This window comes from Haliotis rufescens, unplaced genomic scaffold, assembly GCF_023055435.1.
Source record: "Haliotis rufescens isolate VD_foot unplaced genomic scaffold, xgHalRufe1.0.p SCAF_50, whole genome shotgun sequence".
In the NCBI taxonomy this organism is placed as follows: domain Eukaryota; kingdom Metazoa; phylum Mollusca; class Gastropoda; order Lepetellida; family Haliotidae; genus Haliotis; species Haliotis rufescens.
In genome coordinates this window covers 31622-92569 of record NW_025964224.1, presented here as the reverse complement: position 1 = coordinate 92569, position 60948 = coordinate 31622, and the positions used below count along the sequence as shown (strand labels likewise).

Below are 60948 nucleotides of genomic sequence, written 5' to 3'. Positions count from 1 at the left end.
TGGTGTTGTTAGAAGGGGTGAGTTGACAAGGAAGGGGTGGTGTTGTTAGAAGGGGTGAGTTGACAAGGAAAGGGTGGTGTTGTTAGAAGGAATGAGTTGACAAGGAAGGTGTGGTGTTGTTAGAAGGGGTGAGCTGACAAGGACAGGGAAGGGGTGGTGTTGTAAGAAGGGGTGAGTTGACGGGGAAGGGGTTGTGTTTTTAGAAGGGGTGTGTGACAGGGAAGGGGTGGTGTTGTAAGAAGGGGTGAGTTGACGGGGAAGGGGTTGTGTTTTTAGAAGGGGTGAGTTGACGGGGAAGGGGTTGTGTTGTTAGAAGGGGTGAGTTGAGAAGGAAGGGTAGTGTTGTTAGAAGGTATGAGTTGACAAGGGAGGGGTGGTGTTGTTAGAAGGGGTGAGTTGATAGGGAAGGGGTGGTGTTGTTATAAGGGGTGAGTTGACAAGGAAGGGGTGGTGTTGTTAGAAGGGGTGAGCTGACAAGGAAGGGGTGGTGTTGTTAGAAGGGGTGAGTTGACAAGGAAGGGGAGGTGTTGTTAGAAGGCGTGAGTTGACAAGGAAGGGTAGGTGTTGTTAGAAGGGGTGAGTTGACAAGGAAGGGGAGGTGTTGTTAGAAGGGGTGAGTTGACAAGGAAGGGGTGGTGTTGTTAGAAGGGGTGGGTTGACAGGGAAGGGGAGGTGTTGTTAGAAGGGGTGAGTTGACAAGGAAGGGGAGGTGTTGTTAGAAGGGGTGGGTTGACAGGGAAGGTGTGTTGTAATATGTGTGTGTGTGTGTGTGTGTGTGTGTGTGTGTGTGTGTGTGTGTGTGTGTGTGTGTGTGTGTGTGTGTGTGTGTGTGTGTGTGTGTGTGTGTGTGTGTCTTTTGGGTGTCGACCTTTCCACACGATTGTGCCAAATGTCTTTCATACAGGGTTCGTTGGGATACAATGAAATAATACTATTGCTGTGTATACTGCTATCATAATGACACTAAATTAGTGACATGCTTATAGATTCTAATTCAGGTTCTTAAAGTTACATTGAAACATTAAAAACATAAATCTTGGTTGTGTAAGATAGGTTTATTGACAAAGCAATGCCTCTACACTTTTTAACATTCTTTTATGTGGATGACGTAGCTTTGGATATCAGCTCAACCTGAAAACAAGAGAGAAATTTACATTACAAGTGATTCTCTATATTCTTCCAGGCTCACAAATAAAGCTCATGATTAGCAAACGAGCAAGCAGGCATGAGCTAGCCTCTTGTATGATCCATCGCATAGAGGGTAAAGAGACTGTTGAGGAATGGTCATTTGATGTCATCTTAAACAAAATAGGATAGTTTTGACAATATCACGAAGCTCAAAGATCGCTGGAATATTGCAAAATGCAGTTTACAGCTAAATTCACGCACTGTTTAATGCAAGTCATGTAATAAGGAAATAACTATCTTGGATCAGACAAAAATAAACATTAATTAACATACCGTCGTCGAACTCCGCTTATGCACAGCTGTAACATGAAAATAAACATCAGAATTACAATTTGAGCCTTATGAAAAACATCTCTGACATATCGAATTTTAAGGCTTAGATTATATTTCTGTTTTGTTTGAGTAAACTTATTCTATAAATACTATTGGACCGGTTGGACTTACAATCACAATCACAGTTCAATGATTCTAATGCAATTTATCAAAAATATTTTTTTTAAATGCAATTAACATTGGAAGAAATGTTATAATGTCTAATTCTATGTTCTATTGAGAGGTAATTAATTGGTCGTTGCCATTGCTGGTTGTTTTATTAAGGAAATGCTTCAGTTACAAATTCCTACCAGAATGTTGGATCCACCCCCAAAGATGGGCAAGCAGATGGTGACGTGCTGTATGCTAACGTCCCTTCCGAAGTAAATGAAGTAGTGTTGTAGATTGCAATGTTTCTGAAAGAAGAAGTTTGCAAATAGTCATCTTAAATGTAAGAGTACGCAGATTAACATCTCTCTTCAATCAGATGGACTCTTCAAATGAAACTGGATCCTGACTTGATGAAAAACTCGTCGTGTGTATAATTTCTATATCATCATAAGATGCAGCCCTCAAATGGTCGGTCCTGATAACCAAATCGTAAGTCTTAAGACAAAAGGGTGAGTGAGTGAGTGAGTGAGTGAGTTGGGTTTAACGCCGCTTTTAACAGTATTCCAGTTATATCTCGGCGTGTCAGCTTAATGAGGGAGGAAAGCCCGAAGTGATGCAGGTCTCAGACGTTTACCACTTTGATGAAACCCACGGGCACGGGTATGGTACTGACAAACCTAGAAACATAATCGGGGCGAACCGGGATTCGAACCCACAATCATAGGTTTCTGGCGTGCCCAAGGGACGCAACTCTGCACAGCGAATCGCGGGGCCTTAGACGACTGGGCCACCCGTGCCCCCTTAAGACAAAAGAATACAAGTGTTTCCGATCCATCTTAGAGGAGATGGACAGTAATACCTTGTTGTCACACACAATTGTTTGTGTTTACGTCAGACCCAAATGGGATCTCCACAATGCCATCTGACATGGAAAGGAGTGTGTGGGATACCAGATGACAAGCATTTACCTTATCAAACAAGCAATATAGAACAAACTGAAAAATGATTAAAAGCTACATGTTCTGACTGAAAACAAAGCTCAGTGCTAGAATTGTTTTACAAAAACTGAGGATTGATGTAAAAGTATGTTCATAATGTTTCACTTATTGTGAGAAAGATTTACACGCCGACCGGATTGTATGTTCCAGACTCGATTATTTACAGACCGCCGCCATGTAGCTTGAACATTGCTGGGTGCGGCGTCAAACAACAAGCAAACAGACAAACAAACAAACTTCACCCTGATATGACTCCAGGGGAGATGCATGCAAAAGCGGTTACTTAAATACGTATGATGACAATGTATTGGCTCGGTCAACATCTAAGATAACATTTTAGAAGTAAGGATGCTCGTTTCATCTAACTGCATTATCGCATATCAAGTCCTATCATATCAATAATATTTACTCACGCATCGTTTTGGTTGACAACGTAGAGCAGGGAGTTACAGGGGTTGACTCCGATGGAACCACATTGGTTGCTTAAACTCGGCTGCCTTATCTGCCTGAAGGAAAAGGTTGCGGGGAAGACAACATACACGGAACCCGTTGCCTCCTCACAAAACGCAAAACGACCTGTATGAGAGAAATAGAGACTGGATGTATGAAACTGTTAGGCTTGGAGAGCTGAGGACCTCTCTACCTCTCTACCCGTGACGACGTAAATTAGGAATCAGGCGGTCGCAATGCTGTGATTTAAATGATTATGTGTATTGTAGTGTTATATGTCAACCCTTGATTTATGGGATAACTTCGACATTGAATATTTTCACTCATTCAACCACAAGTGTAATGGGGCATAACGTATTTACAAACAGGATAATCTTGTCCACATCAAACGTGCAGGTCACATGTTGTGCATTAATGTTCAATTAATTTAAACAAGACCTCAATATCAACGAGTAATGAGTCCATCATTACTTGCCGTGTGACAATGAAGCCATACATAGAAGGTCTGATTTGACAAGAGTTGAAAGGAACTCGTTCAAGTAATGTCCTGTGTTGAATCGTCTTTATTCGAAACTTTCCATCTGTGTCACCTCTAATTCGAACCATTATGTTCGAGTCACAACCTTGTTCCAAACATTCAATACATCAAATGATTCCCCCTCTAAACATATGAATAACATATGAATAACATATGAATAACATATGCATAACATATGAATAACATATGAATAACATATGAATAACATATGCATAACATATGAATAACATATGCATAACATATGAATAACATATGAATAACATATGCATAACATATGAATAACATATGAATAACATGAATAACATATGAATAACATATGAATAACATATGCATAATATATGAAAAACATATGCATAACATATGAAAAACATACGAATAATGATTGCTTTGCGTTTAAAGTATAAGGATGGTTTGCGTTCTGTAGACTAGGGTCATTTGTATCCTGTCTGTATGCAAACACAGCCCAAAGTTCCAACGGTATTAACTATCGGATTAGTTGGAGCATCAAAATTATGTAAGCAATTTAGGCCAAATGTCCCATTTCAATAATCATAACAGTTCGCTGCTTACAGCATTGTACAATTCCGTTTGTAAAGCATGTCTTTTCTGAGAATAACTATCAAATGGTGACGATGGCGACCGTATCCTGTTCCACCAGTGGCATCCGTCACTAACAAATGCAAAGTAAGTCAAGTCACGGCGACCAGTAACACAAGAGTGATACAGCAACTAGATGTTATTTATATGAATATAAAGGCATTATACCTACCAACATCGAGTACTACAAAAGACGCAATTTGCACTACAAAAAAGACTTCTATCACCGGAGGACCTGCAGCAGACAGTGCCAAGATATTCGAACCGAGGCTCATGTACACAACACTGCAACCAAAAAAGTATTGCATTTCAATTGTCTTGGTGAATTTGAAGACACAAACCTTCATCTGCAGTTCAAAATACTTAAAGCGGTCATCGGCTAAAGATAGATAAATACATACAGAATATAATAATTCAAAGCATATATCCAAGACATTTTCGTGAGGGGGGTGGCGGGGGTTGAGGGCGGGCACAAAATGTCTGTAAATGTAAGTAATGTTGATAGTAACTCTTAGTCAGCACTTTGTTACTACATCAGTGACATTGTGTATTCTGTGTATGGCATATCTATTTGTGTTGTACATACTACCGTGGCATTTTGGACAGGGTAACTATCAAGGAGTGCTACACAGTTTGAAATAGTCTGTATGTGTCTGTCTGTCTGGACTGACACTACCACCGAATGAGAAAGTAATAATACACTTAGAGAGCGCATTTACATTTGAAATGGATATAATGTTGTCTTGCTCTAACTTAAATGTACCAGATTGTTTGAATAGAAAATTTAAGATAAGTCTATTGAATAAAAATTGAAAAATATGTCTGGCAAATGCAAAATATCTGGGTTGAACATTATATAAACCATACCTGACAGTGGTTATTATCGGTCACAGACATTACGCAATCTCTCCCGATGACGTATTCTATGTATGTGATTAACATCTTGGCATAGCTGTATACAGTAAATACATCCCGGGATATCCGTCATAACTGCGTGCATTTAAAAACAATATGGACGTTTACGACCTTGTTTTGGAGTGCACATACCCGTTAAAGATCTGAATCTGTCCGGTCGGGCCAGTAATGTCGATAACCTTGTTGATATCTGTAGTGGTCCTATTGAAGGAATAGATGCCATTCCGAGACGCATCACCGTTGAACGAAATGGCTACATAGTCTTGGTCTGTGGCAGGATTGTACGCAATCCCAGTACCTACTGGCCCAGCTGTTAGTAGAGTATCTAGTAACAAATAAATGACAAACTGTAACTGGGAAATAGTTGTGGCAGTCACAAGTTCACTAGTGTCAAAGCAATCTTCCCACCAACAAGCTAAATGGTCGTTCCCTGATAGCATATTACTATGTTGAAAACGGCCAACCCCAACATGATAAATGGTCGTTCCCTGACAGTATACTGCTATGTTGAACACGGCCCACCCCAACATGATAAATGGTCGTTCCCTGACAGTTGATTTTTAACATTAGTATACAATGCATGACTGAACAGGACATTTTCACAACACACCCTTTGACATGAGAGGTCAAAACGTGGGAACGAGGTTGTCATACACATACCAGTAGTATCGCCTAATACGGTTTCCGATCCATCTTGTGCGCGACATCGAACTTGAAACGGGTTGTTTTTAAGGTATTCAAACCCAGAAGTAGCACCGTCGGGGAAAACAGACAATCTAGTTACATTCTCGCCTAATGTGAAGTCGTTTTGGATGACACCATTGGGGTCTACCACAGCAACATCAGGTTCATCACACGAAGCCACGAACACCGCACCGGTACCTTCAAGTATATAGCAGCCATATAGTTTTAGTGTATATTTTGCAGTTACATATTATTCTGAAATTTGCTAAACATTCACAGATAAAGATTGCAAGAAGTTACCTTAGTTGTCAACTAAGGTAACTTCTTGCAATCTTTATCTGAGATTTTATGAGAAATTATCTCGTGAGTCGACTATTTCATCAGATCTTGGTACTTATTTTAGACGCCAGTCTCATACCATCAATGTATAGAAAGGAAAGCTTGAATAAGCCACACAATAACTATAACAAAGTTCTTATACGTTCTAAAACTTTGAGGGGGTTTTTTTCATGTAAATGAACTTGACATGAAAATAATTCTAAAACTACAAAAAGATTGTTTCAAGTAAATGCAGGATTGTTCAGAATAATATTAAATTGGTTTGTTTTTTTAAACTAATATTAGAGTCAGTTGTAACCCAAGTAACACAAGGCCAAGGCCAACAAACATTTTAAGGTGTAAATTAGAAATGTTACGCTCAATACTCGTCTAAATTGCAGCACATAAAGAATAGTTGGTATACATAGCTATATAAAGTTAATATACATGTACATTTAAAATAGTTGATAGATATATAATTAGTTGTCTGACATATCTTGTCAATTCGTTCTGTTTGTGAACAGGAATCCAAACACCACTAGATCTGCTATCATTTACTGGGACAGCGTGTGTCTCAAGGCAGCCTGGGTACTAGTGGGAATCAGTGCCAGGTTAATATAGAATTAGTTGAAGTGAATAAGCAAGCGCCCGCCTGGCTTAAGTTGTCTTCATCAAGATAAATAATAACTGTTTCGTTAAGGGATGCAGAATCTGAATCAATCGATGCCAATCTAGGCTCCGTAAATAGGTGTTCGTCAAATCAACAATAATATGAAGGTCAAGAGAACAATCTCGATCATTTGTCGAAACAGATTTCATTAAAAGGAAAACAAGTTGTGGTAAAAACTATATGAGTCAGTGATTTATCATTCGAAAATACTTGTAGCTTAAAGACCTACGCTCAGGGCAGTCTACTGGGGCGTCGGCTGTGACATTGGCGACATCCGCCATGAGGTCTTGTAAAGCGGTTTGGAAGCTTGTGACACGTGTTTCGAAGCAGTCGCTGGAGGCATCTGCAACAAGAATTATATTTTTTTATATACTACTTCAAACTCGGTTAATGATTAGACCTGGTCAAAAATTCGTGCCTAGCGTTTTATCGATTACATCCACGTTAATTTGATGCATCCCGGTTCTTGAACGTGCCAACCATGCCGCTAGTACGTGTAAACAATAAGAAATTAAAGTAAATTAAGTAAAAAAGTAACAAGGGCACAAATAAGCCACAAGTGATCTGGAAAGACGAAATCGCGTTATTCTTCTTTAATGCACAGAGTTTTTTTCAAGTAAAAGAAAGAGATCGTCCCATTTAAAGAGTTTTTTAAAATTGTTTTTATATGCATCACTGTTACATTTTTTCCCATTACATCATCGTAAATTAGTTTACTTTATAACACACAGGATACTTTACTTACAAAGACTTGGCATTGTCTTTTAGGGGGCACGGGTGGCCCAGTCGTCTAAGGCGCCGCGATTCGCTGTGCAGAGTTGCGTCCCTTGGGCACGCCAGGAACCTATGATTGTGGGTTCGAATCCCGGTTCTCCCAAATTATTTTTTCTAGGTTTGTCGGCACCATACCCGTGCTCGTGGGTTCACCGAAGTGGTAAACGTCTGAGACCCGCATCACTTCGGGCTTTCCTCCCACATTAAGCTGACACGCCGTGATATAACTGGAATACTGTTAAAAGCGGCGTTAAACTCAACTCACTCACTCACTCATTGTCTTTTACTTCCCCACGAATAGCTGGAATATTGCTAATGCGGCGTTCCGCAATACTCACTCCCTTATGTGTATCTTGATTAAAGTATCTCAGTCAACTAATTGTTAAATACTTTGAATATACATATGTTGGTACATATATGTACCAAGTATGTGCTAAAGTTAGACATAATCTACTGAAACATAATGGAGGTATAACTTCCAGGGGTAGTAGTCAGGGGTTGCATGTAAGATCAATCTGAAAGGGCGGTCAGGGGGTTACATGTAAGATCCATCTGAAAGGGCGGTCAGGGGGTTACATGTAAGATCCATCTGAAAGGGCGGTCAGGGCGTTGCATGTAAGATCCATCTGAAAGGGCGGTCAGGGGGTTACATGTAACGTCCATCTGAGAAAGGGCGGTCAAGGGGTTACATGTAAGATCCATCTGAAAGGGCGGTCAGGGGGTTATATGTAAGGTCCATCTGAGAAAGGGCGGTCAGGGGGTTACATGTAAGATCCATCTGAAAGGGCGGTCAGGGGGTTGCATGTAAGATCCATCTGAAAGGGCGGTCAGGGGGTTACATGTAAGGTCCATCTGAGAAAGGGCGGTCAGGGGGTTACATGTAAGATCCATCTGAAAGGGCGGTCAGTGGGTTACATGTAAGATCCATCTGAAAGGGCGGTCAGGGGGTTGCATGTAACGTCCATCTGAGAAAGGGCGGTCAGGGGGTTGCATGTAAGATCCATCTGAAAGGGCGGTCAGGGGGTTGCATGTAAGATCCATCTGAAAGGGCGGTCAGTGGGTTACATGTAAGATCCATCTGAAAGGGCGGTCAGGGGGTTGCATGTAAGATCCATCTGAAAGGGCGGTCAGTGGGTTACATGTAAGATCCATCTGAAAGGGCGGTCAGGGGGTTACATGTAAGGTCCATCTGAGAAAGGGCGGTCAGGGGGTTACATGTAAGATCCATCTGAAAGGGCGGTCAGGGGGCTGCATGTAAGATCCATCTGAAAGGGCGGTCAGGGGGTTGAATGTAAGATCCATCTGAAAGGGCGGTCAGGGGGTTACATGTAAGATCCATCTGAAAGGGCGGTCAGGGGGTTACATGTAAGGTCCATCTGAGAAAGGGCGGTCAAGGGGTTGCATGTAAGATCCATCTGAAAGGGCGGTCAGGGGGTTGCATGTAAGATCCATCTGAAAGGGCGGTCGAGGGGTTACATGTAACGTCCATCTGAGAAAGGGCGGTCAGGGGGTTACATGTAAGATCCATCTGAAAGGGCGGTCAGGGGGTTACATATAAGATCCATCTGAAAGGGCGGTCAGTGGGTTACATGTAAGATCCATCTGAAAGGGCGGTCAGGGGGTTACATGTAAGGTCCATCTGAGAAAGGGCGGTCAGGGGGTTACATGTAAGATCCATCTGAAAGGGCGGTCAGGGGGTTACATATAAGATCCATCTGAAAGGGCGGTCAGTGGGTTACATGTAAGATCCATCTGAAAGGGCGGTCAAGGGGTTGCATGTAAGATCCATCTGAAAGGGCGGTCAGGGGGTTACATGTAAGATCCATCTGAAAGGGCGGTCAGGGGGTTACACTGTGTAGACAGTCTCTGTACGTGTAGCTATTGGTATGTCAAGCTCCAATTCATATTCATATTGTGGCGAAGTATAACATAATCCTATTTATGTAACAGGAATGCTTCCAATTATGTTTCACCACTAAAAACCTGGTAACAAACAGAGTCAATATGATCACAAGAAAAAGAGCACATTAAGTGTGAAACAGGATATGAAGTTCAATGTATAAATAATGGCGGCTTTACCATCATCATACCACTAGACAGAGCACGGACGTCAAACCATACGAATGTAAAAGATTGTAAAAGAGAACTTGAAGTTGTATCATCAGATAAACTAGCTGAGTAACACGGTGTATTGGGCTAGATATCAGTAAACACGTAATGTTAGTGAGTTCATTGACTTGCCTGTGCACGTGTTTGTAACGGGTGCCACCGGTGGGGCAGGATACGCTTACCTTTTCGCAAACACCTAGTATCATTACTATGTAGTTTACTGTAGTATATTTAGCCACTTACCCAGGCAGGGACATTGCTGGGCGATGATGTCCAAGGAGCAAGTAATGTCGCCGTCAATGCTTGAAAGTTCCGTGGCGAGGGCCAAAAGCTTTGCGCTTAGGCGGCCGCTTTGTGGACAGCTTGTATTTGTTCCTTGACAGAGGACAGATGCTGGTGTGGCGAGGACGGCCAGGAGGAGAAACGCGAAGCAGTTGGAGGAGAACATCTTCTTGATTCTTCAGCTACTGACAAGTATGATCCAGGGGCCTTATTTATACAGTTTGTTCGTATAGTGGGTCGCAGTTCTGGAGCCCCGCAGAGTCGCATGACTGTACAGCGTCACATGGCTGGGTCCATCTGTTTTCTATTGATTTTATGGAACATTTTTTTTTCTTTTCTGTGGTCATAGGAAAGTAGGTTCTCATAATTTTCTAGTGTTTCATTTTATGTAATTTACTGTATAACTGACACCACAGAAGTATGCTTTTATTGCATGAACAGCGAGTTGTCATCATTATAACATGGACGCCTTTGCCGTAGACACGAACTGACATTGCGATCTATGTCCTGTCACAGAAGGTTTTTCCTAAAGTCTTAATAGCATGTTAGCAGCTTAATACGATACACCATCCATTTACAGTGTTTGTTTCAAATACTTCAACAGCTGTACTGCATATATGTGTTGTCATACAGTTGCTACAAAGAAATTGACTATTCATTCATTAGTTTAAGAAAGTATCCTATTTTTACCACCAAATACTGAAAAATGAATTCCTACTTTCTCAACATGTCCGGCCTGTTTTCATCAGTTAGCGTGTAGCAGTTTCGTTGGAATGATACATGTCACTTGTTGTCCCCAATGCTTCTTGTGTTTGGAGGTTTGGAGCCGGTTGTCACTTTTAATAATTCGAGTGAATGTATCAACTCATTAAATGTATTCTACAGTTATTATAGAAAATGGAAACTTGATGCCAATATTGCAAAAAAGTTGTTGTATTTGGTGGAGGTATAGCTAAAGTAAACATATCCTTCTCCTTTGGAGACAAAAAGTTAGAAATAGCTTAGAGTTACAATTAGCAGTGAATAAAATATCAGAAAAATAGACGATTTACGTAGGCTATTGAAAATTTTATTATACTGCTGTATGGATCCGAAGTCTTGGGATATGAAATAGCGGAAGCTTTGGAAAGAATCCACTAAAAAATTCAATTGCTACTGGCCCGCGGATTCCAACCACTCCTGTGGTCTAACAGTCGTATTTCGTTCACCCCAACATTGTAACTGGGTTGTACCAGCTGTTGAGAGAACAATGAACGTACTTGGCGTAGTACAGCCGCAACAAGCTCTAAGAGATTTTACTACAAATATTTTAAGCATATACCTACTTTTGAAAAATACCATTTGCTTCTTAAATCAGTATCATACCCACTACATCATCATCCCACTGAGACCGGAAGATGGAACAATACTCCTGGAGAAGATCGCTTATGTAACTTATGTAACTCACCAGGCTTTGCAGATGAATTTCACTATTTATTTCGTTATGATGCTTTTAGAAAACAAAGAATAACACTTATCGATAGTAAATACCTCATCTGCCCAAACATTTCGAATCTAAAACGCCTCTTATGTTCTCCTAAATGTAAATACTTAGAGCAGCTTGGTAGATTCCTACCACTTATTAACAAAGAATGAAGTAAGAAGTCATATATACAGAATACAATCTGAAGTCGTATTAACTAATCGTGTATACTCATGGTTATATATAAATGTATACTCCCTTTCAATCTTGATTCATTGATTCGCCGTTCCACATGTTACGTATCGTATGTTAAACTATTGCTCATGTGCCAACGATGGTGTTAAAAAGAGAAATATAAGATATCGACGCAATAAATTGCAAAGAACAATGTAGAACGAATCGTGGTTTATTTCACGATAAAACATTGCTCTATCATGAAGTCATTTCTCGAGATTCGAACACGCGCTCGAACACGCGCTCGCAACTTCATGACGTTGTATATATGACGACGTTATTTTTAAGAGGGGAGTGTCGAGTGAGCTGTTTTCATAGATGTTGCTAGGCAACGCAGATAAACGCGATGGCCGAACGATCGCATCCCAAAGCGGGAGAGATATAATAATCTTTATTAGGAGAGAAGATACAGGTATTCGAAGGGGGATTGTGAGAATATACGGAAAATACCCACATGTGCATAAAATGGACTTGTTCGACATTGCCGAGGTCGGGTTAAATGTAAATTTAAACACTGCGCCCCTCGTGGTTTATTCTCCCTGCAGTGTTCTATTGTACGATAAACAACTCCCACTCGTCGTTTATTTCTTAAATAAAGAATCTGATTCTGAACATGAGTAACTTTTAGTTTTGAAACTGTCAGACTTTTTAATGGCGCTAGTTACCAATTAGGTGTGGAACCTCACCCCACATCTGCGCATGTGCACATTGTGGCGATTCACGAGAATTATTTCTAGAATTAATTTTCAAGCCACGTTGAAAGTTCAACGCTAATGTAGTGTCCCGTCAGTTGATAACTGTGGATCACAACGGGTATCTGGAAACATCTTGTTGGCCTACACCGTACATATGTGTTGGATATATAAGTCAGCTGACGGCTGGTTAACCCACATTTCTTTTTCTCTTAGAACCATATGTAGCGCTGTCCGGGGTACGAGTCATCAGAAGCTTTACAATGAAACAAATTGTAAGTCATTAAAAGAGAGACGATAGAATTCAAAACTGGTAATTTTTTACAAAATGAATAACCATTTCTCCAGGGAATATCTGTGTCGGCTTATTCCTGACACAGTTTCGCAAAACACAAATATGTTAAAACTAATCTTCAAACAGCGAAGTGTAAAACCTAAGCTTATGCAGATTCATTTATACCAGCTATAACACAACTTGGGAATATGTTACCAGAAAGCCTAAAGGGGACAGAGACCGTTACACAATTTCAGAATTTCCTTCACGTAAGGGGAGATAATGGTATACACTGGGATTTAAATTATGGAGACAAGTTATGTTTAATTATTTACAGTCGCCTCAGGCATGGCTGCAGCGATCATAACGCAGATCAGTATGATAGATATTTCTTGGATACTAAAACTTGTTCCTGTGGATATCATACCGAAGATGCTTTACACTGTTTTTTATGTGTGTACAAATTACTATGTTCTTCGAAATGAAATGTATTTTTTACGAACATGTTTATTCTTTACAAACAGTGCTATGCGGAAATTTGTAATAGAGTAAGGAAGAGTAAACCCTAATATTAGATTGTAATTAAAACTGGCAGGTTTTCAGTTAAATGAATTGTTTAATATTAACTGCAAATATATTTATTATATATACACATCTTTCTTGGCATATTCAATTCATTTGTTACATCTAACCTGCATTGATGTATTTATTGTAATATCTCCTATGTGTAATGGAGCAGTATTAACATATGCCCTTTGCTTGGTCGCCAATCCATTTTCACACTTTTATGACAATAAATATGTTTAACCCATTTCATTTTCCCTAATGCACCTGTCTCCACAGTGACACACTTTATGTGCCCCAGCCATGACGATCCGGACGGCCGGGCAAAAGAAAGTATACACCCACGTTTGATGGTGGCTAAAACTGAAACACACAAGAAATGGTTATTCGATGGTCATGTATTTAATACCGTATAATAGTTGTGTTTTGGACCTTTGGTTTTACAGTGTTTCCGCCACTGCTTTCAGCCTCGTTGAGTTATGATAAAGTTTGTGACTGTTTTGTCAAATCCAATTTTCAAGTGTATACTTTTGAGTTAATGAGAAATGTCTTTAGATACAATTGTTGCGACCACAAGTACAGTATAACTGGTATGTCTGTTGTAAGTTTTTTTCTGGGCATGCTCGTTTTTCGAAGGGAGGGATTATGGAACGTAGTGTTACAAGCCTTTACTGCAGAAACTACTGACAAGCCACACGACTAATGTGCAAGTCTGTGTGGACAGTAGACTACATTGTTCATTGTTTATATCACTTGTTTTATCATTTCTTAACTTCATTACAAGAAATATAAATGATGTAAATGACTTTTACATTGCTATTTACAGACAAAATTCATTCATTAACTTCAGGATATTTGGCATTTCATGTAAACAAGTTATTTCAAACGGGCATATTAGATATATAAAACGTAAATGCCAGGGAATGACAACTTCGGTTACCACTGAACGACACTGAACAAAGGAAACAATTGAACAAACAATGAACAAAGGAAACAACTAAACAAAGGGAACAACTGAACAAACGCTGAACAAAGGAAACAACCGAACAAACGCTGAACAAAGGGGACAACTGAACTAACACTGAATAAAGGGAACAAATGAACAAATACTGAACAAAGAGACCAACTGAACAAACATTGAACGAAGAGACCAACTGAACAAACATTGAACGAAGAGACCAACTGAACAAAAAGAACAACTGAACGAACACTGAACAATGGGAACAGCTGAACAAAGTCAACAACTGAACTAGCACTGAACAAAGGGAACAACTGAACTAACACTGAACAATGGGAACAACTGAACTAACACTGAACAAAGGGAACAACTGATCTAAAAGTGAACAAAGGGAACAACTGAACTAACACTGAACAAAGGGAACAACTGGACAACACTGAACAAAGGGAACAACTGAATTAGCACTGAACAAAGGTGAGGTGAGGTGAAATTGGGTTTAACATCGCGTCCAAGATTATTGCACTTATATAGCGACGTGCATGTACGTGTGTGTGTTTGTGTGGCTGCTTGTACTAGTCCGGACTGATGCCGATTTATAGTGCTAGCTCACTGAGATACCATGCCGCAGTTTAACATGAATACCCCACTCAGACACAGTATACTGACTCCGAGCCGACCAGTCCTTGTTTTAGCCCCTTAATGCCGAGCGCCAGAGAGGGTAACAACAAGTACCATCTTTAAACGTCTTTTGGTATGGCGCGGCCGGGGATCGAACCCCGGACCTTCCGCTCTCCGGGCGGACGCTCTACCGCAAGACCACGGAGGCGGTCCCACTGAACAAAGGGAACAACTGAACAAAGGAAACAAATGAACTAACACTGAACAAAGGGTCAAACTGAACTAACACTGAACAAAGGAAACCAATGAACGAACACTGAATACAGGAAACTGGACAACACTGAACAAAGGGTCAAACTGAACTAACACTAAACAAAGGAAAAAAATGAACGAACACTGAACAAAGGGAACAACTGGACAAACACTGAACAAAGACAACAACTGAACTAACACTGAACAAAGGGAACAACTGAACTAACACGGAACAAAGGGAACAAATCAATTAACACTGAACAAAGGGAACAACTGAACTAACACTGAACAAAGGGAACAACTGGACAACACTGAACAAAGGGAACAACTGAACTAACACTGAACAAAGGGAACAACTGAACTAACACTGAACAAAGGGAACAACTGAACTAACACTGAACAAAGGGAACAACTGAACAACACTGAACAAAGGTAACAACTGAACAAACACTGAACAAAGGGAACAACTGAACAAACGCTGAACAAAGAGACAAACTGGAAAACACTGAACAAAGGGTACAACTGAACTAACACTGAACAAAGGGAACAACTGAACTAAGGAAACAAATGAACTAACACTGAACAAAGGGAACAACTGAACTAACACTGAACAAAGGGAACAACTGAACTAACACTGAACAAAGGGAACAACTGAACTAACACTGAACAAAGGGAACAACTGAACAACACTGAACAAAGGTAACAACTGAACAAACACTGAACAAAGGGAACAACTGAACAAACGCTGAACAAAGAGACAAACTGGAAAACACTGAACAAAGGGAACAACTGAACTAACACTGAACAAAGGGAACAACTGAACAAAGGAAACAAATGAACTAACACTGAACAAAGGGAACAAATGAACTAACACTGAACAAAGGGAACAACTGAACTAACACTGAACAAAGGGAACAACTGGACAACACTGAACAAAGGGAACAACTGAACAAACACTGAACAAAGGGAACAACTGAACAAACACTGAAAATAGGGACCAACTGAACAAAGGAAACAAATAAACTAACACTGAACAATGGGAACAACTGAACACACACTAACAAAGGGAACAAATGAATTAACACTGAACAAAGGGAACAACTGGACAAACACTTTAAAAAGGGACCAACTGAACAAACACTTTAAAAAGGGACCATTGAACAAAGGGAATAACTGGACCAAAACTTAACAAAGGGAACAACTGATCAAAGGGACAAACTGAATTAACACTGAACAAAGGGACCAACTGAACTAACACTGTTCTCTGACAAGATGACTAAATATGAGAGCAGTATGCGATCATTATTAGTTATCTAATAGTGGTATACCAAAATGTTTACTCAGCCATTTTATCATATCTCTGTCAGTCTTTCACGGAGTCAAATAGTATACCAACAATCACCTTACTTCTCATCCCTGACCCTGTTTCAGTGATCTCGGGCAAGAAAGAAAATATCCATGCTTCACCTAAATTTCAGAAGACTACGATATACTCTACCTCATATTTATGAAAAATGTCAAAACATGACATACTAGTACTACCTACAAAACTAAAGGATCTGATCAAATAAGAAGATGAATTGACGATAAATGTGTGAAAAATAGATATCGGGATGTAGATCAATATCTGGTGTGTGCACCATGTTGGGCGATACATGCACGACGCCTTGATGGCATACTGTTGATTAACCTGTGTATGCTGGATTCCCTGCCATTCCGCATGAAGAGTTAGGCGCTGGGTCTCTGGCGTACAGTGGGCACGATGGGGTCTGGCATTTTTATCTTGCAGTTCGATGTTTTCCTGCAATTCGAGCGAATGGAACAACTACAGAACGCAAACTTTCGTCAACATATCACTGGCGAGTCAAATGTCCATTCAAAACAACCTAAACAAGTTCACCTGGCATGTGTGATACCGCCACTGTAGACTTGGTGTAACATCATTGGCGCACAACTCACCCCTGGTGTTGCCAAGCTGAACTCAATCTTTACTGGGATTTAAATTATGGAAGCAGATTATGCCAAATCATTCACAGTCGCCTCAGGCTTGGCTGCAGCGATCTTAACGCAGATCAGTAGAATAGACATATCTTTGATACAAAAACTTGTTCCTGTGTATATCATACCGAAGATGCTCTACACTTCTTTTTTGTGTGTACAAATTACTATGCTCTTCGAAATGAAATGGATTTTTACCAACATGTATATTCTTTACAAACAGTGCTATGCGGAAATTCGTATTTGAGTAAGGAAGAGCAAATGCTAACATTAGATTCTATTCAACACTTTATATTAAAACCTGGCCGATTTTCAGTTAAATGATTGTTTAAAATAAACTGCAAATAGATGTATTATATGTACACATCTAGCTTGGCATGTACAATTTATTTGTTACATCTAACCTTCATTTATGTATTCATTGTAATGGAGCGGTATTAACATAAGCACTTCGCTTGTTTACCAATCCATTTTCACACTTTTGTGAAAATAAATATGTTTAAACCAATCTTTACCCCTATGATTGACGTTAGAGTCACACCCATCAGGTGACGTTTGTCTTCAGGCGGGCTGCATAAAGCCAGTTTTAACGGTAGATGTTGAAATTCGCCCTACTATAATTGTACGGAATTCTCAATTGATAACAGAAGCAGATTTGTATCTATTGCGTCATGCAATTAATGTAATAAGATAATCTTGTCTGGAGGTCTTTTTATAGGCCTGCCACGCCTAGGTCGCATTACAACCCCAAGCCGTTTGACGGTATTTGTGCCATATTCCAGAAATAACATACTGGCATACCAAGTTCATTGATCAACCAAATTCATGTAGTGATGCTTACAGAATAAGGGTTATTTTATTTGGGGCCTTGTCAGTGGGAACAACGAGAAACTCTTCGGCAGCCAGACTTGGGATGGCAACTGGCTGGGACAGAATAGGTTCCGATTCTGCTTCCTGTTTTTTCAGTTTGTACATTCTACCAATGACACCATGCACTTACTTCATCCACTCTGAAATACATTCAACATATTCCCCTTCTCTTTAGGCCCATGTTTGGGCATATGCTTTGACAGCATTCATAATTATGTTTAAGTTGGGATCCAAATGGGATGGAGGCTGCTCATATTATGTTAGTCCATATTGGAATAACAGACGAAGGTTGATATCATGTCTGAGAAAGTTACTTAAATATAAGGCATCAATTATCTTATTTGCAAATTTCAAATTCAAGAACAAGCAGTCTTTGTCCGACTTGGTGGAATCAGCTGCCGGCTATTAACACACATTTCTTTTTCTCTGTTCCACCTGTCTCCACAGTGACACACTTTATGTGCCCCAGCCGATACGATCCGGGCTGCCGGGCAAAAGAAAGTATACACCCACTTTGATGGTGGCTAAAACGGAAACACACAAGAAATGACTTCTTTGGGGGGCATTTAGAAGTTGGAGTACTAAGTAAGGATTAGATATATGGATGACCAACTTCTTTATTACAATAAGAAGCGACGTTTCAGTGTATGTTCTAACACCGCTATCAAGCAAGTGATGTACAGATTAAGGTTGGCAAGTATACATGCAGGATAGGAGGCCGTCTTTCTATAGTTGAGTAAGTTTAAGATGCAGTTACGCTGGAGTGGAGAAGCATGTTATGTACACAGAAGGGTAAAACATGTTGGCCGGTGAAGTCTGTAATATATACAAAAGGGTAAAGCCAGTAATATAAACAATGGTGGTGAGGGACCAACTGGACAAACACTGAACAAAGGGAACAACTGACCAAACGCTGTACAAAGAGACAAACTGGAAAACACTGAACAAAGGGAACAACTGAACTAACACTGAACAAAGGGAACAACTGAACTAACACTGAACAAAGGGAACAACTGAACAAAGGAAACAAATGAACTAACACTGAACAAAGGGAACAACTGAACAAAGGAAACAAATGAACAAACACTGAACAAAGGGAACAACTGAACAAACACTGAACAAAGGAAACAAATGAACTAACACTGAACAAAGGGAACAAATGAACTAACACTGATTAAAGAGAACTGGACAACACTGAACAAAGGAAACAAATGAACTAACACTGAACAAAGGGAACAAGTGAATTAGCATCGAATAAAAGGACCAACTGAACTAACACTGAACAAAGGGAACAACTGGACAACACTGAATAAAGGGAACTGGACAACACTGAACAAACACTGAACGAGGGGACCAACTGAACAAACACTTTAAAAAGGGACCAACTGAAAAAACAATGAACGAGGGGACCAACTGGACAAACACTTTAAAAAGGGACCAACTGAACAAACACTGAACGAGGGGACCAACTGGACAAACAGTTTAAAAAGGGACCAACTGAAAAAACAATGAACGAGGGGACCAACTGGACAAACACTTTAAAAAGGGACCAACTGAACAAACACTGAACGAGGGGACCAACTGGACAAACACTTTAAAAAGGGACCAACTGAAAAAACAATGAACGAGGGGACCAACTGGACAAACACTTCAAAAAGGGACCAACTGAACAAACACTGAACGAGGGGACAAACTGAACAAAGGGAACAACTGAATAAAGGGAATAACTGGACCAAAACTTAACAAAGGGAACAACTGAACTAACACTGTTCTCTGACAAGATGACTAAATATGAGAGCAGTATGCGATCATTATTAGTTATCTAATAGTGGTATACCAAAATGTTTACTCAGCCATTTTATCATATCTCTGTCAGTCTTTCACGGAGTCAAATAGTATACCAACAATCACCTTACTTCTCATCCCTGACCCTGTTTCAGTGATCTCGGGCAAGAAAGAAAATATCCATGCTTCACCTAAATTTCAGAAGACTACGATATACTCTACCTCATATTTATGAAAAATGTCAAAACATGACATACTAGTACTACCTACAACATTAAAGGATCTGATCAAATAAGAAGGTGAATTGATGATAAATGTGTGAAAAATAGATATCGGGATGTAGATCAATATCTGGTGTGTGCACCATGTTGGGCGATACATGCACGACGCCTTGATGGCATACTGTTGATTAACCTGTGTATGCTGGATTCCCTGCCATTCCGCATGAAGAGCTAGGCGCTGGGTCTCTGGCGTACAGTGGGCACGATGGGGTCTGACATTCTTATCTTGCAGTTCGATGTTTTCCTGCAATTCGAGCGAATGGAACAACTACAGAACGCAAACTTTCGTCAACATTGTCACTGGCGAGTCAAATGTCCATTCAAAACAACCTAAACTAGTTCGCCTGGCATGTGATACCGCCACTGTAGACTTGGTGTAACATCATTGGCGCACAACTCACCCCTGGTGTTGCCAAGCTGAACTCAATCTTTACTGGGATTTAAATTATGGAAGCAGATTATGCCAAATCATTCACAGTTGCCTCAGGCTTGGCTGCAGCGATCTTAACGCAGATCAGTAGAATAGACATATCTTTGATACAAAAACTTGTTCCTGTGTATATCATACCGAAGATGCTCTACACTTCTTTTTTGTGTGTACAAATTACTATGCTCTTCGAAATGAAATGGATTTTTACCAACATGTATATTCTTTACAAACAGTGCTATGCGGAAATTCGTATTTGAGTAAGGAAGAGCAAATGCTAACATTAGATTCTATTCAACACTTTATATTAAAACCTGGCCGATTTTCAGTTAAATGATTGTTTTAAATAAACTGCAAATAGATGTATTATATGTACACATCTAGCTTGGCATGTACAATTCATTTGTTACATCTAACCTTCATTGATGTATTCATTGTAATATGTCCTATGTGTAATGGAGCGGTATTAACATAAGCACTTCGCTTGTTTACCAATCCATTTTCACACTTTTGTGAAAATAAATATGTCTAAAAAAATCTTTACCCCTATGATTGACGTTAGTGTCACACCCATCACGTGACGTTTGCCTTCAGGCGGGCTGCATGAAGCCAGTTTTAACGGTAGATGTTGAAATTCGCCCTCCTATAATTGTACGGAATTCTCAATTGATAACAGAAGCAGATTTATAACTATTGCGTCATGCAATTAATGTAATAAGACAATCTTGTCTGGAGGTCTTTTTATAGGCCTGCCACGCCTAGGTCGCATTACAACCCCAAGCCGTTTGACGGTATTTGTGCCATATTCCAGAAATAACATACTGGCATACCAATTTCATTGATCAACCAAATTCATGTAGTGATGCTTACAAAATAATGGTTATTTTATTGGGGCCTTGTCAGTGGGAACAACGAGAAACTCTTCCGCAGCCAGACTTTGGATGCAACTGGTTTGGACAGAATAGGTTCCGATTCTGCTTCCTGTTTTTCAGTTTGTACATTCTACCAATGACATCATGCACTGACTTCATCCACTCTGAGGGATGGTCTGGTAGCCTAGTGGTTAAAGCGTTCGCTCGTCACGCCGAAGACCCGGGTTCGATTCCCGACATGGGTACAACGTGTGAAGCCCATTTCTGGTGTCCCCCGCCGTGATATTGCTGGAATATTGCTAAAAGCGGCGTAAAACTCACTCACTCACTCACTCACCCATCCACTCTGAAATACATTCAACATATTCCCCTTCTCGTTTGGCCCATATTTGGACATATGCTTTGACAGCATTCATAATTTCTTTTAAGTTGTGATCCAAATGGGATGGAGGCTGCTCATATTACGTTGGTCCGTATTGGAATAACAGACGAAGGTTGATATCATCAACATTAGAGAAGTCTCCTGTGAAGATATGACAAGAGACTGCTAGCAACATGGCGAGTATTGACAGCCAAAAGCAGTGGAATTTACATGAGTTGCAAAGTCCTCATTCTGCAACACGTTCCATACAGGTGTTTGTGTGAAACTCTTGGTGGTTCCTGAAATTTGAATATTGTGGGACATTTTGGGAAAATGATTTTTGTCTGAGAAAGTTACTTAAATATAAGTCATCAATTATCTTATTTGCAAATTTCAAATTCAAGAACATGCAGTCTTTGTCCGACTTAGTGGAATCAGCAAGCTTAGGGGAATAACTGTTGAAAGGGAAATACAGAGATGCTATACATGTACATTGGGTTCATTAAACAAAACATTTTTTTTACTGCATTCTAAAAGTTTTTTTGTAAAAATACAATTCGTAATTATGTCCCAATAACACAAGTGAAATGAAACTGCAACACAGTGTCCCTTCACCAACACATGGACAAGGTAACGCGAGTTGACCAAGTCGGTTGACGTGGGACATGTTTGCGCGGCATGTCGCTTTTAAAGACACTGTTTTGTCAAAGCCATTAAGCGACTTCAAAATACAACATGAATACAGCACTTTAACAAACTTCGAAGTCGGCAGTTTTCAATAGTGTGGAATTTTATCATTTAATTGATTCGTGTCATAAGTTTAACCTCAACGCATGTTTCTCGGTTCGAACAGTGATAAAGATTAGAGAATCTATTTATCATCCAACACCATTCTTCCAAATGTTTCAGTTTGTAAACAGTAATAAAAGAATCTATGTGGGTTTCTAAATTCTGATCTTATGGAAAAAAGAAATGACATTGCCAGAGAAAATTTAGAGCTAATTGAGGAGGATTTCGTCAAACACAAAACGGGTGATGAAACATGGCCGTACCACTATCATCCCGAGTCAAAACATCAATCCATGGAATGGCACTTTCCACTTTCAAAGAAAAGGAGTGAGGAAGGCTGATTGTTGGTGTTCTACTACTTCCTGACAATGCCTCTTCTTCTCAAACACCTCGACTTGCAAAGGCTGCTGTGCGACAATGTGTCGCCAGACATGACTTTCCACGTTTCCTGAAGTGAAAGAACACCATGGAAAACGATATGACGACGACGATGACCTCAAAGCTGCCGTGAAAGGGTTTATCAGGGTGGCTTCAGAAAAGTTCCTGACTGAATTGAAAAGCTTCACTATCGATGTGAGAAGTGTTTTGAAAAGCTGGGAGATAATGTTGAAAATTACAATTAAAAACACTTTCTCAATTGTTGATTTTGTTTGTTAGCCTTAAAACTTTTTGACCAGCTCTCGTATTTATGGCATACAAACCCTTCACTCAGAGATCTACCTATTTGTTATGCCAGTTAGTTATTTTGTGTCTTGTATTTATCAAGTGATGATGATGTCTGTGAGTAAGTAGATGTCTAGATCTGTACTCCTCTGACCTACCTCGTTTTTGTAAACTTCACCAGATATCTATTTTATTTACATTCATTTTTATATTATAGCTGCACCTGAAGTATTCCCTGTGATTTTATTTTTCTTCTTTTACTTTTCAATAAAAACGTCCTCGTGACTGATGAGTGATGTTTCTGTGTAGCTCAGCCCTCTAACTAGAGAATGTGCAGAAGAACAACAGACCCAAATAAAGACAACAACATTTACTGTACATATTTCACGATCAAGCAGCTTCTTCTGTAGATTATTATGTCATCAAGACCCAGGAATGCCAGCATTGCAGCAAATCTTGTGTTGTATAGGTGTGTTGTAGAGGCATGCTGTCCAGGCATGTTGTACTAGGGTGTTGTACAGGTGTGTTGTCTAGGTGTGATTTACAGGTGTGTTGTCTCGGTGTGATTTACAGGTGTGTTGTAGAGGCATGCTGTCCAGGCATGTTGTACTAGGGTGTTGTACAGGTGTGTTGTCTAGGTGTGATTTGCAGGTGTGTTGTACTAGGGTGTTGTACAGGTGTGTTGTCTAGGTGTGATTTACAGGTGTGTTGTACTAGGGTGTTGTACAGGTGTGTTGTCTAGGTGTGATTTACAAGTGTGTTGTACTAGGGTGTTGTACAGGTGTGTTGTCTAGGTGTGTTTTCCAGGTGTGTTGTACTAGGGTGTTGTACAGGTGTGTTGTCTAGGTGTGATTTACAGGTGTGTTGTACTAGGGTGTTGTACAGGTGTGTTGTCTAGGTGTGATTTACAGGTGTGTTGTCTAGGTGTGATTTACAGGTGTGTTGTACTAGGGTGTTGTACAGGTGTGTTGTCAAGGTGTGATTTACAGGTGTGTTGTCTAGGTGTGATTTACAGGTGTGTTGTCTAGGTGTGATTTACAGGTGTGTTGTACAGGCATGTCCCAAGTGTTCAAGGTGCCCAGTAGTCCCTGTCCCAAGTGTCCAAGGTGCCCAGTAGTCCTTGTCCCAAGTAGCCTAGTAGTCCCTGTCCAAAGGTGCCTAGTAGTCCCTGTCCCAAGGTGCCCAGTAGTCCCTGTCCCAAGTATCCAAGGTGCCCAGTAGTCCCTGTACCAAGTAGCCTAGTAGTCCCTGTCCAAAGGTGCACATTAGTCCCTGTCCCAAGGTGCCCAGTAGTCCCTGTCCAAAGTGTCCAAGGTGCCCAGTAGTCCCTGTCCCAAGTAGCCTAGTAGTCCTTGTCCCAAGGTGCCCAGTAGTCCCTGTCCCAAGTGTCCAAGGTGCCCAGTAGTCCTTGTCCCAAGTAGCCTAGTAGTCCCTGTCCCAAGGTGCCCAGTAGTCCCTGTCCCAAGTGTCCAAGGTGCCCAGTAGTCCCTGTCCCAAGTGTCCAAGGTGCCCAGTAGCCCCTGTCCCGAGTAGCCATGGTGCCCAGTAGTCCCTGTCCCAAGTAGCCAAGGTGCCCAGTAGCCCCTGTCCCAAGTAGCCATGGTGCCCAGTAGCCCCTGACCCAAGTGTCCTAGGTGCCTAGAGTCATCTCTTCAAGGCATTAATGAAGGCATCCTTTGGCACCTCCACGTTTCCGATCTGCCGCATACGTTTTTTACCTTCTGCTTGTTTCTTCAGCAACTTCATTTTCCTTGAAATGTCACCACCATACTGAAACATCCAAACACATTATAACCATTAGCTGTTGCATCGGGGACTTGCACTGAGTGGTCCAATGTTTATTGTACGAACGGCCATAGATTCAAATCCATCAAATGCATCCTCTACAGTGCAGGGACATTTTACAAATATATTCACATGTTTCATTTCAGTACATTTCTACTCTTGAAGGCATAGTTGAAATGTAACAGTTTTAAATTTTGACAATTTGTTGTTGCCATAATGCTGACAAATTGTTGGTTTGAAGATCCAATTACATATTTATTTGGTATGTATTGCTTTCGAATATCTCTGAAGGATGGACATAGAAAGATGAAACGATACAGATCTTCCATATTATTTAGGTCATAATATATACATAATCTTTCAAAATTTTGGAATCTTGTGGTGTCTCCCCATGTCAATATTAAGCTTTGTACATCGAACTCGAACACAAGCAAAATCGGTCGCAAATGTACAAAGGACCGAAATATTTTCGCTGCTTTCAAGGTTATCTTAAATAGAGTACAAATTAATAACAAGTCCTTGGTTGGTTAATGCCACACTCAGCAATATTCCAGCTGTGGTCTGTAAATAATCGAGTCTGGATCAGACAATCCAGTGACTGACGTTATGATCTACGCAATTGGGATACCATGACATGCATCAACCAAGTCAACGAGCCTGACAACCCAAACCCGTTAATCGCCTCCGAATGAAATTTCTTCTTCGGCGTCTTCAATGTCCAAATTGTCCACTTCTTCCAAATTCACGTCATCGAACCCGAAAAAATCGTCATCCCCCTCGTTGTCCGAATTTCCGAAAATTTCCCTAAAATCTTCGATCGCGGAAGCCATAATGGAACTTCAAACGTTTTGTTGCCTTTGGGGGGAACGCAAAGTAATTCGAAAACTTTTGAAATTTCTATCAACCGTGACTACCCAGGTCAATTAGTAATAAACAAGTGATTATGTTTACAATAGATAATTACGTCATTTCCTTTTATTTTGGCGGGGAAAAAATTCCGGGACTTTCTCGAAGCCATCCATTTTAGATCGGGGCGTGGCTGTCCGCTTTCAGCAGGTACGATAAAATTGCAAGTATTTCGATATATTTTTAATCTACATCATATTTTATTATTGCATTCTTCAGTCATAAAGCTATTGCGTTCAGGTTTTGTGTTTTATCAGTTATTTTCATGTATCGGCTCGGCGATAAGCTTATTAGTGGTCATGTTTTCAACAAAACAAATCGCGAGTATGAAAATAAATATGTTCAAACCAATCTTTACCCCTATGATTGACGTTAGGGTCACACCCATCACGTGACGTTTGCCTTCAGGCGGGCTGCATAAAGCCAGTTTTAACGGTAGATGTTGAAATTCTCCCTCCTATAATTGTACGGAATTCTCAATTGATAACAGAAGCAGATTTGTATCTATTGCGTCATGCAATTAATGTAATAAGACAATCTTGTCTGGGTGTCTTTTTATAGGCCTGCCACGCCTAGGTCGCATTACAACCCCAAGCCGTTTGACGGTATTTGTGCCATATTCCAGAAATAACATACTGGCATACCAAGTTCATTGATCAACCAAATTCATGTAGTGATGTTTACAAAATAATGGTTATTTTATTTGGGGCCTTGTCAGTGGGAACAACGAGAAACTCTTCGGCAGCCAGACTTGGGATGGCAACTGGCTGGGACAGAATAGGTTCCGATTCTGCTTCCTGTTTTTCAGTTTGTACATTCTACCAATGACATCATGCACTTACTTCATCCACTCTGAAATACATTCAACATATTCCCCTTCTCTTTAGGCCCATGTTTGGACATATGCTTTGACAGCATTCATAATTATTTTTAAGTTGTGATCCAAATGGGATGGAGGCTGCTCATATTATGTTAGTCCATATTGGAATAACAGACGAAGGTTGATATCATGTCTGAGGAAGTTACTTAAATATAAGGCATCAATTATCTTATTTGCAAATTTCAAATTCAAGAACAAGCAGTCTTTGTCCGACTTGGTGGAATCAGCTGCCGGCTATTAACACACATTTCTTTTTCTCTGTTCCACCTGTCTCCACAGTGACACACTTTATGTGCCCCAGCCGATACGATCCGGGCTGCCGGGCAAAAGAAAGTATACACCCACGTTTGATGGTGTCTAAAACTGAAAAACACAAGAAATGACTTCTTTGGGGGGCATTTAGAAGTTGGAGTACTAAGTAAGGATTAGATATATGGATGACCAACTTCTTTATTACAATGAGAAGCGACGTTTCAGTGTATGTTCTAACATTGTTATCAAGCAAGTGATGTACAGATTAAGGTTGACAAGTATACATGCAGGATAGGAGGCCCTCTTTCTATAGTTGAGTAAGTTTAAGATACAGTTACACTGGAGTGGAGAAGCATGTTATGTACACAGAAGGGTAAAACATGTTGGCCGGTGAAGTCTGTAATATATACAAAAGGGTAAAGCCAGTAATATAAACAATGGTGGTGAGGGACCAACTGGACAAACACTGAACAAAGGGAACAAGTGAACGAACCCTGAACAAAGGAAAGAAATGAACTAACACAGAACAAAGGGAACAAGTGAACAAACACTGAACAAAGGAAAGAAATGAACTAACACTGAACAAAGGGAACAACTGAATTAGCACTGAATAAAGGGACCAACTGAACTAACACTGAACAAAGGGAACAAATGAACTAACACTGAACAAAGGAAAGAAATGAACTAACACTGAACAAAGGGAACAAGTGAATTAGCACTGAATAAAGGGACCAACTGAACTTACACTGAACAAAGGGAACAACTGGACAACACTGAATAAAGGAAACAAGTGAACAAACACTGAACTAACACTGAACAAAGGGAACAACTGGACAACAATGAATAAAGGGAACAAGTGAACAAACACTGAACTAACACTGAACAAAGGGAACAACTGGACAACACTGAATAAAGGAAAGAAATGAACTAACACTGAACAAAAGGAACACGTGAATAAGCACTGAATAAAGCGACCAACTGAACTAACACTGAACAAAGGGAACAACTTGACAACACTGAATAAAGGGAACTGGACAACACTGAACAAACACTGAACGAGGGGACCAACTGGACAAACACTTTAAAAAGGGACCAACTGAACAAACACTGAAAAAAGGGACCAACTGAACAAAGGGAACAACTGAATAAAGGGAATAACTGGACCAAAACTTAACAAAGGGAACAACTGAACAAAGGGACAACTGAATTAACACTGAACAAAGGGACCAACTGAAGTAACAACTGAACAAAGGGACAAACTGAATTAACACTGAACAAAGGGAACAACTGAACTAACACTGTTCTCTGACAAGATGACTAAATATGAGAGCAGTATGCGATCATTATTAGTTATCTAATAGTGGTATACCAAAATGTTTACTCAGCCATTTTATCATATCTCTGTCAGTCTTTCACGGAGTCAAATAGTATACCAACAATCACCTTACTTCTCACCCCTGACCCTGTTTCAGTGATCTCGGGCAAGAAAGAAAATATCCATGCTTCACCTAAATTTCAGAAGACTACGATATACTCTACCTCATATTTATGAAAAATGTCAAAACATGACATACTAGTACTACCTACAAAACTAAAGGATCTGATCAAATAAGAAGATGAATTGACGATAAATGTGTGAAAAATAGATATCGGGATGTAGATCAATATCTGGTGTGTGCACCATGTTGGGCGATACATGCACGACGCCTTGATGGCATACTGTTGATTAACCTGTGTATGCTGGATTCCCTTCCATTCCTCATGAAGAGCTAGGCGCTGGGTCTCTGGCGTACAGTGGGCACGATGGGGTCTGGCATTCTTATCTTGCAGTTCGATGTTTTCCTGCAATTCGAGCGAATGGAACAACTACAGAACGCAAACTTTCGTCAACATATCACTGGCGAGTCAAATGTCCATTCAAAACAACCTAAACAAGTTCACCTGGCATGTGTGATACCGCCACTGTAGACTTGGTGTAACATCATTGGCGCACAACTCACCCCTGGTGTTGCCAAGCTGAACTCAATCTTTACTGGGATTTAAATTATGGAAGCAGATTATGCCAAATCATTCACAGTTGCCTCAGGCTTGGCTGCAGCGATCTTAACGCAGATCAGTAGAATAGACATATCTTTGATACAAAAACTTGTTCCTGTGTATTTCATACCGAAGATGCTCTACACTTCTTTTTTGTGTGTACAAATTACTATGCTCTTCGAAATGAAATGGATTTTTACCAACATGTATATTCTTTACAAACAGTGCTATGCGGAAATTCGTATTTGAGTAAGGAAGAGCAAATGCTAACATTAGATTCTATTCAACACTTTATATTAAAACCTGGCCGATTTTCAGTTAAATGATTGTTTAAAATAAACTGCAAATAGATGTATTATATGTACACATCTAGCTTGGCATGTACAATTTATTTGTTACATCTAACCTTCATTTATGTATTCATTGTAATGGAGCGGTATTAACATAAGCACTTCGCTTGTTTACCAATCCATTTTCACACTTTTGTGAAAATAAATATGTTTAAACCAATCTTTACCCCTATGATTGACGTTAGGGTCACACCCATCAGGTGACGTTTGCCTTCAGGCGGGCTGCATGAAGCCAGTTTTAACGGTAGATGTTGAAATTCGCCCTCCTATAATTGTACGGAATTCTCAATTGATAACAGAAGCAGATTTGTATCTATTGCGTCATGCAATTAATGTAATAAGACAATCTTGTCTGGGTGTCTTTTTATAGGCCTGCCACGCCTAGGTCGCATTACAACCCCAAGCCGTTTGACGGTATTTGTGCCATATTCCAGAAATAACATACTGGCATACCAAGTTCATTGATCAACCAAATTCATGTAGTGATGTTTACAAAATAATGGTTATTTTATTTGGGGCCTTGTCAGTGGGAACAACGAGAAACTCTTCGGCAGCCAGACTTGGGATGGCAACTGGCTGGGACAGAATAGGTTCCGATTCTGCTTCCTGTTTTTCAGTTTGTACACTCTACCAATGACATCATGCACTGACTTCATCCGCTCTGAAATACATTCAACATATTCCCCTTCTCTTTGGGCCCATGGTTGGACATATGCTTTGACAGCATTAATAATTATTTTTAAGTTGTGATTCAAATGGGATGGAGGCTGCTCATATTATGTTAGTCCATATTGGAATAACAGACGAAGGTTGATATCATCAACATTAGAGAAGTCTCCTGTGAAGATATGACAAGAGACTGCTAGCAACATGGCGAGTATTGACAGCCAAAAGCTGTGGAATTTACATCATGAGTTGCAAAGTCCTCATTCTGCAACACGTTCCATACAGGTGTTTGTGTGAAACTCTTGGTGGTTCCTGAAATTTGAATATTGTGGGACATTTTGGGAAAATGATTTTTGTCTGAGAAAGTTACTAAAATATAAGTCATCAAATATCTTATTTGCAAATTTCAAATTCAAGAACATGCAGTCTTTGTCCGACTTAGTGGAATCAGCAAGCTTAGGGGAATAACTGTTGAAAGAGAAATACAGAGATGCTATACATGTACATTGGGTTCGTTCAAAACATTTTTTTACTGCATTCTAAAAGTTTTTTGTAAAAATACACACAAGTGAAATGAAACTGCAACCCAGTGTCCCTTCACCAACACATGGACAAGGTAACGCGAGTTGACCAAGTCGGTTGACGTGGGACATGTTTGCGCGGCATGTCGCTTTTAAAGACACTGTTTTGTCAAAGCCATCAAGCGACTTCAAAATATAACATGAATACAGCACTTTAACAAACTTCGAAGTCGGCAGTTTTCAATAGTGTGGAATTTTATCATTTAATTATTTTGTGTCATAAGTTTAACCTCAACGCATGTTTCTCGGTTCGAACAGTGATAAAGATTAGAGAATCTATTTATCATCCAACACCATTCTTCCAAATGTTTCAGTTTGTAAACAGTAATAAAAGAATCTATGAGGGTTTCTAAATTCTGATCTATGGAAAAAAGAAATGACATTGCCAGAGAAAAGTTAGAGCTAATTGAGGAGGATTTCGTCAAACACAAAACGGTTGATGAAACATGGCCATACCACTATCATCCCGAGTCAAAACATCAATCCATGGAATGGCACTTTCCACTTTCAAAGAAAAGGAGTGAGGAAGGCTGATTGTTGGTGTTCTACTACTTCCTGACAATGCCTCTTCTTCTCAAACACCTCGACTTGCAAAGGCTGCTGTGCGACAATGTGTCGCCAGACATGACTTTCCACGTTTCCTGAAGTGAAAGAACACCATGGAAAACGATATGACGACGACGATGACCTCAAAGCTGCCGTGAAAGGGTTTATCAGGGTGGCTTCAGAAAAGTTCCTTTTGAAAAGCTGGGAGATAATGTTGAAAATTACAATTAAAAACACTTTCTCAATTGTTGATTTTGTTTGTTAGCCTTAAAACTTTTTGACCAGCTCTCGTATTTATGGCATACAAACCCTTCACTCAGAGATCTACCTATTTGTTATGCCAGTTTGTTATTTTGTGTCTTGTATTTATCAAGTGATGATGATGTCTGTGAGTAAGTAGATGTCTAGATCTGTACTCCTCTGACCTACCTCGTTTTTGTAAACTTCACCAGATATCTATTTTATTTACATTCATTTTTATATTATAGCTGCACCTGAAGTATTCCCTGTGATTTTATCTTTCTTCTTTTACTTTTCAATAAAAACGTCCTCGTGACTGATGAGTGATGTTTCTGTGTAGCTCAGCCCTCTAACTAGAGAATGTGCAGAAGAACAACAGACCCAAATAAAGACAACAACATTTACTGTACATATTTCACAATCAAGCAGCTTGTTCTGTAGATTATTATGTCATCAAGACCCAGGAATGCCAGCATTGCAGCAAATCTTGTGTTGTATAGGTTTGTTGTAGAGGCATGCTGTCCAGGCATGTTGTACTAGGGTGTTGTACAGGTGTGTTGTCTAGGTGTGATTTACAGGTGTGTTGTCTAGGTGTGATTTACAGGTGTGTTGTAGAGGCATGCTGTCCAGGCATGTTGTACTAGGGTGTTGTACAGGTGTGTTGTCTAGGTGTGATTTACAGGTGTGTTGTTCTAGGGTGTTGTACAGGTGTGTTGTCTAGGTGTGATTTACAGGTGTGTTGTACTAGGATGTTGTACAGGTGTGTTGTCTAGGTGTGATTTACAAGTGTGTTGTACTAGGGTGTTGTACAGGTGTGTTGTCTAGGTGTGTTTTACAGGTATGTTGTACTAGGGTGTTGTACAGGTGTGTTGTCTAGGTGTGATTTACAGGTGTGTTGTACTAGGGTGTTGTACAGGTGTGTTGTCTAGGTGTGATTTACAGGTGTGTTGTCTAGGTGTGATTTACAGGTGTGTTGTACTAGGGTGTTGTACAGGTGTGTTGTCAAGGTGTGATTTACAGGTGTGTTGTCTAGGTGTGATTTACAGGTGTGTTGTAGAGGCATGCTGTCAAGGCGTGTTGTACAGGTGTGTTGTCTAGGTGTGATTTACAGGTGTGTTGTCTAGGTGTGATTTACATGTGTGTTGTACAGGCATGTCCCAAGTGTCCAAGGTGCCCAGAAGTCCCTGTCCCAAGTAGCCTATTAGTCCCTGTCCCAAGTGTCCAAGGTGCCCAGTAGTTCCTGTCCCAAGTGTCCAAGGTGCCCAGTAGTCCTTGTCCCAAGTAGCCTAGTAGTCCCTGTCCAAAGGTGCCCAGTAGTCCCTGTCCCAAGGTCCCCAGTGGTCCCTGTCCCAAGTGTCCAAGGTGCCGAGTAGTCCCTGTCCCAAGTAGCCTAGTAGTCCCTGTCCAAAGGTGCCCAGTAGTCCCTGTCCCAAGGTGCCCAGTAGTCCCTGTCCCAAGTGTCCAAGGTGCCCAGTAGCCCCTGTCCCGAGTAGCCATGGTGCCCAGTAGTCCCTCTCCCAAGTAGCCAAGGTGCCCAGTAGCCCCTGTCCCAAGTAGCCATGGTGCCCAGTAGCCCCTGACCCAAGTGTCCTAGGTGCCTAGAGTCATCTCTTCAAGGCATTAATGAATGCATCCTTTGGCACCTCCACGTTTCCGATCTGCCGCATACGTTTTTTACCTTCTGCTTGTTTCTTCAGCAACTTCATTTTCCTTGAAATGTCACCACCATACTGAAACATCCAAACACATTATAACCATTAGCTGTTGCATCGGGGACTTGCACTGAGTGGTCCAATGTTTATTGTACGAACGGCCATAGATTCAAATCCATCAAATGCATCCACTACAGTGCAGGGACATTTTACAAATATATTCACATGTTTCATTTCAGTACATTTCTACTCTTGAAGGCATAGTTGAAATGTAACAGTTTTAAATTTTGACAATTTGTTGTTGCCATAAGGCTGACAAATTGTTGGTTTGAAGATCCAATTACATATTTATTTGGTATGTATTGCTTTCGAATATCTCTGAAGGATGGACATAGAAAGATGAAACGATACAGATCTTCCATATTATTTAGGTCATAATATGTACATAATCTTTCAAAATTTTGGAATCTTGTGGTGTCTCCCCATGTCAATATTAAGCTTTGTACATCGAACTCGAACACAAGCAAAATCGGTCGCAAATGTACAAAGGACCGTATCTATGAAATATTTTCGCTGCTTTCAAGGTTATCTTAAATAGAGTACAAACTAATAACAAGTCCTTGGTTGGTTAATGCCACACTCAGCAATATTCCAGCTGTGGTCTGTAAATAATCGAGTCTGGATCAGACAATCCAGTGACTGACGTTATGATCTACGCAATTGGGATACCATGACATGCATCAACCAAGTCAACGAGCCTGACAACCCAAACCCGTTAATCGCCTCCGAATGAAATTTCTTCTTCGGCGTCTTCAATGTCCAAATTGTCCACTTCTTCCAAATTCACGTCATCGAACCCGAAAAAATCGTCATCCCCCTCGCTTTCCGAATTTCCGAAAATTTCCCTAAAATCTTCGATCGCGGAAGCCATAATGGAACTTCAAACGTTTTGTTGCCTTTGGGCGGAACGCAAAGTAATTCGAAAACTTTTGAAATTTCTATCAACCGTGACTACCCAGGTCAATTAGTAATAAACAAGTGATTATGTTTACAATAGATAATTACGTCATTTCCTTTTATTTTGGCGGGGAAAAAATTCCGGGACTTTCTCGAAGCCATCCATTTTAGATCGGGGCGAGGCTGTCCGCTTTCAGCAGGTACGATAAAATTGCAAGTATTTCGATATATTTTTAATCTACATCATATTTTGTTATTGCATTCTTCAGTCATAAAGCTATTGCGTTCAGGTTTTGTGTTTTATCAGTTATTTTCATGTATCAGCTCGGCGATAAGCTTATTAGTGGTCATGTTTTCAACAAAACAAATCGCGAGTTATGTCATGCCCACACGTGTCATCTTCGCTCATCAACAGCTGGTCAATGCCGATGTTCGCGAAAGTCTTTCTCACGAAACCATTTACGAATTCATTAAATATTAGATTTTTAAAAAGACTGATAAATTTAAGCATTTGAATTTAGAAACTTAAGTTACATATTAAAAATGTGAAGTTTTGGTATTACGGCATCGGGGTGCAGGTAGAGTTGTTTGTTTACCACCGTTGCCATGATCGTGTCCGCTTTATCCAGTCGATGATGTGACGACCAAAGTGGTTTTTGTTTACATTTAATTAAACCTAAAGTTGCTAATTTTTAGAAATTAAGGTACTCCAGTGTTTTTAGTTCATGAAAGAACACACAATTGGGATCAAATTAAAAAAAATACTACATCTAAAAGAAAATATCGGACGGCATGCCACTCAACGTGAAGCGCCTGGAGTCAACAATGGCCGTTACGGATGGCTATGTGCCGAGAAAGTGGGTAGATACTTTTTTAACTCGCGGGATTTTCTTTTTGAGGTAAATAAGCTAATTAAGGTTGTGATATTTAGCAAGTTTAGCATTTATGCATATCATCCGTCATTTAATTGATACGCAAAGCCAACTTGGTATGCAGTTATTGCGAGTTTTAATTTGGGGTGTCGTTATGCTATTCGCCTGTTGAACTGGTTCGACAGTAGCAACATGGGTAGTGACAAACTCTGTCGAACTGGTTCGACAGTAGCATTGAGAGCTTTAACAGAGTACTGAAATTATCATGCTTTTTTTATGTTTCTACAAAAAGATCTACACAGGGTTGTCTGAGAACTGTTATAATTATTTAAATCGAGAGAGGATCTTGTACAGGGTGACAATAATCACAATGTACAAGTGGCACCTGAACCAGCCTTCATCCTCACAGTGGGTTTGATCATTGTTTTAGTACTTGCTATCAGGCCATTCACAAAAAGTTCCAGTGAACTTGTCAAGACAGAGTAAAAAGAAAACAAAATGACGCTGTAATGATTTCTTCTGGAGTTACCTCCCTTTCTCCATGTATAGTCACTATATATGAACAAACATACTTGCAATGTGCCCCATGGCGCTAGGTTCTTGTTCATTCTGGATTCAGTACGTAGACAGAACTGGGCAAGTAATGTTAGACGTATTCTATTTAGTTCAGGTCTTGGCTGTGCTTGGGTTTAGTTTTCTTAACCTATCACAAGCCTGACTGAAAGATATGTACTAATATATTATCATCAAGTACTAGATATGAACCCGTGAAGATCTGGGAAAAGAATAGGTCTTCAGCAACCCATGCCTGCTGTAATAGGCGACAATCCTTGTCGTCGGAGGCGATTAACGGGTTTGGGTTGTCAGGCTCGTTGACTTGGTTGATGCATGTCATGGTATCCCAATTGCGTAGATCATAACGTCAGTCACTGGATTGTCTGTTCCAGACTCGATTATTTACAGACCACAGCTGGAATATTGCTGAGTGTGGCATTAACCAACCAAGGACTTGTTATTAATTTGTACTCTATTTAAGATAACCTTGAAAGCAGCGAAAATATTTCATAGATTCGGTCCTTTGTACATTTGCGACCGATTTTGCTTGTGTTCGAGTTCGATGTACAAAGCTTAATATTGACATGGGGAGAAACCACAAGATTCCAAAATTTTGAAAGATTATGTACATATTATGACCTAAATAATATGGAAGATCTGTATCGTTTCATCTTTCTATGTCCATCCTTCAGAGATATTCGAAAGCAATACATACCAAATAAATATGTAATTGGATCTTCAAACCAACAATTTGTCAGCCTTATGGCAACAACAAATTGTCAAAATTTAAAACTGTTACATTTTAACTATGCCTTCAAGAGTAGAAATGTACTGAAATGAAACATGTGAATATATTGGTAAAATGTCCCTGCACTGTAGTGGATGCATTTGATGGATTTGAATCTATGGCCGTTCGTACAATAAACATTGGACCACTCAGTGCAAGTCCCCGATGCAACCGTTAAAACTGGCTTTATGCAGCCCGCCTGAAGGCAAACGTCACGTGATGGGTGTGACCCTAACGTCAATCATAGGGGTAAAGATTGGTTTAAACATATTTATTTTCACAAAAGTGTGAAAATGGATTGGTAAACAAGCGAAGTGCTTATGTTAATACCGCTCCATTACAATGAATACATAAATGAAGGTTAGATGTAACAAATAAATTGTACATGCCAAGCTAGATGTGTACATATCATACATCTATTTGCATTTTATTTTAAACAATCATTTAACTGAAAATCGGCCAGGTTTTAATATAAAGTGTTGAATAGAATCTAATGTTAGCATTTGCTCTTCCTTACTCAAATACTAATTTCCGCATAGCACTGTTTGTAAAGAATATACATGTTGGTAAAAATCCATTTCATTTCGAAGAGCATAGTAATTTGTACACACAAAAAAGAAGTGTAGAGCATCTTCGGTATGATATACACAGGAACAAGTTTTTGTATCAAAGATATGTCTATTCTACTGATCTGCGTTAAGATCGCTGCAGCCAAGCCTGAGGCGACTGAATGATTTGGCATAATCTGCTTCCATAATTTAAATCCCAATAAAGATTGAGTTCAGCTTGCCAACACCAGGGGTGAGTTGTGCGCCAATGATGTTACACCAAGTCTACAGTGGCGGTTTCACACATGCCAGGTGAACTAGTTTAGGTTGTTTTGAATGGACATTTGACTCACCAGTGATATGTTGACGAAAGTTTGCGTTCTGTAGTTGTTCCATTCGCTCGAATTGCAGGAAAACATCGAACTGCAAGATAAGAATGCCAGACCTCATCGTGCCCACTGTACGCCAGAGACCCAGCGTCTAGCTCTTCATGCGGAATGGCAGGGAATCCAGCATACACAGGTTAATCAACAGTATGCCATCAAGGCGTCGTGCATGTATCGCCCAACATGGTGCACACACCAGATATTGATCTACATCCCGATATCTATTTTTCACACATTTATCGTCAATTCATCTTCTTATTTAATCAGATCTTTTAATTTTGTAGGTAGTACTAGTATGTCATGTTTTGACATTTTTCAAAAATACGAGGTAGACTAATCGTAGTCTTCTGAAATTTAGGTGAAGCATGGATATTTTCTTTCTTGCCCGAGATCACTGAAACAGGGTCAGGGATGAGAAGTAAGGTGATTGTTGGTATACTATTTGACTCCGTGAAAGACTGACAGAGATATGATAAAATGGCTGAGTAAACATTTTGGTATACCACTATTAGATAACTAATAATGATCGCATACTGCTCTCATATTTAGTCATCTTGTCAGAGAACAGTGTTAGTTCAGTTGTTCCCTTTGTTCAGTGTTAATTCAGTTTGTCACTTTGTTCAGTTGTTACTTCAGTTGGTCCCTTTGTTCAGTTGTTAATTCAGTTGTCCCTTTGTTCAGTTGTTCCCTTTGTTAAGTTTTGGTCCAGTTATTCCCTTTATTCAGTTGTTCCCTTTGTTCAGTTGGTCCCTTTTTTCAGTGTTTGTTCAGTTGGTCCCTTTTTAAAGTGTTTGTTCAGTTGGTCCCCTCGTTCAGTGTTTGTTCAGTGTTGTCCAGTTCCCTTTATTCAGTGTTGTCCAGTTGTTCCCTTTGTTCAGTGTTAGTTCAGTTGGTCGCTTTATTCAGTGCTAATTCACTTGTTCCCTTTGTTCAGTGTCAGTTCATTTGTTTCCTTTATTCAGTGTTGTCCAGTTGTTCCCTTTGTTCAGTGTTAGTTCAGTGTTTGTTCACTTGTTCCCTTTATTCAGTGTTGTCCAGTTGTTCCCTTTGTTCAGTGTTAGTTCAGTTGGTCCCTTTATTCATTGCTAATTCACTTGTTCCCTTTGTTCAGTGTTAGTTCAGTTGGTCGCTTTATTCAGTGCTAATTCACTTGTTCCCTTTGTTCAGTGTTAGTTCATTTGTTTCCTTTATTCAGTGTTGTCCAGTTGTTCCCTTTGTTCAGTGTTAGTTCAGTGTTTGTTCACTTGTTCCCTTTATTCAGTGTTGTCCAGTTGTTCCCTTTGTTCAGTGTTAGTTCAGTTGGTCCCTTTATTCAGTGTTAGTTCATTTGTTCCCTTTGTTCAGTTGTTCCCTTTGTTCATTGCTAATTCACTTGTTCCCTTTGTTCAGTGTTAGTTCATTTGTTCCCTTTGTTCAGTGTTAGTTCATTTGTTCCCTTTGTTCAGTGTTAGTTCAGTTGGTCCCTTTATTCAGTGCTAATTCAGTTGGTCCCTTTGTTCAGTGTTAGTTCAGTTGGTCCCTTTATTCAGTGCTAATTCAGTTGTTCCCTTTGTTCAGTGTTAGTTCATTTCTTTCCTTTGTTCAGTGTTTGTTCAGTTGTTCCCTTTGTTCAGTGTTAGTTCATTTGTTTCCTTTGTTCAGGGTTCGTTCACTTGTTCCCTTTATTCAGTGTTGTCCAGTTGTTCCCTTTGTTCAGTGTTAGTTCAGTTGTTCCCTTTATTCAGTGTTAGTTCAGTTGTTCCCTTTGTTTAGTTTTTTTCCAGTTTGTCTCTTTGTTCAGCGTTTGGTCAGTTGTTTCCTTTGTTCAGTGTTTGTTTAGTTGTTCCCTTTGTTCAGTGTTTGTTCAGTTGTTCCCTTTGTTCAGTGTTTGTTCAGTTGTTCCCTTTGTTTAGTGTTTTCCAGTTTGTCTCTTTGTTCAGCGTTTGGTCAGTTGTTCCCTTATTTCAGTGTTTGTTCAGTTGGTCCCTTATTTCAGTGTTTGTTCAGTTGTTCCCTTTGTTCAGTGTTTGTTCAGTTGGTCCCTCACGACCATTCTCAAAGACTTCAAAATCAGAAAACTACAAGAAGCCATCAACATCAAAAGACTCGAACAATCAATCAACCGTGACCAAGGCTACTACATACCACCGGCGTACCACCAATTCATCAAAGACCCAAATCAGTCCTAATTCTTTTGTTTATATTACTGGCTTTACCCTTTTGTATATATTACAGGCTTCACCGGCCAATATGTTTTACCCTTCTGTGTACATAACATGCTACTCCACTCCAGCAGTGTAACTGCATCTTAAACTTACTCAACTGTAGAAAGACAGCCTCCTATCCTGCATGTATACTTGTCAACCTTAATCTGTACATCACTTGCTTGATAACGGTGTTAGAACATACACTGAAACGTCGCTTCTTATTGTAATTAAGAAGTTGGTCATCCATATATCTAATCCTTTCTTAGAATTCCAACTTCTAAATGCCTCCCAAAGAAATCATTTCTTGTGTGTTTCCGTTTTAGCCACCATCAAACGTGGGTGTATACTTTGTTTTGCCCGGCAGCCCGGATCGTATCGGCTGGGGCACATAAAGTGTGTCACTGTGGAGACAGGTGGAACAGAGATAAAGAAATGTGTGTTAATAGCCGGCAGCTGATTCCACCAAGTCGGACAAAGACTGCTTGTTCTTGAATTTGAAATTTGCAAATAAGATAATTGATGCCTTATATTTAAGTAACGTTCTCAGACATGATATCAACCTTCGTCTGTTATTCCAATATGGACTAACATAATATGAGCAGCCTCCATCCCATTTGGTCAGTTGTCCCCTTATTTCAGTGTTTGTTCAGTTGTTCCCTTTGTTCAGTATTTGTCCAGTTTGTCCCTTTGTTCAGTTTTGGTCCAGTTTGTCCCTTTGTTCAGTTTTGGTCCAGTTATTCCCTTTGTTCAGTTGGTCCCTTTTTAAAGTGTTTGTTCAGTTGTTCCCTTTTTTCAGCGTTTGTTCAGTTGGTCTCTTTGTTCAGTGTTTGTTCAGTTGGTCCCTTTGTTCAGTTGGTCCCTTTGTTAGTGTTTGTGCAGTTGTTCCCTTTCCACTTACCCTGTGACGTAATAAATATTAATGCGCGCATTCCAGGAAAACTCGCAATGTTTCGGTAATGTTTATGAGAGAGGGAAAGCGATTTTGAAGCACAGAATTAAAGAATGACATTATATGATAAAGAGGTTATCACGCTTGTGTGTTTGGGGATGGTAAATATCCTGTATTAGGAATAAACACTATGTATTTAGCTCGCCAAGGCTCGCTAAATACAATGTTTATTCCTAATGCAGGATATTTACCATCCCCAAACACACAAGCGTGATAACCTCTATTTATATACCCCAGTAACATTATTTACCTGTATTTGCGTGTATTTACCTAGTGGCATTACCAACCCCTATTTGCATCGTTCAGTTCAGTCTGAAGTGCGTGTATGTATATACTCTTCAAACAAAGTAGGGGAGTCTCGGAAATACTTTCAAATTTCAAAAATTGTAAGAGATTAGTTTCTAGTAGTAATTGTATGATAACAATGAACGAATTGGGAACAAATAGCAACCGGTAGTAAAGTATGGCAGTAGATATTATTATGACCGCCAACGATCTTGCTGGACATGAGGGGTAGGGCGGGAATATCAAAGTTGACGTTTTGGGACGTCTTCCTCCTTACACGGACATTGGCTGACGCCGCGTTCCTTCTGACACAAACCGGGAGACACCCCGTCATTCATGCTCATGTGATTGATTTTATATTATTTCCACAAAGAGCGAATGTGTGTACTGAAGAACACATCTCTACTGGATGTGAGAGGTTTTTTTCTAACTAACCGTGAAGACGTTTTATTTTGAAAAGTATTTTTTTCACGCTGCTGTTGACGTAAGTACTGATATATTTTTTTTATAATTTAGTTTTATTAATAGACAGTGGTCAACATATACTCCTTCTCCTCGTTTCGCTCCTCTTTACGGGACACAATGGATCCCGTCTATAACGCCTGTCGCAAGAGTCGACTTAAATGAGGTTTGAATAGATGAGTTTAACGCCGCTTTGTAGGTTATAACGTAGATCATGATGTCACGCCCGTGTGGTTAATCACGTTATGGCGGCGTTGGTCATCACGTCATGGCGGCGTGGGTCACCACGTCATGACAGCGTCGGTCATCACGTTATGGCGGCGTGGGTCACCACGTCATGACAGCGTCGGTCATCACGTTATGGCGGCATGGGTCACCACGTCATGACAGCGTCGGTCATCCCGTTATGGCGGCGTTGGTAATCACGTCATGGCGGCGTGGGTCACCACGTCATGACAACGTCGGTCATCACGTCATGCAGGCGTGGGTCACCATGTCATGGCGTCGTCGGTCATCACGTCATGGCGGCGTGGGTCATCACGTCATGGCGTCGTTGGTCATCACGTTATGGCGGCGTGGGTCATCACGTCATGGCGGCGTGGGTCACCACGTCATGGCAACGTCGGTCATCACGTCATGGCGGCGTGGGTCACCATGTCATGACAACGTCGGTCATCACCTCATGGCGTCGTTGGTCATCACGTCAAGGCGGCGTCGATCTTTTGTATTTTGTCATCCACTGGTTTAATAACAGCATACGCTTTGATGTTTATTAAATAAATCATGCTTTCATTCACTTTTGTTTAATAATCGATCCATCAAGGCAGTATTTGTTACAGAATGTGTCATGTAGATATGAAGTAATAAAACATTCAACTCTAATGAATCGACAAGATTTACATTTGTTTCACAAAATAGGATAACATTTTCTGCTGCGGATAAATGCGACATTGTCGAGAGAAGAAATGTCAAAACTGAGAAAGATGTACGCGAAACACTTGATGTTAACTACTGGATTTCAGGTAAAACTGCCACAAGGGTACTCTTGATATTCGTCAGTACAAACGGGAGCAGAATCCACTCGCCTGATGTAGGGTTAGCTACTTGCATTATACGCCATTATTAAAGATGTCCACCGTACATTTACAGTGTAAGGCCGTCCACAGTATTTCTACTTCAGTTCTTTAAGTTTCCCAGACATTGATATACGTTGAGGGTTTACAGCGTGTGGTTCTACTGCAGTGTTGCAACCCTTGGATATGTCAAAAACCTATGGTACAGACAGCTCTAACATACACAGTCATAACAGAGAGCTGTAACATACACAGTCATAACAGAGAGCTGTAACACATGTCATAACAGATAGCTGTAACATACAGTCTTGATAGATAGCTGTAACATACAAAGTCATAACATATAGCTGTAACAAATACGGTCATAACAGATAGCTGTAAATAAACAGTCATAACAGACAGCTGTAATACATACAGTCATGACAGATAGTGGTAACAGATACCGTCAAAACAGATAGCTGTAACACATAGAGTCATAACAGATACCTTTGACGCATACAGTCATAACACATAGCTGTAACACATACTGTCATAACAGATAGATGTAATAAATACAACCATGACAGATAGCTGTAGAACATAGAGTCATAACATATACCTGTAATAGATAGAGTCATGACAGATAGCTGTAACAAATACAGTCATAACACATAGCTGTAACACAGAGAGTCATAACATATACCTGTAATAGATAGAGTCATGATAGATAGCTGTAACAGAGAAAGTCATGACAGATAGCAGTAACAAACACCTTCACAACAGTTAGGTGTAACACATACAGTCATAACGCATAGCTCTAAACATACAGTCATCACAGATAGCTGTACGATCTAGTCATAACAGATAGGTATAAGATACAGTCATAACATAGCTGTAACAGATAGAGTCATAACAGATAGCTGTAACACATATAGTCATCACAGATAGCTGTAACACATACAGTCATAACAGATAGCTGTAAAACAAACAGTCATAACAGATAGCTGCAACAGATACAGTCATAACAGATAGCTGTAACACATACAGTCATAACAGATAGCTGCAACATATACAGTCATAACAGATAGCTGCAAAACAAACAGTCATAACAGATAGCTGTAAGACATACAGTCATAACAGATAGCTGCAACATATACAGTCATAACAGATAGCTGCAAAACAAACAGTCATAACAGATAGCTGCAACACATACAGTCATAACAGATAGCTGTAACACATACAGTCATAACAGATAGCTATAACACATACAGTCATCACAGATAGCTGTAACACAAACACTCATAACAGATAGCTGCAACAGATACAGTCATCACAGATAGCTGTAACACATACAGTCATAACAGATAGCTATAACACATACAGTCATAACAGATAGCTGTAACAAATGCAGCCATAACAGGTAGCTGTAACACATACAGTCATAACAGATATCTGCAACACATACAGTCATAACAGATAGCTGTAACACATACAGTCATAACAGATAGCTGCAACACATACAGTCATAACAGATAGCTGTAACACATACAGTCATAACAGATAGCTGTAAAACAAACAGTCATAACAGATAGCTGTAACACAGAGTCATAAGACATAGCTGTAACACATAGTCATAACAGATAGCTGTAACACATACAGTCATAACAGATAGCTGTAACACATACAGTCATAACAGATAGCTGTAACACATAGTCATAACAGATAGCTGTAACACATAGTCATAACAGATAGCTGTAACACATAGTCATAACAGATACCTGTAACACATAGTCATAACAGATACCTGTAACACATAGTCATAACAGATAGCGGTAACACATAGTCATAACAGATAGCTGTAACACATACAGTCATAACAGATAGCTGTAACACATAGTCATAACAGATAGCTGTAACACATAGTCATAACAGACAGCTGTAACATACAGTCATAACAGATAGCTGTAACACAAACAGTCATAACAGATAGCTGTAACACATAGTCATAACAGATAGCTGTAACACATAGTCATAACAGATAGCTGTAACACATAGTCATAACAGATACCTGTAACACATAGTCATAACAGATAGCGGTAACACATACAGTCATAACAGATAGCTGTAACACATAGTCATAACAGATAGCTGTAACACATAGTCATAACAGATAGCTGTAACACATAGTCATAACAGATAGCTGTAACACATAGTCATAACAGATAGCTGTAACACATAGTCATAACAGATAGCTGTAACACATACAGTCATAACAGATAGCTGTAACACATAGTCATAACAGATAGCTGTAACACATAGTCATAACAGATAGCTGTAACACACACGGTCATAACGGATAGCTGTAACACATACAGTTATAACAGATAGCTGTAACACATAGTCATAACAGATAGCTGTAACACATAGTCATAACAGATAGCTGTAACACATACTGTCAAAACAGATAGCTGTAACACATAGTCATAACAGATAGCTGTAACACAAACAGTCATAACAGATAGCTGTAACACATACAGTCATAACAGATAGCTGTAACATATAGTCATAACAGATAGCTGTAACACATAGTCATAAGAGATAGCTGTAACACATAGTCATAACAGATAGCTGTAACACATAGTCATAACAGATAGCTGTAACACATAGTCATAACAGATAGCTGTAACACATAGTCATAACAGATAGCTGTAACACATAGTCATAACAGATAGCTGTAACACATAGACATAACAGATACCTGTAACACATAGTCATAACAGATAGCTGTAACACATAGTCATAACAGATAGCTGTAACACATAGTCATAACAGATAGCTGTAACACATAGTCATAACAGATACCTGTAACACATAGTCATAACAGATAGCGGTAACACATACAGTCATAACAGATAGCTGTAACACATAGTCATAACAGATAGCTGTAACACATAGTCATAACAGATAGCTGTAACACATAGTCATAACAGACAGCTGTAACACATAGTCATAACAGATAGCTGTAACACATAGTCATAACAGATAGCTGTAACACATAGTCATAACAGATAGCTGTAACACATAGTCATAACAGATAGCTGTAACACAAACAGTCATAACAGATAGCTGTAACACATAGTCATAACAGATAGCTGTAACACATAGTCATAACAGATAGCTGTAACACATAGTCATAACAGATACCTGTAACACATAGTCATAACAGATAGCGGTAACACATAGTCATAACAGATAGCTGTAACACATAGTCATAACAGATAGCTGTAACACATAGTCATAACATATAGCTGTAACACATAGTCACAACAGATAGCTGTAACACATAGTCATAACAGATAGCTGTAACACATAGTCATAACAGATAGCTGTAACACATACAGTCATAACAGATAGCTGTAACACATACAGTCATAACAGATAGCTGTAACACATAGTCATAACAGATAGCTGTAACACATGCAGTCATAACAGAAATTATGTGAATGAACAACTGAAAGCCAGAGATAACACCAGGTGTTCGCGAAAAGGGAAAGCGAGTTAGATCAATAGAGAAATCTAAAAACGAAATAGGATTTGAAAAATACTTCCAACTCTAGTGGTGCAATTCTTCATCTGTCCGACATAGCTGTATCTAATTTAACTCTATACGAAGAAGAAATGACATTACTTACGGCATTAAGCTCATTTATGCAAAGAAGTTAAATAAAGCCATTTCCGTTTCCTCTTACATCTCAGTGAATTCTGATGGGAATTTTCAGTGTTCGGTCCGACTTGGCCCGGGCAGTCAAAAACAAATTAAAACAGAAAAAATGTATCATGAACTATGTTAAGATCTACAGAAAAATTCCAGCCAAGTATTGCTTTAAATCGTATTTCAAAAGGACTCGTTCGTCAAAGTGAAACCTTACCTCCTCTGTACTCTCAACATAGCCTCCATAGTGTTCCTCATGAAAATCAACTTTCACGTCACAGATGTATCATAGAATGTGTTTTAATATAAAGAAGAAAATTATATCGGTGTTCGCCCGGGAGTTCTAAATTTGATATTTAGGAGGGAAAATCCTCTTGGCGTCCCCGGGACCAGTAAGGACTCAGACACGGTTCATTGGCACTGGGTTTGGCATTCCCGGTACCAGGCAAATAAAACGAGAACAAAGGAGTACCGCTCACCAATTCCATTACCGTATTAATACATTAAAGTTAAGTACATATTGTACATATCAATGTTCAGTCCCGGTTAAGAAGTACCGAGAAGTTAATCTTTAATTAATGCATTTTAAATAAAATGTATAAAAACTTAAATATGTACATATTCATAATAATGCCTTGCCAACCTTCGATCTCAATATTATCAATATGTGATTATGTGACTGATCATTTCAGACAAAAATTTGATTTCATTGCGCTAAATATATGTCCCCAGAACCCATTGTAAAACTTTGATATAACAATTGTGACGACAGTTGACTGTTGCTGTTGACTCGCGAAAGGGTTGGGTAAAGAATGACACCATTCAATAAATTCCCAGTCTCTTTGAAAACAGATCTCAGTACTCGCTAGACATTACAGTTGAGGTCATTGTAAGATGTAATAAACATAAGAAGATCTAAGTTTGTTAGTAGAATCACAGTCCTAAATGATGTTGCAAAACTACTTGTTTTCTTTTTCACAGAATCATTTGCACCAAACTTCCCTAACTCACTGAAGATATTTGTACCAAAATAAGGTTGAAATGTCATAAATGATTACTTCATAAGTCAGGTGTGCTACAGAGCCTTGTGGCTCAATTTTTGCAATGGTACATATACTGAACAACAAAAGTTCCTGTGACATTGAATAAGATTTAATGCAAAGTTATGTTTTTTACCAAATCTGAAATAATTTCGATTTGCAACAGATAAAAAACTCCCGTAGCTGTTCAAATAGTTAATTTGCCATACTGACTTCAGAAAATGTCTTGCAACATCCTCGATCCTGCTTCAAGCATACCAATGGCTCGCAGAGGCTCATTTTCGGACAGGCGTGGCATTTGAATAATTGCGAATTGTTGAATAATTGCGTAATTTTGTTGGTTTTCTGAGTGGTTGTTGTCAGTACGATGCTAAACAATGCATATGGAATCCCGCTAACGCACATGTTTTTATACCCATTCTTGGGTAGTGAAATGCATGGGGCTTGCATAAAAGTCAACATTGGCATGGAATGCATGCTTTTCTGTAGCAGTTACGTTTTTGTGACTTGATTCCATACATGTACCACAATATTGAAAACCAAACTTTACTTGTTTGAAAAATACACTAAAATATTGGTGTCACAGGAACTTTTGTTGTTGAGTATACAAAAGATGAGGTTATTGACGCCTACGGAGAAGGTCTTATTATTTTATGCTAAATGGAATAATTTTGGATCATATACTTGTTTTAAAGAAAATGGCGCCAGCATGGTAGATTATAGTTTGTGTTCAACAGATCTGCCTGTACTATTAGGGACTTTAATGCCCATACAAGAGATTACTCCTATCATTTTCCAATGAGTGTGGCTGTTATCTGTCCCATGACAAGTGTCACAGAACCTGGACCTAATTTTGAAGCAGATAACAGCATACCGAGGTTTCTTACACACCTGTGGGAGAGAAACTCACTTGAGATAGCTGGTATCAAACATATGCGTGAGATCGAATTCCAGGCCCGTGATTGGCTACTCCATGGTGATGACCTGAGGTCAGATGATGACGGACTACTTTCCTGAGTGTAAGTCACACACTCCGGCGGAATGGTGACACAGCATGGAACTCTGGGTAGGAGAGTGTGTAAGTCATTCATAAGATGCTCGTGCTTAAGTCGAATGTTCACCTTCGTCTGTATTGAACCATAGGACCGTGTAATTAATAATACAAATAAACAAACTCGTCATCGTCTGCGAGTTTGTTTGTTATTATTATCATTTGCATTATCTGTTGTTTTGACAACGTTATCGTTTTTCAGAGAGTAAACCCCTGGATGCCACAGCGACACATATGTCTCTCCTCTTCAACCCTCCCTTCTAAGTCGAATAAAATTCCAAATACATCATGGGCGGATACAGAGAAAAAAATCTTAATTGTGCACCCCCCCCTTTTCCAAAAAGCTGTATCCGCCCATGTACATCACGCAAACTAATACACATCACAGTTTTGAATTCCCCCTTCTATTTATCATTTACTGCCATTTTAGGCAAAGCAAAATTACCGAAAGTGACTTATGAAAATTAAGTACATTGTAAATCTCGCCAAATCCCAATTCATGGAGTTATTTACTGTGTGTTTAGAAATCTAAATATCGGATATTTACTCGAATAATTGAAGTAGGAAAATAGCATATTAGTGATCACGGGTATCAAATCACTAATGATCATTCTGAAACGACGCTGATCAGCCTAGAATCAATGAGAATGTTTTGGAAAATAAGCATACACGAACGCCGAAGTGTACGTTCCACCAAATTGGATTGTGTTTACAAAATGCCGGTTATGATCATGAGACGTGTGTAATGTTATGTAATATATGTTGTGAAGCACTCCTAAAATATCCATGTTAGCCCCCATTATCCACACAAGCATGATACATGTAAAGGGAGGCCACTCCGAATAAGGAATTCTTACAATTGCCAGCCATGTGTCTTCATTACTTGGCACAGAAACGTAAAGTATGCTCGGAAAACTGTACTTGCTGAAATGTAAACAAAGCAAAATTCAGATTTAACACTGTGTAAGATTTTTAGAGGTATTTTCGTCTAATTGTTGCATAGCCTGCGACCTCGGGGTATCGCGGTACTTGCCATGTACGCTAAACGGAACAAAATGCACTCACTAACCTTTATGATTATTCGTGTTCTCTATATCAGATTTCAATTATTTTATCTAACAATGCATATTTTACTGATAAAAGTTCATTATTTACATTAGTAGCTCCGAGTAAAAGCCGGGCCTCGCGCTCAGTGTGACAAGGGAGAGAACTCCATCGTATCGCGGTACAGAGAAAACTTGTGTATGGAGGTGCGAATTGGACAAAAAGAGGACATACTTCTACCAACCACTTAGTATGATCATGCCAGACATCAGTGATTTTGCCTGACAAATGCAAAGACAGCACAAGTAAAATTCTAAATGTGTTATCAGTAATAGGTATTCAATGCATATTTACCGAAAAGTAAGAGAACAATATTTTAAAAATCAACAACAAAATATCAGAAATGATATTCTAAGATTGGTTTTTAAAAAAAAACATTGGATGACAATAATTTGTCACAAAATGGAAAAATGTTAAAAGTAAACAATAAATATATAAAAAGCACTCCTAGTATTCCCAAAACATGTATTTATCTTTTGGCTGCTAGTGAAGAACGTATTTCTAAGTTTGGCATTCTGGCCATTATGATCTCCCAATAGATTCTGGGCACAGAGCGGGAAAGAAAATGTACGTAACTTCCGTTACCTCATTAGTAGCCATGAATATGGAGATGATCTAGTTCAGGTCGATAGAGTTATACCGTTGGCCATTGATAGATGGGGGTAAAGCAATATTAAAAAAAGATGCCAGAAGTAAGTATCAACGCATTAATAACTCCTTACTTACAGCAGACGGAACATTCCGAGGAAATTGAAATTGTTTACGAAGTGAGCACTTCCTGGTTACTGATTTGCATTAATAGACAGCCGCTGAGAGGCGTGTCCCGCGTGAACTACCGGAAATCACAAATTCCGCGATACGATGAATGCCGGGGTACCACGGGGTCCGAGTATACATTGGCTCGATCACGCGTTTGAGAATATCCATCGGAAGAGAATCGTTGCACTAATTATGGAATTACACATAAATACATAACAATGATGTAGTAAATTCAACAGAAGCCGGAAAAGTTTCCGTCATGTGTGACGCCATGACTGAAGCTAAATCACTCACAACGACGACACTAGTTATCTGCATTTCTGACTAATTCTCCTTGTTACATGGGAAAACATGTAAACAAATACAGTACGCAGATTGTCAGAATGTTTCTGATTACTTATGTAAAACATTTATGTATATACGACCCTACAATCAACAAAAATCCTCCTATGGAAATCCCGCGTACTGTTGTCAGTGAACACGCCATTTTGTAAAAGCCGGTCACCGGTAGTGATGTCATACGGAAGTAAACATTGTTGTACATATTTGTAATTTCTTTGAGGTGTAAACTTTTTACTCGGCACCCAGCGTGTTCTTTGTTTTGTCTAGTTTGCATTATCATCATCGCCTTGAAAATCCACATACATGGCGGAAACCTTTTTGTGTAGGGTCAGTTTATTTATGAGTAGTAAGCAGTACATAGGATGACGTCACTTATGACAGTGGTGTTATGTATAAATGCGCTACTGCAATCATGAGAATAGACAAAATGCATCGGTTCGATGCTAAAAAGGTGCGATTTAAAGGTTTGTAAGAAACAGATTACTGCACTCGTGTCTGTCAGATACCACTGATCTTACGACTCGTTGTTACAAAGCGTTTCGCTCGTTAGATAGGTTTTGAAACAACTCATAAGATCAATGGTATCTAACAGACACTCGTGTAGTAATCTCCATATACTAGACCTAGTTGTGAAGCAGACAGAACCATACCGAGGTATACTAGACCAGTTGTGAAGCAGAGAGTAGTATATTGAGGTATACTAGACCTAGTTGTGAAGCAGAGAGTAATATACCTAGGTCTACTAGACCTAGTTGTGAAGCAGAGAGTAGTATATCGAGGTATACTAGACCTACATGTAGTTGTGAAGCAGATAGTAGTATATCGAGGTATACTAGACCTAGATGTGAAGCAGACAGAAGCATACCGAGGTATACTAGACCTAGTTGTGAAGCAGAGAGTAGTATATCGAGGTATACTAGACCTAGATGTGAAGCAGACAGAAGCATACCGAGGTATACTAGACCTAGTTGTGAAGCAGAGAGTAGTATATCGAGGTATACTAGACCTAGATGTGAAGCAGACAGAAGCATACCGAGGTATACTAGACCTAGTTGTGAAGCAGAGAGTAGTATATCGAGGTATACTAGACCTAGATGTGAAGCAGACAGAAGCATACCGAGGTATACTAGACCTAGTTGTGAAGCAGATAGTAGTATATCGAGGTATACTAGACCTAGTTGTGAAGCAGATAGTAGTATATCGAGGTATACTAGACCTGGTTGTGAAGCAGATAGTAGTATATCGAGGTATACTAGACCTAGTTGTGAAGCAGATAGTAGTATATCGAGGTATACTAGACCTAGATGTGAAGCAGATAGTAGTGTACTGAGGTATATTAGACAAGTTGTCAAGCAGAGAGTAGTATATCGAGGTATACTAGACCTAGTTGTGAAGGAGACAGAAGCATACCGAGGTATACTAGACCTAGTTGTGAAGCAGATAGTAGTATACCGAGGTATACTAGACCTAGTTGTGCAGCAGAGTGTAGTATATCGAGGTATACTAGACCTAGATGTGAAGCAGACAGAAGCATGCCGAGGTATACTAGACCTAGTTGGGAAGCAGATAGTAGTATACCGAGGTATACTAGACCTAGTTGTCAAGCAGACATTAGCATACCTAGGTAAACTAGACCTAGTTGTGAAGCAGACAGAAGCATACCGAGGTATACTAGACCTTGTTGTGAAGCAGATAGTAGTATATCGAGGTATACCAGATATAGTTGTGAAGCAGACAGAAGCATACCGACATATACTAAACCTAGTTGTGAAGCAGAGAGTAGTATATCAAGGTATACTAGACCTAGTTGTGAAGCAGATAGAAGCATACCGAGGTATACTAGACCTAGTTGTGAAGCAGAGAGTATTATATAGAGGTATACTAGATATAGTTGTGAAGCAGACAGAAGCATACCGACATACACTAGACCTAGTTGTGAAGCAGAGAGTAGTATATCAAGGTATACTAGACCTAGTTGTGAAGCAGATAGAAGCATACCGAGGTATACTAGACCTAGTTGTGAAGCAGACAGAAGCATACCGAGGTATACTAGACCTAGTTGTGAAGCAGATAGTCGTATACCGAGGTATACTAGATCTAGTTGTGAAGCAGACAGAAGCATACCGAGGTATACTAGACCTAGTTGTGAAGCAGACAGAAGCATACCAAGGTATACTAGACCTAGTTGTGAAGCAGACAGAAGTATACCGAGGTATACTAGATATAGTTGTGAAGCAGATAGTAGTATACCGAGGTATACTAGACCTAGTTGTGAAGCATACCGAGGTATACTAGACCTAGTTGTGAAGCAGATAGTAGTATACCGAGGTATACTAGACCTAGTTGTGAAGCAGATAGTAGTATACCGAGGTATACTAGACCTAGTTGTGAAGCAGATAATCGTATACCGACGTATACTAGACCTAGTTGTGAAGCAGATAGAAGCATTCCGAGGTATACTAGACCTAGTTGTGAAGCAGATAGTAGTATACCGAGGTATACTAGACCTAGTTATGAAGCAGACAGAAGCATGCCGAGGTATACTAGACCTAGTTGTGAAGCAGAGAGTAGTATATTGAGGTATACTAGACCTAGTTGTGAAGCAGATAGTAGTGTACCGAGGTATACTAGACCAGTTGTGAAGCAGATAGTAATATACCGAGGTATTCTAGACCTAGTTGTGAAACAGAGAGAAGTATATTGAGGTATACTAGACCTAGTTGTGAAGCAGACAGAAGCATACCGAGTCATACTAGACCCTAGTTGTGAAGCAGAGAGTAGTATATTGAGGTATACTAGACCTTGTTGTGAAGCAGAATGAAGCACACCGAGCTATACTAGACCTTGTTGTCAAGCAGATAACAGCACACCGAGGTATACTAGACCTAGTTGTGAAGCAGATTGAAGCACAACCGAGGTATACTAGACCTAGTTGTCAAGCAGATAACAGCACACCGAGGTATACTAGACCAGTTGTCAAGCAGACAGAAGCACACCGAGGTATACTAGACCTAGTTGTCAAGCAGATAACAGCACACCGAGGTATACTAGACCTAGTTGTGAAGCAGTATTCCAGAGGCAGAAGTTGGATTTCGGAAAGGTTATTGCACGACTGATATTTGCTTTGCAATGTTTAGTTCAGATGTAGCTTTCAAAAAGTTTTTATGGTCTGTTTGTTGATTTTAAGAAAGAATTCGATTCAGTTAACAGGACATTACTCTGATGAAGTGTGAAAGGCAGCATAATCTCAGGATTAAGAAAAATGTATTCTGACATTCTGTCCTCAGTTTGGCTTTCCGACTGATCAAATGGGGAGTATTTTGAATCTCTTAGTGATGTACGACAAGGCTGTGTTTTAAGTCGTTTTCTCTTTCACATGTATATAACATGCTGTCATACTGCAGAACGGTCTTAGGGGTATATTGTAGACTCTGATTTTAGGGATTTACTTGTACTGTTGTATGCTGAGGATCTAAATATATTTGACGATTCTGTCATTCGTTTACAGAGAAAGATAGTTATTACTGAATTTTGGTCTTGAGGTATACCAGTTAAAACAGCAATTACAACTACAAAAGACGAAATTGCAGTGAAAAGTATATATATGAATCACTGAAAATGAGTGACGACACTAGTTACACATGCACAGGCACAGCAAATATTTGTAACAGATACATGGTTACAGCATCGTTCATTCATCCATTCATTCATTAAATAAAGACGTTAAAAGATACTACTTACAGGTACTGTCTGGCGCTCGGCATTAAGGGGCCAAAACAAGGAGTGGTCGGCTCGGAGTCAGTATGACATGGTATCTCAGTGGGCTAGCTCTATAAATCGGCATCAGTCCGGACTAGTAGTACAAGCAGCCACACACACACGTGCATGCACGTAGCTATATAAGAGCCATATTGTACGCGATATATGTTAACTATAATCCACCCTGTGTGCACGATCAGCCTCAAAGGGAAACATCTTGCATTGTACATCCACCGATACCGGGATAATAGGGATCGGTCAGTTTACTTGGAGGAGTTATTGGCCATCTTGTGAAAGGTCAGGCCTGTACGTATTTAAGAATACAGGTTAGAGAAAACTCCAGAATGTCCATATCAAAGACAAACTTCGAACAGAATATAAACGTAGACTTAAGTTAATCGTATTCGTATTCTTAATCTTATTCTTTGCAATAAAGGTAACTATTTTTCCATTTCCAGATGAAAAGCTCCAGCACACCCGAAAAAAAGACTTTTATATTTCTCGTTGTGTCAGTCGCTGGTTTGTTGGTATCCTTCATGTTAGGAAGAAAGTCAATGTCTCCTGGCGTGACAAAGATGGCCCCGATGGAAGGGAAGGTCAACATCTCCACGACGGCCGAAATGCTTATCCATCTTGAGTCTGCTGACGCAGTATCCGGATCTGCCTTCACTTCGGATTCGTTGAACTCAACCATCAAACGTCAGGTCAGGTTTCCCTCGTAATACCATACGTGTTGAGAAGAATACAACTAAACTGATCGATACTGTGGTATTTGCGACCAAATTATGTCGTACCCACCCATGAAGGAGAGTTACTGGAGATTCGTGATGCATTACCCTGAGATATTTGGACTATTTTGTGATTGACCACTGGACATCTCAATGTAAGGTAAAACAATCCTTCTTTATACCTTTATATTGACAATGAGTCAAAGTGCTCAAGCGTACTCAACACAACTGCCAGATGAACTGGACTACAATATATTGAAGCAGCTTGAAGAGATAATTGGCGAAAATGATAGAAAGACTTGTGAGCAGAAATTGGTTGACGCCTATGATAATGATGATACAGGGCTCAATCATATCAGAGAATCTGTCTATGATGTAGCTAAAGCAGAGTGTGGAGACTTTCCAGAGGGCATTTTGATTAAGAGAGTCAATAGAAGTGGTCAAACTAAAAGCGTAGCAGAAAAATATGCATCTGATGTGTATCTGCTCTATAAGTTTGTTAAAGGTGCTATTCCAGCTCATGTGATTCAGACTGATGTCTTAAGTAGACCAAAGCAAGCCTGTATGAAGCCTACTACTGATGTAGCTATGGAAAAGGACAAGGACATATTGTCAAGTGTATTGGCGAAACTAATGTTCTTGCATGAAGATGTGAACAAGAAGTTTGACAGTGTGCGCAGACAACTGGATCAATTTCAAGACAAATATGACAGAGATATGTTACAGTTAATCAGTGCATATGATGAAAAGAGCGATGAAGTGAAAAGGTGTACGGTTGTGATTCAGACACTTCGTTCAAATGAACAGTCAATGAAGACGGACTTAATTCAATTACGTAATCAACTCAAACAGAAAGAGACTGAGTTACTTGAATTGAGAGGAAATGTGAAAGAAACAATTATATCTATTGACAAGAATGTGCGCGTTGTCGATGGAAAAATAGATTGCATGAACACGAGAAACAAACTTTTATATTCGAAGACTGTTACGAAGGGAAGCCCAAATTCCAACAGACCTATTTCCCCACCCATTCAAAGGACCGATTACACGAGTATAGACTCTCGTCAATTCCCAAGCCTCCCATTCAGACCTCAGACTCATGACAATGCAGGCAGTAAAGACCCAAGCTCTGAAGACACTTCCCCCGAGCCGCTCATTGTCAAGCATGATGGCGTCGACAGACAAAAGCAAACTAAACCTGTAAACAATGTAAAGGAGACAAGAAATGTTACATTCAACAATCAGTGGGAAAAGTCTTTTGCCGGTGTCTATAGAAATAGAAACAAAAGACTGGTCCTAAGCTATGTCAGAGCTGACGAACCATTTGACGTTGTTAAAGATGCTATATGTGACTATGCTAAGAAACGTGATGTAACTATCACAAATGTGAGACTCATGAAACACTGGGAAGGGCGACGCAATCCTACCTTCACCATTCGAATAACTGTCCCACAGCAATGTGCAGATATCATCTTGGATGATGACTGCTTCTGGCCCGAAAACGTTAACTGTCGTGAGTGGCTACCGAATAATGTGTGGTACAATGACGATAAGGCTGTTTATTAATTATGTTGATGAACAATTTTAGGCTTGCGACATATATACTTGTTCTAATGGCAATCTTTCGCATGATTACGTGGAATGTGCGTGGGGCATTGAATTGCTTAGATGAAATTCGCTCAAAACTAATGAGCTGTGACATTTTGGTTATTACCGAACACTGGCTGGACGACACACGTGAATATGTACTCTATGACTTGGATGATGACTTTAACGTCTATGTTAAATGTCAGCATGACCACTTATCTCAAAGAGGCGCAGGGGGTATAGCCATATTTATTCGTAAAAGTACATGTCGGAGGTCGTCAGCAATTAGTATACCTTCAAGCGAGCATATCATTGGGGCTAAACTCTTCATTAATAAATGCCCTATGTATATCTAACGTATTAGATAGTGTTTACATAGAAGAACTTAATAATGTACTGGAGATTTATGATGGATGTTCTCATCAAGGGGAGACAATTCTTCTGGGTGATTTTAATGCAGACCTGCGGCATGGAATTATATTGAAACGCAGAGCGAAATATCTGCAAAGAGTGCTCACAGAACGGAATCTAATCTCTGTCGTACCCCTTGACGATAATGCCTTTTTTACCTTCACAAGTAAATGTAAAACTATAAGAAGTATGATAGATTATGTGTTCATTAATCGCCAACATGTTAGTAACGTTGTTGGTTATACTTTAGATACTGGTGTTCAATACTCAGTATCAGACCATTGTCCGATATTCCTATGTCTGAGTACTGATTCCCAGCCACGCCACTATGACGATGAACATCTAAACTGGCGTAAAGCTAATGACGTAGACTTTATGTTATACCGATATGAAATTGAAAACTATTTTAGATGTGCTCAGTTTGACGAAACTCAGTACGCATCTCCTCATGAATACATTGAAAGTTATCACGACTATATCCTACAAGCGTTACATGCTGCAGCTAAACTAAGTATACCATCTTCAAAATTCCAATCTCATTTAAAACCATACTGGAAAAAAGATAATTTAAATACGTTGCATCGTACAATGCGACAACGTCGTAGTGAATGGATCTATAATGGTAAATCTCATGATAAAGAGGATGCAAATTACATTGAGTATAAAAGAGCAAAACGTATCTTTAGGAAGCAGCATCGCCGTTCCAAACAAAAACTGAAAGACGAAAAGTTTCAGGAAATATATGAAGCAGCTGAGGTTGATATAACAGAGTACTTTAGAGTTACCAAGAAATATAAAAGAAAGAAGGAACAAACCCAGACGCTTGTGTATAATGAAGAGTCCTGTAATACACAAGAAGGAATTTGTAATCTGTTTTCCAAATATTTCAAGGATCTATCAATGCCAAATCATGATATCAATTTTGACTCAGATTTTACTGATTATGTGAATATTCGCATGGAACAGATTGAAAATAACTCGTATAATGACCAAGGGAACAGTGATGTTAGTTCCACGTTGATTTGTCCTTTCACATCTGATGAGTTATTGGCAACTATAAAACGTCTAAAAAGTGGAAAATCGCCTGGTCCCGATGGCATAGTTAATGAACATATCAAATACTCTGGTAGATCTATTATCCATCACCTTGTTATATTGTATAATAAAATTGTTTCTCATGAATATGTACCTAAAATGTTTAACGTTGGAAAGATTTTACCTATCCATAAAGGCCATGGTAAACGTAAAGACGACCCCACTAACTACAGAGGTATTACCCTCACTCCAGTATTAAGTAAACTGTTCGAAAGACTTCTGCTGAATAGAATTGAAGAGTGGGCAAACAAATCTAAAGGCTTCCCCCATCCCTTTCAATTTGGATTTAGGAGAGGGGCTGGGGCAGAAACTGCCCTGTTTACATTAATGGAAAGCATAGCTTATTATAACGAAAGACAGTCTCCAGTTTACTGCGCTTTTCTCGACAACGAGAAAGCTTTTGACAGAGTGTGGCTTAATGGTCTTTTCTTCAAACTGTATAACTTTGGTATTAATGGAAAATTATGGCGACTTTTACGCACAATATATACCTCAATGCAGTCATGTGTAAGCATTGGAGCTTTTACCTCAAATGTGTTTCATGTTAAGCAAGGTGTTGGTCAAGGTCGCGTTTTATCAGCATGGTTTTTTACTCTATATATTAACGACTTGTTGTATTCACTTGATGATTTAGGGCGTGGCTTGTGTCTTCCATGGCGTAATACACCCGGCATCCTATTAGCAGACGATACTATGCTGTTGAGCAGCTCCTCTGACGGACTGCAATGTCTACTGAATAATATATACACCTATGCTAATAGATGGCATTTGAAATAAAATGCCAGTAAAAGTGCATTTCTACTGTTTGGGAATATTCGCAAATCTGTCTCTCAATGTGTCTACATTGGTTCCCAAGTACTTCCTAAAAAGGAAAATGTAACTTATGCTGGATTGCTTCTAAGTACATCAAAGAAAACCTTAGAACGTACCCATCTTATATGTGAAAAACTCAGAATGTTAGTCAATATAAATTATAATCATGGACTATACTTTGGTGGCTTAAATCCTATCCCAGCTGTTCGTATATGGGAAAGGGTAATAATACCATGTGGACTATTTGCTTGTAGTGTATGGGGTAAACTGTCACCGAAGGAATACGAAATGCTTGAAATTATTCAACGTTATTTTTGTAAAAAGATTCAAGGACTGTCTAGACGCACTCCTTCCGTCGTCACCAGAGATTGTCTGGGTTTAATTTCTCTCCAGGCGTACATTGATCAACGAGCTCTCTTATTTCTGGGAAGACTATGTAATAGTGACATTAACTTTGCATTTAAAAGACTATTTCAGCACAGACTTGTTCAGTTTGAACTCGATACAATTAAAGAAAAAGATGATAAATGTAAAATGTCACCCGTGTACCACATGCTTTCACTTGTAAACAAGTATGAACTCAATAATGACATAAACACATATACCATTTATTCTCATTTCCCCTCAAAACATGCATGGGCGAGTCGAGTTAAAGAACAAATAAGCGTATGTGACCATAACATAATTCATGCAGAGATTCATTCAAGAGAAAACCTAAAACGATACTCTCTTATACGATCACCTAAGGTACACAGACTTTGGTTACTAACAATTGAAAGGCCGGAACACTTCTATGATTTAGCATATTTATTATGTCTTAGCACCTACAGTATACAATCTGATGAATGTCTATGCGGCACATTTGCTTTTGATATTATCAAACATGTGTTTATGTATTGTAAAAAGACTCAACAACAAAGAAATATTCTTGTTGAGTCTCTTATTGATTTACTAGATGTGACAACTTTTTCTAGTATCTGGAACGATGATGACGATACCTTTCTGTCCTTTTTACTTGGCGGTTTGCCAACAGAAAGTACTATGGCAATTGAATACAATCTATGGGCAAAACTCCAGAATGTCCATATCAAAGACAAACTTCGAACAGAATATAAACGTAGACTTAAGTTAATCGTATTCGTATTCTTAATCTTATTCTTTGCAATAAAGGTAAGTATTTTTCCATTTCCAGATGAAAAGCTCCAGCACACCCGAAAAAAAGACTTTTATATTTCTCGTAGTGTCAGTCGCTGGTTTGTTGGTATCCTTCATGTTAGGAAGAAAGTCAATGTCTCCTGGCGTGACAAAGATGGCCCCGATGGAAGGGAAGGTCAACATCTCCACGACGGCCGAAATGCTTATCCATCTTGAGTCTGCTGACGCAGTATCCGGATCTGCCTTCACTTCGGATTCGTTGAACTCAACATCAAACGTCAGGTCAGGTTTCCCTCGTAATACCATACGTGTTGAGAAGAATACAACTAAACTGATACTGTGGTATTTGCGACCAAATTATGTCGTACCCACCCATGAAGGAGAGGTACGTCCCTTGAAGAACTGTCCACATTTGAACTGTCGGGAAACAACGGACGTGAAACTGATATCTCGAGCAGATGCAGTTGTATTTGATGTTCATTTTAAAATCCGACCTGACAATAAACCGATCAGATACCCAGAGCAGACATGGGTATTTTTCGCCCAAGAATCCTCAGTTCACGTCAAGTCAAGATTGTACAGAATGGACAAATGGAAGTCTTCCTTTAACTGGACATGCACCTACAGGCGAGATTCCGATGTATGGATGCCATACGGAATTATCCTTAAAAATCCGAAACTGACCAAAAAGGATTACCGTAAAATAGCTGAGAGTAAAACTAAAATGGCCGGTTGGGTCGTGAGCCACTGTTCTTGTCAGAGCAAGCGTGACGTGTTTGCCAAGCGACTGGTAGAGCAAGGTATTCAAGTAGATATATTTGGAGACTGTGGAAAGAAATGCGGGAACAGAAGTAAAGATGGAACAGAAACCTGCGAAGACTTGGCGTCCAGCAATTATTCATTTTATCTCTCATTTGAAAACTCTCTGTGTGACGACTACATTACCGAAAAGTTTTTCCACATGTATAACAAAGATGTGATTCTTATAGCACGAGGGGGGCGCCAGTTTTTAAAAAGTCTCCCGAAAGGAACGTTTATAAATACGGATGACTATAAAAATGTGAAAGATCTGGCAGCATACTTGAAACGGCTACACGAAAATAAAAATGAATACATCAGCATTTTAAAAAGGAAGGATGAGTATATGACCGTAGATGAAACATATACCTACAGCCCTATTCCAACATTTATATACACACATACCCGGTATATATCAGAACCTGTGTGTGACATGTGCAGAAAACTATTAGACATTGACAATAATAGGAACACATATCCCGATATATACCAGTGGTATAACGAGAATACTTGTGTTGAACCAACTGACCTGTAGTTGCATGCACGAGCGGAGGTTGAAATTTAAATATTAACTGTGATCTGTCCAGGTGGTATGTCGTCTTACTTAAAATGCA

At 39.6% G+C, this 60948-nt stretch overlaps 2 protein-coding genes and 1 long non-coding RNA gene across 4 annotated transcripts in view; 2 read left to right on the top strand and 1 right to left on the bottom strand.

Moving 5' to 3' along the window:
* Positions 1 to 1040: 1040 nt before the first annotated feature.
* LOC124125580 lies at positions 1041 to 10143 on the bottom strand. Its single transcript, XM_048384799.1, has 9 exons — positions 9908 to 10143; positions 7011 to 7124; positions 5770 to 5991; positions 5242 to 5434; positions 4367 to 4479; positions 3023 to 3185; positions 1812 to 1916; positions 1462 to 1487; positions 1041 to 1131 (listed from the first exon to the last, which is right to left on the bottom strand). Exons 1-8 carry the CDS (start codon positions 10110 to 10112, stop codon positions 1478 to 1480), a joined length of 1125 nt encoding a protein of 374 aa, XP_048240756.1. The 5' UTR covers positions 10113 to 10143; the 3' UTR covers positions 1041 to 1131; positions 1462 to 1477.
* A 13584-nt stretch (positions 10144 to 23727) lies between these two features.
* LOC125374007 lies at positions 23728 to 32356 on the top strand. 2 transcript variants are annotated; one of them, XR_007218492.1, is made up of 3 exons: positions 23728 to 23749; positions 31816 to 31971; positions 32310 to 32356. It is a non-coding gene; the product is annotated as an uncharacterized LOC125374007 (long non-coding RNA). The 2 variants fall into 2 exon arrangements; XR_007218491.1 differs by lacking the exon at positions 23728 to 23749 and adding an exon at positions 23917 to 23983 and having other exon boundaries at positions 31790 to 31971.
* Positions 32357 to 59690: 27334 nt separating this feature from the next.
* LOC124125578 (alpha-(1,3)-fucosyltransferase C-like) overlaps positions 59691 to 60948 on the top strand; it is a 13857-nt gene continuing 12599 nt past the window's right edge. Inside the window, exon 1 of the mRNA XM_046488904.2 lies at positions 59691 to 60686. Within this exon, the coding sequence (XP_046344860.2) occupies positions 59691 to 60686 (996 nt within the window). The remainder of the gene's footprint in view (positions 60687 to 60948) is intronic.

Bases quoted from the DNA above. Each gene is read 5' to 3' on its own strand.
- LOC124125580 (XM_048384799.1), bottom strand. From the start codon at position 10,112: ATGTTCTCCTCCAACTGCTTCGCGTTTCTCCTCCTGGCCGTCCTCGCC. The intron at 5,435-5,769 runs GTATGTGTATGA...ATTTGTTACTAG, and splicing joins CGTATTAGGCGATACTACTG to ATACTCTACTAACAGCTGGG. The intron at 1,917-3,022 runs GTGAGTAAATAT...TTCTTCTTTCAG, and splicing joins GTTGTCAACCAAAACGATGC to AAACATTGCAATCTACAACA.